Source organism: Heterocephalus glaber, unplaced genomic scaffold, assembly GCF_053883595.1.
Source record: "Heterocephalus glaber isolate CG9 unplaced genomic scaffold, H.glaber_assembly_v1.0 deba00001452, whole genome shotgun sequence".
Taxonomy (NCBI): Eukaryota; Metazoa; Chordata; class Mammalia; order Rodentia; family Bathyergidae; genus Heterocephalus; species Heterocephalus glaber.
Genome location: NW_028258302.1, coordinates 10,935,278 through 10,991,288, shown reverse-complemented (window position 1 = coordinate 10,991,288; position 56,011 = coordinate 10,935,278). Strand labels below are relative to the sequence as shown.

General features: G+C 46.9%; 2 protein-coding genes and 1 long non-coding RNA gene across 4 annotated transcripts; 1 reads left to right on the top strand and 2 right to left on the bottom strand.

Annotated features, from left to right (window-relative positions):
• Positions 1 to 4,205: 4,205 nt before the first annotated feature.
• Positions 4,206 to 40,447, top strand: Hdac1 (histone deacetylase 1). 2 transcript variants are annotated; one of them, XM_021263265.2, is made up of 14 exons: positions 4,206 to 4,347; positions 10,764 to 10,876; positions 23,617 to 23,734; positions 30,454 to 30,528; positions 33,231 to 33,369; positions 33,828 to 33,969; positions 34,957 to 35,049; positions 36,694 to 36,802; positions 36,881 to 37,021; positions 38,070 to 38,178; positions 38,272 to 38,402; positions 38,927 to 39,079; positions 39,525 to 39,573; positions 39,849 to 40,447. In XM_021263265.2, exons 2-14 carry the CDS (start codon positions 10,802 to 10,804, stop codon positions 39,874 to 39,876), a joined length of 1,362 nt encoding a protein of 453 aa, XP_021118924.2. In that variant the 5' UTR covers positions 4,206 to 4,347; positions 10,764 to 10,801; the 3' UTR covers positions 39,877 to 40,447. The 2 variants fall into 2 exon arrangements, with proteins under 2 accessions (XP_021118924.2, XP_004850908.1); XM_004850851.4 differs by having other exon boundaries at positions 4,235 to 4,516.
• Positions 40,448 to 40,630: 183 nt separating this feature from the next.
• Marcksl1 (MARCKS like 1) lies at positions 40,631 to 43,041 on the bottom strand. The gene is made up of 2 exons (XM_004850852.4): positions 42,720 to 43,041; positions 40,631 to 41,907 (listed from the first exon to the last, which is right to left on the bottom strand). The coding sequence occupies exons 1-2, from the start codon at positions 42,804 to 42,806 to the stop codon at positions 41,392 to 41,394; spliced, it is 603 nt and encodes a 200-aa protein (XP_004850909.2). The 5' UTR covers positions 42,807 to 43,041; the 3' UTR covers positions 40,631 to 41,391.
• A 7,588-nt stretch (positions 43,042 to 50,629) lies between these two features.
• Positions 50,630 to 53,345, bottom strand: LOC106009877 (uncharacterized). The gene is made up of 3 exons (XR_001183854.3): positions 53,207 to 53,345; positions 52,901 to 52,985; positions 50,630 to 50,818 (listed from the first exon to the last, which is right to left on the bottom strand). It is a non-coding gene; the product is annotated as an uncharacterized LOC106009877 (long non-coding RNA).
• Between the last annotated feature and the right edge of the window lie 2,666 nt (positions 53,346 to 56,011).

The window sequence follows — 56,011 nt, the reverse complement described above, 5'->3', positions numbered from 1 at the left end:
TACATATAAAGATTTTGCTTCTACCTTGCCAATCCTATCCTAATTGTGTCATTTTATTGCCAGACTATTTTGGTGGGGCCTAGGTTTCAAAGTTTAATGGACAGATAAAGAGTAAGCATATCTGCCCTTGTTCCTCACCTTAAGGAGAAAGCATTGTATCTTCTGCATTCATACAAGGCGTTCTCACTGGAAGTATGGAGTACATGTCTTTAATCTGTTAAGAAGTTTCTGTTCTACTTCTAGGCTCCTGATAGCTTTTACTGTGAACAACTATAGAAGTCCAGTACTTTTTCTCCAACTAGTGACAGGATCATATGGCTTTTTCCTTTCCTCTGTTAAAATGATGACTTTTGGGGTTGGATCTTCCAATGTTGAACCAACACTGCCATCCCTATAACAAAACCACTTTCTACATACTGCCAGATCTGACTTCTAAGAGTTTGTTTTGTTAAACAAATTTCTATCTATGTTCATACTTTTTTCTTCTATTACCTTTATTCAGTTTTAGGATTAGCACAATTTTGAGTTCCTAAAATGAGGGAGAAGTGTTCCTTCTTTTTTCTGCTTTAATTATTTGATATAATTTATCAGTTAAAATGTATATGAGCCTGCTATTGTCATATAGGTAGGTTTTCAAGCTAGGAATATATTTTCTTTAATAGGTGCTATTCAAATTTTATATTTCCTCCAGCGTTAGCTTCATTAATTTGTCTTCCAAGGTACTTCTTAGAAGTTGTCAAATTTATTTCAAAAAAGATTTTTGAAATATGCTTTCTATATCCTTTTAAATTCTGTAAAATCTGTGGTAATGTCTCCTAGATCTTGATATTGTAATTTTAAAAAGGTATAATTGATATTGTGTCGCAGGAAGTAAAGGTCTAAAGGAGCAGGGGAAGTGGGAGGGGTATGGGAAAAAAAAAAGGAAAAGAAAAAATATGAGAAAAGGAAAAAAATGGAAACAAAGTCTTTGCAAATAGGGAAGGGGGGCTGAAGGGAGGGCAAGGGAAGGGGAAAAAAAAAGAACCAAGATGCTCATGTAATGGTACAAGATCCCAATGATGAATGTAACTGTATTTTATACCTAAAATGTACCAATAAACTTAATGGGGAAAAAAGAAAAAAAAAGAATGTCATGTTTTGGGGAGGTTTGTAATTTTATTTTATTTTTGTTTGTTTATTTGTTTTTGGAGACAGAGTCTCACTATATAGTTCAGGCTGGCCTTGAACTCACTGTGTAGCCCAGGCTGGCCTTGAACTCATGGTGCTCCTCCTGCCTCAGCCTCTCCAGTACTGGGATTACAGGTGTGTACCATCATGCTTGGTCTGAGGTTTGCAATTTTACAGAAAGTGATTGGGGAGGCCTCATCAAGAAAGTGATTTTTTTTTGTTTTTTTTGTTTTGAATCTTTAAAAATCAAAGACTGATGAACAACCATCCATGAGTTCTGGAAGTTGAATAACAGGAAACTGTACTTGTTTTTCAAACCATTTGGCAAGTGTGTTTGTTTATTTTTTTTTGTTGTTTTGGTTGCTGGGAATCCAACCTATGGCCTTGTCCATGCTAGACAAATGCTTTATACTTAGCTATACCCCTAGCATCACAAGATATATTCCCTCTCTCAGGCTGGCATAAAACTCTAGATTTCTGCTTTCTCTTTAAAAAATGGAAGATTTGCTAAGCATGGTGGCACATGCCTGTAATCCCAGCACTCAGGAGGCTGAGGCAGGAGAATCACTATGAGTTCCATAGAGGGCTATAGAGTAAGTTCAAGACCAGCCTAAATTACGGAGTGAAACTGACTCAAAATAAAACAAAACAAAACAACAAAAAAAGCCCTCCCCCAAACCAAAACAACAAACAACAACAACAAAAAATCCAGGTGACTTGCCAAATGTGGTGGTGTATGCCTGTAATCCCAGCATTCTGAGAACCCTAGGCAGGAGGATCACTAGTTCACAAGTTTGAGCCTGGCCTAGGCAGTTTAGTTTCTTACTGTGACTCTGTCTCAAAATAAAAAAAGGATGGGAGAGGGCTGAAGATCTTCGTAGCTCAGGGAAAAGGCCCTGGGTTCAATCCCAGTACCACCAAAAACGGCATATTTGGCTACATTGGGCTGACTTGTCTTCATGGAGTGGAACAGTGACCATACTATTCAGGTGGGGTGTGAATTCTCTCTGTGCTCAGTCTCCTCCATTCCCAGACAGTGAAACACAATGTTAGTAGCTATTGTCATGTGCTGTCATGTGCTGTTAGTAGCTATTGTCTTGAGCTGTTATCCTCTTTTTTGTTTGTTTTTTGGTTTTGATACTGGAGATGAACTCAGGACCTTGGGCTGCTGTTATCTTCTTTTCTTTTTTTCTTTTTTTTTTTTTTTTGCTACCGGGTCCTTCCACTTGGAAGGCAGATGGCAGAACCAGTGAGCTAAATCCCTGGCCCCTGCTGTTATCTTCTTAATAAAGGGGAAAATAAAATGATTTTTGGCACCCACATTTCCACGAAGCAGAGAGAAAATTGAGATATCTGAAAATGGGAGTGTGCTTGATGAAAGATGCAGAAAGGCATATTTCTTTATGAAACTGAAAAATCTAATTTTTAAAATATGCTAACCAAAACATCTGAGATATAATATTTTAAACTCATTCCTTTATATTACCTGGCTGAACTTTGTAGGCATTTGAGTTTATGACACCTGTCCTGTATTTTATGTAGTTCTGTCACACCCATGATCATGGAGCCCCACCTCCTCTTTTGGTTACTATGTGCCGCCATAGAGGTCAGGAACTTTGTTTTCTCATCCTCCTTATTTTGCAAAGAGGGCAATGGATGCCTAGAAAGGTTAAGTAAACCCATCCAAGACCAGCTGGGAAGCAGTGACTTAGAACTGGGGAGAGGGTTTATTCCCTGGCCCTATGCTATTTCTATAATAGGACCGTACAGCCTTAGATCTTCTGTTACCTTTTAACTAAAGTCCCAAACGCAGTTCCCAAGTCCCTAAACCTATTTTAAAAGGGATAAAATGTATCTTATTTACTGTAGGCTACAGGTATGTAGCTAATTTAGCAGAATGTTGGTCAAGCAGTAAGGTTGTTGTCGGTTGTTTTAATAGCTCAGCATGTACTTTTTGGTCTTTCAGCTTTAGGTAATGACCAGTCCATCCTGATCCATCTAGCATCTAGTGCAGTGATTCTCAAGGGGAGGGGAAAGGACAATTTTACATTGCAACTAGACACCCTCACCCTGGGCATTTGGCAATGTCTAGAGACAACTTTTATTGTCACAGTGTGCATATGGGGTGCTTCTGGCATCTAATGGGTAGAGATCAAGCATGCTGATAAACATCTGTGACTCACAGGACAGCCCCAATAGTGAAGAATCATCCAGCCCAAAATGTCAACAAGCCAGGGCTGAGAACTCCGGTCTTTTTTTTTTTTTGTACCGGGGATCGAACTCAGGACCTTGTGCTTGGCCAGGCAGGCGCGGTGCCACTGAGCTACATCCCCAGGCACATCTGTTCTTTTAACAATGGCACAATCCCATTTCCTGCTGTCTAAAGATTTCTTAGTCATTTTGGGTCCCTGTATCATGTGGGCAGGTTTTGGGGTTAGAAAGGCTGGGTTCTGCCATTTTGTGCTTTTGGTGCACCGCAGGTATTCAAAAGATCTATACAATTGAAAAGGCTTTCAGCAGTTCAAAAACGTCTGAGGGTTTTGTGTTTTGTTTTGTTTTGTTTGGTGGCAGTACCGTTTTGCCATATTTCCCAATTGCCCAGGCTGGCCTCGAACTTGCCATCTTCCTGTGGCTTGTAGGCATGTGCCTCTGCGCAGGCAATCGTGAAGTTCTTCACCCTTATCTCCAAAATGGTGGATAAAAGCCCTCCACCGGAGCTGCTGTGAGAAATAACTACGAACCGGTAAAGGGCAAAGCACTTGGCCCCTAGTGGGCCTTTGACAAACTAGTTTTCCTTCTCTGTCTTGTTATTTTATTTTTTCCTCCTCCAAACAGTCCTTCGAATCTAGGTACAGCTTACTCGTTATGAGTGACCTTATGCAAGTCACTTTTCATTTGCAGGCCTCGATTGAGTCTCTGTAAAATTAGAAAGTTGGCCTCGGATCTCCAAGCATGCTTCCAACAACGCAATGGGACTGTGAAGTTTATCGGGCTACTTTCCTCCCCCGGGGTTGATGGTACGGTCCCCGGGCTGCTCCCCCACCCCTCTGTCGCGGACCTTGGTACAGGCCCAGGGGGCCCTCGTGGCCTCTCAGGGCTGCCCTTGCCCCCCGCCGAGTTCCGGGCCAGTCTTTGCTCAAGCTGGTTGGCTGGAGCGGTGCCCGGGCTGCGCCGCAATAGGTGAGCCTGGGAAGGGACGGGCGGGGCTGGACAACCGCCCCTCCCCCCTGGGGTCGGCAGCTGAGCGAAGCCGCGGGCGGGCGGACGGACCGACTGACGGGAGGGACAGGAGGCAGCAAGATGGCGCAGACTCAGGGCACCAGGAGGAAAGTCTGTTACTACTACGATGGTGAGCCCCGTCCTGGTGGCGGGGGCGGGGCCTGGCCGCCCCGATCGAGGAGAGCGAGGCCGAGGGGGTCGGAGAGAGGAGGCTGGGCACTGGGGAGAGGCTGAGGGAGGAGGCTGAGGCCGAGAGGGGTCGCGCGGAGGAAGCCTGAGGTGGTGTTGGTGGGGAGACTCTGACGCGAGTCTGATGGCGAGAGTTTGAGCGGGACTCCTGGAGGGGAGGCTGAGTCTGATGGAGACGATTGCAAGGATGAATTTCCCCCCTGGGAATACAAAGGTGTCTGTCTGTGTCCCATGCCATCCTGGTCGCTTTTGGAGTGAGCCCCGCAGGACTGGTCATCCGCTTCCCCTCCCCCAGGCTCTGAGCGGGGCCTGCAATTGCTGCTGGGAAATAGGGCCCCGGGCTGGAAAGAGAGGGATGCAACCTGTTCAGACAACTTTTCATGGAACAAAAGTTTATGGAGCAGTTTATTCTGTTGTAGGGGTTTAGGTGCTGGGGCCAGGGGCTCATCCAAGTCACGCTTCCTATTCAGCTCGCGGTCTGAAGGGGGAGCTAGGCAGCGTCAGAAGTACCCTGCGGTATTGAGGAATGAAGAGAGCTCCGTGTCGGGGAGCACGGAACAGAGGCACCCAACCCAGCCTAGGGTCAGGGAAGGAAGTGTCATCTCACTTAGGACCCGAAGAACAAGAATTATTAGCCGAGCAATAGAAGGGGAAGGTAACAGCAAGGTTAGAGGCGAGGGAGAGGACGGCACCTTTGAAAGACATCGGTATTTGTCCAGTGTGTATGCCTGAGGCATAGATTTGGGGGTCTGGTGTAGAAGGTGGGAGCAGGATAGAGGGAAGGGTTGTTAAGTGGTGAGACTTGAGAATTAAATAAGGACCAGATCACGAAGGGGTGGGCATGCTCTCCTGAGGAAGTTGGACTTTGTTATGAAGGCACTTGTGAATCATTGAAGTTTTATGTAGGCTTTATACTTTAGAAATATTATTCTGGGAAAGTAAATTAATGAATGTAGGGATAAGGAAGAAGACTTAAATCTAATGTTTCTGGTGTGGGTAGTTTCATAATGGGTGTTTGGAGAAAGCCATGTCAATTGATAACTTTGTGGGTTTTGTTTTTTGGTTTTGGGGGGTTTTTTGGTACCAGGGATCGAACTCAGGTCCTTGTGCTTTTGAGGCAGGCGAGGAACCACTGAGCTAAATCCCCGGCCCTTTGTTTTGTTTTTTGAGAGCAAGTTCACGTTATATGGTTCAGGCTGGCCTTGAACTCACTGTGTATTCCAGGCTGGCCTTGAGCTCATGGCGATCTTCCTGCCTCAGTCTCCCAAGTGCTAGGATCACAGGTGTGTGCCACCATGCCCAGTGATAACTTTGGATTTTACTTTTTTTTTTTTAGAAATACCTGTTGAGACGTTTATGGAAGATGTAATTAGAGGCCTCCAGTTTGCTGTCAACTGTTGAGGTCTACATTTTATTAGACAGATTTTTGGTAGTTGTCAGCATACAGGTAGAAATTTTAGTTTAGAAGAGAATGCTATCACTGAAGAAGTTGATAGGGTAGAAAGAGGATCTAAGGTAAAATTCTGGAAGTGGACTGAGGAAAAATCTAGTGGCCCCCATGGTCTGTATTTTTTGTCATAGCACTTGTCACTGGGTGTTGAAATTGTTCATTTGCTTGGTCACATTTTTTGCAGTCAGCCAGCTTCTCTTAGAGAGAGAACATGCCTTGTCTGCCTCTTTATCCCCAGTCCTAAAAATAGTGCCTAGTTCGTAGTAGGCTCTCAAATATTTAGTAATTAAATGAATAAAAGATATAGAGGAAGTGGTCCTGAGAGGTAAGTGAACCAGACAATGTCAGATTACAGAAGCCAAAGGAGGAGTGGGCAAAGTGTTGGCAAGGGTTGGGGTAGAATCTAGATTACAGTAGATTTCAGGATGAAGAGGAGAGAGCAGATTGAAATTTTTTTTTTTTGTACTGGGGATCGAACTCAGGACCTTATGCTTGTGAAGCAGGCAGCTAAATCCCCAGCCTTTGAAAATTTTTTTAGAAGAAGCTTTTATGAGGTAAGGAGAGAGAGTTGTTGATAAAGAAGAGATGTAGGGCCGGGGATTTAGCTCAGTGGTTCTGCCACCTGGCTCAAAAGCCCAAGTACCCGAGTTCCATCCCTGGTACCAAAAAGAAGAAGAGATGTAGTGGCTAAGAGTCGAGCATATTCCTTTTTTTTGAGATAGCGACCCACTACGTAGTTCAAGCTGGCCTTGAACTCACTAGGTAGGCTAGGCTGGCCTCAAACTTGTGATTCTCCTGTATCAGCCTCCTGAGTACTGAGATTATGGGCATGTGCCACCACACGGCACATGGCCAGAGTTGAGCATATTCAAATTCCTATGGAAAACAAATGAAAGAGAAATTGAAGATACAGGAAAGAGATTAGTAGTGATGGAGGCTCTGGAGGAGACCAGGTGGCATGGACACCAGAGCCCAGGTAGGAACACTAGCTTTCAAGAAGTTCCTTTGTGATGAGGAAGCAGGTGGCAAGGAAAAGTTCAAATGTAGATAAGTTGAAGGGAAGAAGGGCTGGACTAGCTCAGTAGTAGAGGCCTTGCCTAGCATGTGCAAGGCCTGGGTTCAATTCCCAGTACCTTAAAAAAAAAAAATGGAGTGGGTAAGAAGATGGGGAGAAAGTTGAAGGAGCGCTTAAAATGAAATAAGAGAATCTTCCTTTTCTTGAGAGGTGGAGGGAAGGCAGTTGCTGGAAAAGCAATCAGGAAGAGGCAATTTAATTAGCTGTTGTTAAAGAAGGAACTAGGGAAATAAGTTTAGAAAGATTGCTGGGCAGTGCAGGATCCATTTGAGGCTGAAACCTATGGGGGTTTTTTTGGTACTGAGGATTAAACTCAGGACCTCATGCTTGCCAGGCAGGTGCTATGCCGCTGAGCTAAATCTCCAGCCCATGAAACCTATGATTTTTGTACCCATGTCATTTTGGATAGTTTTATAATCTTGATGTTCCCAGTTTAAGAGAAGAAGAAGTGGATACAGGCATCATGGTGCATGCCTATAATCCCAGGCCTTGGGAGCTTGGGAAGATTGGAAGTTGAAGGCTAGCCTTGACTGTATGGTGAGTTCAAGGCCAGCTATGAACTGCATGGGAAGACCCTATTTTAAAAGAAGAAAAAGTGGAAGATCTCAGTCTTTAGAAAAGGGAATGGACTTTTTTGTTTTGTTTTGTTTTTTTGAGTCAAGGTTTCACTGTGTAGTTCAGGCTGGCCTTGAACTCATGGTGATCCTGTTGCCTCAGCCTCCCAAGTGCTGGTATCACAGGTGTGCACCACAACACCCAGCTTGGGAATAGACTTTTTTTTTTTTGGTACTGGGGATCGAACTCAGGCCCTTGAGCTTCCCCAGCAGGTGGCAAAACCACTGAGCCAAATCCCTGTCCCTCGGCAGTAGACTTCTTAAAATCTCTGAGTTTTGGGGCCAGGGATTTAGCTCAGTGGTGCCGCTGTCTACCTCACAAGCGCAAGGACCCGAGTTGGATCCATAGTACCAAGAAAAAAAAAAAACTCTGAGTCTTGCAGTTACTTGAGGTTACTTGGTACTCAGATTTGACTCTGCCACTCAAAAGTTTTGTAATATCGAGCAAGTCACTTTACCTTTCAGGTAATTTTACTATAAAACTAAAATGGTGATTTAAAAAATTAATAACAGTTTCTATAAGAACAGTGATGGGAGGAAAGTTTTTTGTTTTTCAGACAACATATCACTATGTAGTTCAGGCTGACCTTGAATTTGTGGTGATCCTCCCGCCTCAGCTTCCCAAGTGGGATTACAGATGTGTGCCACCAAGCCCAGCACTGGAAAGATCTTTAAAGTAGCAGGCTGGGGGTATAGTACAATAGTAGAGTGCTTGTCTAGCATGTGCAAAGTCCTAGGTTCAATCCTCAGCACTGAAAAAAAAAAGTTCGAAGTAGTATCTAAATGGAAGGAGGGCCAGGGATTTAGCTCAGTGACACCACACCTGCCTCACAAATGCAAGGTCCTGAGTTTGATCTGTGGTACCAGAAATAAATAGATAAATGCAAGGAATTATTCCTTTTAAAGTCTCAGGAACCCAATTAAAAACTCTTAAGAAAAGGAACCCACTTGTTAGCTTTTTAGATAAGGTATCTTAGTTCCTCAGGTCTGAGCCTTGGCTGGGTCCAGGCTTGACAGGCAAAGGAGTACTAGAGATCAAGGGCTATCCCTTTTTTCCACCAGGTGCTAAACCTCTACCTCATCTTGGAGGCCTTTTTTTTTTAAAAAAAAAAAATTATTATCTGTAGATATAACATTTATTTATTTATTTTTGGTTTTTTTGAAGCAAGGTCTCACTATGTAGCCCAGGCTGGCCTTGAACTCACTACGTAGTCCAAGCTGGCCTCGAATTTGCAGCAATCTTCCTGCCTCAGCCTTCCAAGTGCTGGGATTACAGGTGTGTGCCACCATGCTCAGCTTGAAAAGACTGAATCTTGATCAAGAAAAGGTTTTAGCTGTAATCCCACCATCCTGGGAGGCTGAGGCAGGAGGATCACAGGTTCAGGCCCAGCCTAGCCAATTTAGTAAGACCCTGTTTCAAAATAAAAAAGGCCTGGAGATGTACCTCTTTGCAATAAAAGGATGAAGACAAATCAATCCAATAATTGTTCCAAACAAAAGCCCTAGAAAAGGGCTTGTTAAGGTGGCAGAGCCCGGTAATTGCATAAAACTTAAAACTTTACCATCAGAGGTTCAACTCCTCTCCTTAACAACTAATGCACATCATCAACACACTACTACTCCTAATCCCAATTCTATTAGCAATGGCATACCTCACTAATAGAACGAAAACTCCTGGGCTATATACAATTACGAAAAGGCCCCAACATCGTTGGCCCATACGGAATCCTCCAACCAATCGCCGACGCCCTAAAACTATTTATTAAAGAACCATTAAAACCATCGGCCTCATCCATCTCACTATTTATCATCGCCCCTATGCTCGCCCTGACCCTAGCCCTATCCTCAATTCCCAGGATTGTAAAGGAGGGGAGGATATGTTGGAGAGTGAGCTGGGGATTGTAGTGTGAGGATTATCAGGGAAGAAAATATTCCAGGTCCAGGGAACATTCTGGACTAAGAATATTTTGTCATGAAGCCGAATGCCATGTTCAGGATGTTGATAGTCTGGTGTGTCTAGTCTGGTAAACATTTTCTGTGAAGGGCCAAGTAGTAAATGTTTTAGGCTTTATTTTACCATCTGGGTCTCTGTGGCAATTGCTTTATTGAGCTCTGCCATTGTGGTACGAAAACTGCCATGGGTGTGCATAGATTAAAGGGCATGGATATTTCCTATTGGCCATGCCTATTTATACAAATAGGCAGCTAGTTCTATTTGCTTTAGTCTGGGGCAAAGAGTGAGAATAAACGTGTCTGTACTGAGGGAAAGTTTAAGGGTAGTAATAGCAGGAGATAAAGCAGAAAGGTAGGTTAAACAACTCTGTGGGGCAGCCTGCTAAAGTTATTCTTCACTCCTTTTCCTGTAGGAAATATGGAGCTGTTAGGGTTTTTGAGCAGGGGAGTGATGTTATTTGAATTGTGGATTATGAAAATAACTGGCAGGGTGTGTTGGTGCTCGCCTATAATCCCGGCACTTGGGAGGCTGAGGCAGAAGGATTGCTGTGAGTTCAAGGCCAGCCTCCACTACATAGTTCAATGTCAGCCTGAACTACATAGCAAGACCCTATCTCAAAAAACACCAAAAAGGGTCAGGGATTTAGTTCAGTGGTTCCACCGCCTGCCTCGAAAGCAGAAGATCCCGAGGTGCCACCGCCTGCCTTGCAAGCACAAGGTCCCGAGTTCGATCCCCGGTACCAAAAAACAAAACAAAACTGTAGCTTATAATAATTCTGAGTAGTGATGGTTTTCTATTTTGGGAAGGAATTTCTTGGAGGAATAGTGAGGTGGCTGCTGGCTGCTATTTCCCGGTAGCTTTGGAATAAACCCCTCATCCTCTCTAGTGCCTATGACTCAACCTTAAGTGCTGACCTCACTAGGGTTCCTTGCTTTTAGTTTTGTTTCTTCTGTAATTACCATTCCTCAAAGTGGGAGAGAATCTTGGAAACTAGAAATGAGCTAGAAAGAAGTTTGCCTGGGAGTTTGCTGTAAAAATTCCTGGGCTCTCCTGGGAATGTGTGTCTCTGTTACTGAAGCTGTCACTCTTCTGCAGGGGATGTTGGAAATTACTATTATGGACAAGGCCACCCAATGAAGCCTCACCGAATCCGCATGACTCACAATTTGCTGCTGAACTATGGTCTCTACCGAAAGATGGAAATCTATGTGAGTTACTAGAGGCACTACCCCTTCCCTACCTCATCAGCTCAAGTTCCTCATGTGTTTTTCTTTTTTTGGTACTGGGGATCGAACTCGGGTCCTTGGGCTTGCGCAGCAGGCAGCGAAACCACCGAGCTAAATCCCCGGCCCCTCTCATGTGTTTTTCATTATTTCACTTTTTTAACTACTCATTCACTGAGTTGAATGTGTTGAGTGGCTCTGTAGCAAGTACAGTACATGTTTTTATGGATTTATTCTAGGCTGAGACCCACATGTAAGTAAGTAAAGTATACTACCGTGTGTACATGCAACAATTAAAGAATGTATAGATGCAGAGATAATGAGCAAAGACCAAGGGAACTGTGGACTGTTTCCTAGAGGTGATATCTAAGGAGGGTTTTAAAGATTGAATAGAATTTAGTCTGGGTTACAAGAAGGAACTAGCATTCTAGGCCAAGGGAAGAACATGGGCAAAAAGTTTGAGGTAAGAAAAATAAGGTGTTTGGGGAAAATATGAGCGTCTTGTTGAGCAGGTCCAGAGTATAAGTGCCAGGAGACAGAGGTGGAGAGGTCAGCAGGAATTGGATGTGGTGTACTAAGCAGCCCTGGTGGGCCAGAGTCAAACCCAGTGGCCCCCACAAAAAAAAACAACAAAAACAGGAATGACTGAGACTGTGTTGAACTGGATGCCAGCTAGTTACCAGGGAGCTTAGACTCTGACCAACTTCTTGACTCAGCTCCAGCTGATCCCCCCCACCTCAGTACCAGGGATTGAACTCAGGACCTTGTGCTTGCAAGGTAGGCATGGTGCCACTGAGCTAAATCCTCAGCCCTCCAGCTGATTTTTGCTTGATCTTCGGGTTGTTTTGTTTTCCCTGTAGTACTAGGGATTGAACCCCAAGCTTTCACACTGAGCTACATCCCCAGCACTTTTATTATTTTTTGAGACAGAGTCTTAAATCACTGAGTTTGAACTTGGAATCCTCCTGCCTCAGGCTCCCACAGTGCTGGGAATAAAAGGATATGCCACCACACCCAGCTCCATCTTCCAGGTTTTGTTTTGTTTTTGAGATGGGGCCTTGGATATATCCCAGAGTGGCCTTGAACTGACAATCCTCCTTCCTCAGTCTGCTGAGTGCTGGAATAAGTGTGTGCTACCACACCCAGCCCATATTCTCTTTTTTTTTTTGGCACCGGGGATTGAACTCAGGACCTTGTATTTGCCAGGCAGGCGCCAGAACCACTGAGCTAAATTCCCAGCCCCACCCCACCCCCCTTTTTTTTTTTTTTTTTTTTGGTTTTTTGAGGTAGGGACTCCCTTTGTAGTTTGGGCTGGCCCTGAACTCACTATGAGGGCCAGGCTGGTCTAGAACTCCTGGCAATCCTCCCTGGCTCAGCCTCCCCAGTGCTAGGATTACAGGTGTGGGCCACCACATCCGGCTACTATATTTTCATCTAAAACTGGAAGATCAGTCAGTGTGAGGTAGATAAGAGGATCACCATCAGTTCAAGGCCCTGTCTCAAATAAAAAAAAAAAAAAAAAAAGAGAGAGAATCTGGATATGTAGCTCAAGTCTCCCAGTGTTAATGTTGAATCAAGGTTTTAATTTTTTTTAGCTTGGGTTTAAACCAAACAAGTAAGTATCTACATGGACTAAATTTGGTCCAGTCATTCCCAGTTTAACCTCTTCTGGAGGTAGTGAGGAGCAAGTGAAAAGTTTTAAATGAAAGGAAGATAGGAACTGGCATGTATTTTAGAAGCAGAGAGGCCAGTCAGGAGGCTGTTGCAAGAGTCCAAATGAGAAAATAAAGAGGGACTTAGGGCCTGTGTTGTCTTATAGTGTAAGAGTGTGTTGTTAAAGTCTGTGGCAATAGCTTGAGTAACCTAGCAACAGCAGGATCCTTCTCACCATCCCAAGACTAAAAGGAGATGAATCTTCTGCCCCAGAAGGCCTGTCATGTCTCTGGAGCTAATGGTAGCACCTGGGGAAGCAAGGAGGAAGTAGAGGAGCAGACAGACCATTTGAATAGATAGCTTTTTTTTTTTTTGGTACCGGGGATCTAACTCTGGTCCTTGTGCTTGCCCAGCAAGTGGCAGAACCACTGAGCTAAATCCCTGGCCCTGAGCAGATAGCTTTTTAACGCTTGAAGGGCAGCTGGGAATGAAGAACATGAGGTTTTCTGGGGATCTCCTCCTTTATTAAAAAAAAACAAAAAACTTTTCCTAGAAGCTTCCCACCAGACCTTTCCTTGCATCCCTTGGGTGATTTGCTGTCCTTAGACAGACTGTCAGTGTAGGCAGATAGGATTACTAGAACTGGCTTGGACTAATTATGATTTGATCCCTGGGGATCCGTTGCCAAGAGAATGGCTCTTTGGGCAGCAACTGAGTGTGGCTGCACAGGAGAAAATACCTTTTTTTGTGGAGGGTCAGTACTGGGCATTCAACCCAGGAACCTCAAACTGGGCTACATCCAAGGCTTTTTAAGAATGTCTTTTAAGGGGTCGGGGATTTAGCTCAGTGGTTTCGCCGCCTGCTGTGCAAGCGCAAGGACCTGAGTTCAATCCCCGGCACCAAAAATAAATAAATAAATGAATGAATAAACAAATAAATAAATAAAATTTTTAAAAATGAATGTTTTTTAAAATTTTTGAGACAGAGCCATGCTAAGTTGCTCAGGCAGCCCTCCAACTCTCCTGCCTCATTCTCCTTCCGTGCTGGGATTATAGGCGTGTATGTCACTGCACTTGGCAAGAGAATATCTCATGAGAGATGGCTTCATTTTTAGGCTGTTCTTTTCTTTTGGTTTTTTGAGCAAGGTTCTTGGTGTGTAGTTCAGGCTGGTCTTGAACTCACTATACAGCCCAGGCAGGTTTTGAATTTGAATCCTGCCTCAGCCTCCAGAGTTCTGGGACTACAGGTGTGTGCCACCATGGCCAGCTTATGGTGTTCTTATTCTTTTTTTTTTTTTTTTTTTTGGTGTTCTTATTCTTACTGTAAACTCCTAAAGCAGAACCTCAGTACAATCTCTTCTCAGCTCTCTAGACCTTGTTCTTTCCTCTTCCTTCCCTCCTTCCTCCTTTTTTTGAGTCAGGCTCTTACTATGTAGTTCAGGCTGGCCTTGAACTCACTGTATAGCCCAGACTGGCCTCGGACTTGCAGCGATCCTCCTGCCTTAGCCTCATGAGTGCTGGAATTTCAGGTGTGGACTACCATGCCCAGCTGAAAAAAATTTTTGTTTTTATTCTGGGGATTGAACTCAGGACCTTCTGCTTGTGAGCCAGGTGGTGGAACCACTGAGCTACATCCCCGGCCCTTGAAAGAATTTTTTATGAGACATATAAGGTACAAAGACACAATTCAATCAATACTACCTAATTTAAGGAAAAATTTTATATTAACTGCTGAAGTCACTTTATGCCTTTTGTTGATCCTTCTCACCCAGAGTTCACTCAGCCCTGAATTTGGAATTCATCATCATCTTCCTTTTCTTTATTTCTTTTCTTTCTTTTTTTTGGAACTGGGGATTGAACTTGGGTCCTTGCGCTTGCCAGGCAAATGGCAACACCACTGCGCTAAATCCTGGCCCCTTCCTTTTCTTTATAATTTTATGTATGTGTATTCTTTAACAAATTTTTTTTTTGAGACAGCGTCTCACTATGTATTCCAGACTGGCCTTGAATTCGCAGTGATTCTCCTGTCTCAGCCTCCCTGGTGCTAGGATTACAGGCATATACCACCATGCTCAGCATGTTTTGGTTTTATATGCTGAAATGTTAAATAAATGGAGCCATAGTGTTTTTTTTCTTTTTTTTTCTTCAGTAACAGGGATTGAATCCAAGGCCTTTGCACTGAACTAAGTCTCACTAAGGCCTCACTAAGTCATTTAGTACCCCAGACTGAACTCTCATGATCCCTATGCTGCAGCATCCCAGAGTGCTTGGACTGTAAGCATACACCTTTTTTTTTTGGTACTAGGGATTGAACTCCGGACCTTGCGCTTGTGAGGCAGGCGGTGGCACCACTGAGCTATATCCCTGGCACTTGATTTTTTTTTTTTTTTTTTTTTAAGGTAACAAAGTATATTTGAAAAAGTAACAGCAAAGAGTGAGGAAGAAACTGGCTCTACAGAGTGAGGTTGGGCTCAGTAAAAGAGGTAAAAGCAAGGGCCGGGGATTTAGCTCAGTGGTTCCGCCGCTTGCCCTTCAAGTGCAAGGACCTGAGTTCAATCCCCAGTACAAAAAAAAAAAAAAGAATGTAAGGCCTCAAATCCATAAACAAAACACATCTCCACTTATTTAGACCCATTAAACTTCTTATAAAAGGCTTCCTTTTGGTTCTTTATTTTGAAAAATAAATGTTTTTAAAATTGATATAAAGTAAACATACATGTAAACACCAATGTAAGAAATAAAACATTGGGCCGGGGATTTAGCTTAGTGGTTCTGCCACCTGCCCTGCAAGTGCAAGGACCAGAGTTCGATCCCTGGTACCAAAAAAAAAAAAAAAGAAAAAAGAAAAAGAAATAAAACATTGCCAGTATCTCAGAAACCTGCATGTAACTCTTCCTGATCAGTTTCCTCCCTCCTCCAAGAAGTAACTAGACTCCTGACCTTTCTGTTAATTTTTTCTGTGTCCTTCATTATAATTTAAATACATAAATATGGCTCTTAAAATAATATAGTTTAAATTTGGCCAAATTTGATAGAAATATAAATGAATTATACAGTATGCATTATTTTTCATGTAGCTATAGTTCTTATTAATAAATCGGGTAGCATTTCATTGTAAAGTGTGCTGTAATTTATCCACTCTATTGTTCATGGGTATTTGAGTTTCTGGCCATCAATAAAGGCTGTGTGTGCGTGCGTGCACGCGCGCGTGTGCTGGGATTGAATCCAGGGCTTTGCAAACTGCTAACCAAGCACATGCTGTATCATTGAACTGTACCTCCAGCCCCAATAAGGTTTTTCTTTTATTGCAGTATTGATGATGGTACATGCAGCCTTGTATATGTGAAGCAAGTGCTCTAGTGCTGAGCTCCATCTGCAGCCTCTTTTACTTCATTTTGAAACAGGGTCTCACTAAGATGCCCAGGCTGGCTTTAAACTTGTAATACCCCTGCCTCAGCCTGGTGAGTAGATGGCCTTACAGGTGTGTGCCACTGTGTCTGGCCTCCATAAGGTCTTATAATTTCCTTCATGAAGGCCATGCACGTCTTTCATTAGATATTTTTCCCAAGTACTTCATTTTTTAAAAATTGTTATTATAAATCATTTTTTGCACATTCTAATTTACTCATATATAAACATGAAATGTAGTTCATTTTTTTGCTTTGTTTTGTTTTTTTGATATGGGGATCGAACTTGGGACCTTGGTACTTTCAAGGCAGAACCACTGAGCTAAATCCCCAGCCCTGTAGTTCTTTTTTTATTTAAATGTTTCCATGGTTCTGCTATTTTGTTTTTGTTTGTTTGGGTTTTTTTTGGTACCGGGGATCGAACTCGGGTCCTTGTGCTTGCAAGGCAGGCGACGGAACCACTGGGCTAAATCCTCAGCCCTGGTATTTTTTTTTTTTTTTGTACCAGGGATCGAACTCAGGGCCATGAAGTTGTGAGGCAGGCACCGTGACACTGAGCTAAATCCCTGGTCCTTTTTTCTTTCTTTCTTTTTTTCTTTTTTCTTTTGTTCTGTACTGGGGCTCAAAATCAGGACCTTGTGCTTGCCAGGCAGGCACGGCATCTCCTTTTTTTGTGTGTTTGTTTCTGTGGGCTACCATTCTTGATGCTTTATTAATTGTGTATTTTGTGATTTTTGTCTGTGAATGAGGTTATCTTTGGAACTTTGAGGCCTGGGATGAAGATGGGTTCTAGAAGATTTGCTTGCTTGGTTGATTGATTGACTGATTTGAGACAGGGTCTTGCGCTGTAGTTCAGGCTATCCTTGAGGTCACTACGTAGCCTAGGCTGGCCTTGAACTTGTGACAGTCCTCCTGCCTCAGCCTCCTGCGTGCTGGAATCACAGACAGGAGATTTGCTTTAACTTTGTAAAAATTTGAAATGGGCTATGTCCTTCAGAGATTTGGAATAAAGAATGAATTTTGGAAGAACATAAACATAATGGCAGGAAGCGGCACAGGAGTTGTTGAAGAGTTGTTTGTCTGTAGTATAATATTTATGAAGAAGGCATGGGGAATTAGATTGAGAGAGGAATCTTGTGAAGTTCCTTGATTGCCATGTCAAAGAGTTTATAATCTCTGTAAATAGTCATTGAATATTTTTTTTCTGCTACATAGTTTTATTTATTATTTCAACATCCTGTGAGAATGGGAGTAGGTTAAAAAAAAAAATGGCTCTGAGGGATTAAATTAACTTCTCCAAGTTTGTTTACATTATATACTATTACAGGTACTTATAAAACTGTCTTCTCCGAAAAATAACTGTTAACCATAGGTTATTAAAAGAAAATGTATTAGCTTTCTAGGGATGCTACAGCAAATTATCCCCAACTTGGTGGTTTAAAACAATAGATATCTATTCTGTCACTATTTTGGAGGCTGGAAGTCTGAAATCAAGGTGTCCAAAGGCCACACTTCTTCTGAAGCCTCTAACAGGGAATACTTTGCTTTGTCCAGTTTCTGGTGACTCCAGATATTCTTTAGCTTGTGGTTATGTAACTCCAGTTGGTATCTCCATCTTCACATAGCTTCTCCTCTTTGTCTTTGTCTTCTTCTTTCTCTGTCTTACAAGGATACTTGTCATTGGATTTAAGGCCCACTTGGATGATCTCATCTCAAGATTCTTAACTTAATTGCAGCAGCAAAGACCTCGGCTCTGTGATCCCATGGTGGACTTTAGTGCTGTGGTTCTCAACCTTTCTTTTCCTGCATCCTGTGGAGTCTGGCAGTCTCCCACTGGAGAGACCCTCCCTTCCTGGTCCCAATTCCACTTGGGCAGTTCCCCCAGAGGTTTTCACTCCCTCTCCCAACAGTCCAGGCTTCTGGACTCTGGTAACACCCTTTTCTCCCAGTGTCACCCATGCAACAATGGGGAATGACTTCCTGATTCTGCTCATCTTTGAACTGCTTCACCATTTGTTCTTTGGCTTCTTCACTCTTCCATTCATAGTTTGTATAAGTTTCAGTCCAATAGTCAGCTGACTTCAAGGCAGGGATGGCAAACAGGCACTGCAGAGGAGAAACAACATGGTGTGCACAAGGTAGCAAAGGCAATGAGGGTCATTGAATATATGTATTTTTTTGTACTGGGGATCAAACTCGGGTCCTTGCACTTGTGCTGCAGGCAGCGAAACCACTGTGCTAAATCCCCGGCCCTCATTGAATATTTTTGAGCAGGAGATTGACGATTTTTGTGATTCTCATATACAAGGTAAAGGAGGATACAGCTCAGTATAAATGGGACCGTTTAAGGGCCAAAAATAATCCAAGTGAAAGTTAATTTATTGAGTCAACAGGTAACTACTGAGCAGCTGTTATATTCCAGGCACCATGGTTGTTACTTAATATAAAGTTTGACCTGCTTCTGGCCTCCCAGAATAGATCAAGTATACATGTAGTTCCTTGTTTTTTTTCTTTTCTTTTTTTGTGGTCCTGGGGATTGAACCGAGGTCTTCACCTATGCTAAGCAAACACTCTACCACTGAGCTATGCTGCATCCCCAGCCACACAAATGCAATTTCTTTGCGTTTTGATGATTGTGATAGGGAAGTACAGGATTCTCAGGGGAGCATTTTAGAGAGTTACTTAACTGAGACTGGGGGCTAAGGACGGCTCTCTGGGGGAGTTGACTTCAGTTGCAACCTAAAGGTTGAGTAGAGGCTATGAGAACAGTGTGCTGCCGGGGATTTACCTTAGTGATTTCTCCACCTGCTGCGCAAGCACAAGGACCTGAGTTCAATCCCTGGTACCAAAAGAAAAAAAAAAAAAAAAAGAACTGGTGAGAACAGTGTTCTATTCTAGTTCAGGTATGTGCAAAGGCCTTAAGGGGAGAAATCTTCCCCTTGGGGAATTGCAAATGAAACCACGCTTGGCACTTTGGTACAGTACAGGAGATAAATTCAGCCCCTTGAACTTGTTTTGTTTAACCCACAAAGTATTTTTAAGAACTTTATTGTGATGGTCAACCTTTGAAAAAATGAAATTTGGCCCAAAAGAATTTTGTAGTTGAGTCCAAACTCCTTCATGGTACTAATCAGCTAGAGCTGTGTAAAGCCTGTCATCTGCTTACCAGTTTATTTTGTTTGGTTATTTGTTTTTGTTTTGTTTTGTTTTGTTTTTTGGTATGGGGATCAAACCTGGGACCTTGCGGGACCTTGCACTTGCCCTTGCACTTGCGAGGCAGACAGGCGGGGAACCACTGAGCTAAGTCCCCGGCCCCGTGGTTTATTTGTTTTGACACCAAATTAGCTAAACTGCCCAGCCCTTAGAACTGCTTTGAATTTGGTGTTTCCTCTGCTAGAGCATAAAATTTTTTTTTTTTTTTTTTTGGTACCGGGGATTGAACTCTGGACCTTGTGCTTGCGAGGTAGGCGGCAGAACCACTGAGCTAAATCCCCGGCCCCATAGAGCATAAAATATTTAGGGGGATTCTTGAGAGGTGAGCAGAGAACAGATTATTCTAATTTTCTGAGCCAGGTTAAAAAGTTCCATCCTGATAGGAGGAGTGAAGCCTTTGGTTTTAGAGGAGAGTGATGTGATTCAACTTGCATTTTAGACCAATCACTCTGCCTGAGAATATATTCCCACTGGTTAAATGAGGGCTGGAGATTGCTGCTATAATCCAGGCCAAAAAGGTGGTAAGTGGGGCTTGGTTGCACATGCATGCAAACCCAGCTTTCTGGGAGGCTGAGGCGGGAGTATTGCTATGAGTTCAAAGCGAACCTGGCCTATGTGGTAAGTTTAAGAACAGCACATAATGAGACCCTGTCTCAAAAAACAAAAGAAAACGGTGGTGGTCTGGGCATAGAGGTGGATAGAGTTGGCAGATTGGCAGTTTCAAGAGAAGTCTAATGCAGTGGATGAGGGGAGAGAGAAATCAAAGACGATATTCTGGCTTGTCTTGAGCAGCTAGGTGGAAGGCAGTGAGAATAGGAAACTGAGAAAGGAGCACAGAAGAAATAGTATAGAGCATGCAGGCAAGGTTATGAAGGTTTTGGGGTGGGGTGTAGCTCAGTGGTAGAGCACATGCTTAGCATGTACAAGGCCTTGGGTTCAATCCTTGCACACTCTTCCCCAAAGAAATGAATAAAAGACCTGGGCATGGCTGTACACACCTGTCTATAATCCTAGCACTTGAGGGGCTGAGGCAGGAGAAATGTTGTGAGTTCAAGGTCAGCCTGAACTATATTGTGGGACCTTGTCTCCAAAAATAATTTTCTAACTAAAAATCTATTAACTGGAGGTAGTGGGGGACACTTGTAATCCCAGCACTTGGGCAGCTGAGACAGGATTATGGTGAGTTTGAGGCCAGCCTGGGCTCCATGGTGAGTTCAAAGCCAGCCTGAACTGCATGGTGAGATTCTGTCTCCAACACAATAAAATAACTTTTTTTTTTTTTGTACTGGGGATCAAACTCGGGACCTTGTGCTTGCGAGGCAGGTGGCGGAACCACTGAGCTAAATCCCCAGCCCTAACAACAAACTAACTATTAAGATTATGGTGGTAGGGCCGGGGATTTAGCTCAGTGGTTTCGCTGCCTGCTGCGCAAGAGCAAGGACCCAAGTTCAAGCCCCGGTACCAAAAAAAAAAAAGATTATGGAGGTATAATGAGAAGGGCTAGCAATGGTTTGAAATGAGAAAGCAAAAAAGACAGAATTTAAAATGACATTTAGGTTTCATTAATAGAAATAGCAAAAGAAAAGTTCTCTGTTAAGTTAAATTTGAGGGCTTCTAGCCTCTCTACAAATTGTTGTGTCCAGTTGAATTTAAAGCCTCTAAGAGCACAGTTTGGTGACATATGGCTATAATCCCAGCACTCCAGAGGCTGAAGGAGTAGGATCACTTGTAAGTTCAAGGCTGGCCTGATCTACTTGGCAAGACCCAGTCTCAAAAAACAACAAGCAAGGGCTGGGGATTTAGTTCAGTGGTTCTGCTGCCTGCCTTGAAAGCACAAGGACCCAAGTTGGATCCCCGATACCAAAAACAAGCAAGAAAAAAACAGTGGCCTCTAGTATTCCTGAGGAGTTGATGGGTAGAACAGAGACTAAGATTCTCTTCTATCTAGAAGCAAGAAGTAAATCATGGCATGGATAATAGTGCTAAGATGGTAAAGAATAACTCACTCAGTATGGTGGAAACAACTTGGTATTTAAGGGCAAGCATTGCTTCTTTCACTGTGGTTATTTTTAATAAGATAGTATCTGTTTTTCAGTCCCCCCCCCCCCTTGGTGGTACTAAGAATTGAACCCAGGGAATACTGGGCTACATCTCTGGCCCTTTTTATTTTTTCATTTTGAGATAAGGCCTCACTAAATTTCCCAGGCTACTTAACCATGCAACTTTATGTATTATGTGCATGTGTCAGTACTGTAGTTGCCTAGACCACCACTCATATTGAAATACTCACTGCAAGGGTGCAGGGGACTTGGCATATGGTTATATTCACAGCTAATGTAGTAAAGATACACAGCTATGTTATGTAGTAGTTGTACTGATGGCTAACTTAATAAGGATACATAGGCAGATCATGAGGGGCAAAGATACAGACTGGAATGGGAGGAATCCATGTGTAGACTTCTTAAGCTCTGTCCCTCCCACAAAAGGTACACAAAACAACAAAAATGACACAACATATGCATGGTGTTTCTGCCCAGGGAAGCCCAATACAGACTTCGTGCCTAAGGTTTTTATTAGGAGCTAGTCATAGGGGCAACTTCTGCCTAGCACATACCAAAATCCAGACCCCCCCCAAAGGAAAGTAAGTGTTGGACATAAAGCACATTATGTATACATTTTGGCAGAGTAACAATGAGAAACACCTGAAGCACAGGTTTCTGAATCCCAGCCAAAGCCCAACCTTACAAGCAGGCCTAAGGATAGTGGTCTTCAGTCTGTATGTTAATACTTTTCTGTACTGCAGATGTATGTGGAGGAGTGAAGTAAAAGGCTAAAGAGAGAAAGAAGATGAACAGTAAATCCTTTATATAATATAATATAATATATATATATGGTAATATGTAGAAAATGAAAGATTACTGGAAAAAAAAGATTATTGGAAATACTGAAAAAAAAATTTCCCAGGCTATTTTCAAATTTGTGATCTTTCTGTCTCAGTCTCTTAAGTAGCTGGGAATACAGGCATGTGCCACTGTGGCTGGCTGTCTTTTAGTGTTATATTCTTCATTAAATTAGCTGAGAACTTAAATGAGAGTCAGTTAGTAGCTGGAGCCATACATCTGTTTTCCTTTTCCAGTTTACCATCTGTGGAACCCTATGTAAGTTACTTACCCTCTCTGTGCTGTAGTTTCTTCCTTATAAAATTCAGACAATAACAGTATGACCTTTCACAGGCTGTGTGAGGATACTGTGAGAGAGCATAGATGTGCCTAAAATAGTGACTAGCTCAGTGTAAACAATAAATGTTAGCTAAGTGTAGAAAATGCTTTGTAAACTATAAAAGTATTGGTAATTAATTAGAGAAGAAGAGATTCATCTATGAAGACCTGCATTTAAGGGATGGGAGGAAGAGAAGTGATTTTTTTGTTACTGTTTTGTTTTTTTGTTACTGTTGTTTTTGAGGGAGGGCCTCAATAAGTAGTTCAGGCTAACCTCAAACTCCCAGTGATCCTTCTGCCTCAGCCTCCCTGGTGCTGGGATTACAGGTGTGTACCTCCATGCCCAGCTAAGAGAAGAGAATTTTTTTTTTTGGTACCGGGGATCAAACTCGGTACCTTTCGCTTGCAAGGCAGGCGGTGGAACCACTGAGCTAAATCCCCGGCCCGAGAAGAGAATTTTTTAACAAGAGGAAAGGTGGAATCAGAATGTTGGGGTGACCAGGAAATTATCATGTCAAGGAAGTTTTAGTGGAAAGGATGTGATCATTGTTGATGCGATGATTTATAAAGGATTTCTCATCTATTTTAATTGTCATTAGTCACCCCTTTTTCTTTTTTTTAAATTAAATTCATTGGTACATTTGGGTATCCAATATCATGATATTCATCATTGGAAATTTGTGCCTTTACATAATCTATCTTGGTAATCACCCCTTTTTCTTGAACTCTTGGAGTCATTTGGCCCATAATTATATATTATACCTAAGAAGTAATAATTTTTAAAATACTTTATAGTTTATAAAGAGATTTAACAATTTTTTTTTTTTGAGATAGGGCCTCACTAGTCAGGCTGGCCTCAAACTCGGGGCGATGCTCCTTCCTCAGCCTCTCTAGTGGTGGGATTCTGGGCATGTGCCATCATACCTGGCAATCTTACCCAATTTTTACAACCTCCCTGTGAGATAGTTGTTGTCCCTGTTCAGTAAATGAAGAAATTGTGGCTCTAGATATAACTTGTTTAAGCAACAGAGTTTGAGGTGCAGTCTGTTTTCTAATACCCAATCTCCTTTGCTAGTCTTATCTGCCTAATTAGATCGTAAATTTCTTGAGGCCTAAATCTATCCAGTTACTTCTTTTTGTCCATCACCTGGACAGAAAATACAAATATTCCAACCAGACTGAGTGAAGACTGACAGCAGTCAAAGCTAACTTGCTTTCTCCCTTCTCCCCTCTAGCGCCCTCACAAAGCCAATGCTGAGGAGATGACCAAGTACCACAGTGATGACTACATTAAATTCTTGCGCTCCATCCGTCCAGATAACATGTCTGAGTACAGCAAGCAGATGCAGAGATGTAAGTCTGTTCTGTTTCCTGCCTACTTCCAATCCCCCTGCTGGATCTCCCTGTCCATCGGAGAGGCCCATGCTGCCTTCCTTGTTCTTATTCAGCTGACATCTGATTTCCTTTTCCTCCTAAGGGTGCCAAAATGCTTCTGTTTCTCACATCTGATTTTCCTTGTTTCCTGATTGTAAATAATAACCGTTGGGCTTTTTCCAGTTAGGTTTACAGCACTGTCCAGAGAATACTGTCATTGTAATGGGAAAAGCACTGACCTTAGAAATGGACAATAGATACAGGACCCAGTTCTAAATCTTAAGTGACTAGGCAAGTCACTTTCCTCAATTTTTGTTTTGTAACATGGGCCAGGTGTGATCTCTTTCTCTCTCTTTTTTTTTTGGTACTGGGGATGGAATTCGGATCTTTGCGCTTACAAGGCAGGTGGCAGAACCACTGAACTAAATCTCTGGCCCCCTTTTTTTTTGTATTGGAGATCAAACTGAGGACCTTGTGCTTGCCAGGCAGGCGCAGTACCACTGAGCTGCATCCCGGCCCTGTGATCTCTTATTTCCATCCAAACTGTAACTGCTTTGACTGTGTATTAATTCAGGATTTAAAGGTCACTCGTGATTGACTCCTTATGATAAAATCTTGAAGATGAGGTGATTCTACCCCTGTTCCTGGGGCCTGAAACTCTAGAACGGGTCACAGCTCACAAACCACACCTAGTTTATAGGAACTGGGATTACTCTTAGCTATGCCCCCCTCAAAAAAAATTGTTCAAATTTGGGACTAAACTATCACACCTAGCTTTTCCCTTGTGTTGTTTTGGAAATTATCTCTTAGCACCTAAAGCCTCATACAATAAAACAATGTAATAATATTGTCCAGAAGCAGCCTTGGTTGGTTTATGACAGTTTACATTGTAGTATTAGGAAATCTGTGGCACTTGTTTATTGCTACTAATGACGATATAGTCTTAGTCCCATGAAAGTTATGTATTATTACCGTAAGTAAACAGTGGTAGTGATGACAGCGCTATGGAGATCTTCCTTCCTTCTACTGCCCCCTCTGGGTAAGGTGTATTTGGTCTGAATTCTTAGGGTCTCACTGTCTTCCAAGAGAAGTGAAACAAATTCATTCCTTTGCTGCAGATGACTTTCAGGGTTTCCATAACTCATTTAGGCCAAGGGTTAGGCCAGTGATGGTGAACCTTTTTTTTTTTTGGTGCCGGGGATCGAACTTGGGTCCTTGCGCTTGCGCAGCAGGCGGTGAAACCACTGAGCTAAATCCCAGGCCCAATGGTGAACCTTTCAAAGCTTTCAATGATAATAAACAGCCTACTGCAGCACACCCTCAGTTGTCACCACTGGTTTGGGCTCAATTCTCAGAAGAACAGGCTGTTGTTAAAGAAGCACTTTGTATTGAAGCAAGAAAGCTTGGTTTTCTTAGCTTGAATGCTCAGTTCTGTACTTAGCTATGTGTTCTTGAGTAAGTCTCCTAGTCTTTCTGAGTGTTCTTTTTTCTCTTTAGAAGGAAGATAGTAGCTGGGCATGGTGGTGCATGCCTGTAATCCCAGCACTCAGGAGGCTGAGGCAGGAGAATTGCCAGGAGTTAGAGGCCATTTTGGGCTACATAGTGAGTTCAAGGCCAGGCTGAATTACAGAGCAAAAAACAAAACAGGGCCAGGGATTTAGCTCAATGGCAGCACACCTCCCTTGAAAGCACAAGATCCTGAGTTCGATCTCCGGTACTAATAAAACAAACAAAACAAAAAAGGAAGATAATAAGTGCCTATTTCATAGTTGAGAATGAGGGAAAAGTGATCTAATGTATCCAGGGTGCCTAGTCTCAATAAATAGCCTTTGCTACTATGGCTTATTATTTTTGTTATTTGTAAATCTGTCAAGGCAAACAAAATACTAGACCCTCAGGAATTTCCAGTTTCTACTCTAGAGCTCGGATTTTTCTGAAACCAGCATTTTAAAGTGGTATGTGAAAAAATAAGGTCTGAGATTTTTCTCATTGGAAGTAGTGGTAGGAAGGATGAGGCTGTCTGAGAACTCAAGGTCCCTTTACTGACTTGATTCATAGTAGATGGCACTTGGTGCAGTGCTTTATAACTTGGGGTGTTTACTGAGACAGGAACAGAAATATAAGAGCTCTTTTGTGATCTCGTATTTAATATTTACTAACTCCTAATCTAAGAGGTTATACCTTGGAAAAGACCAAATAAGTCAGGTTTCTTTGCTTTTGGCTGGAACATAAACTCTTTGTAGTCACTTTGAGACTTTGAAAGCCCTGATCAGAAGTTCTGATCTAATATTTAATTCATGAAAATGGGGACCTTAGTGAATGTGATTTGGGGAGCAGATCATCTGTCAGAACATGGGGCTCATGGGGAAAACATGATAGAAGGGATTTAAGGTATTAAGGTAATAAACAACTGAATGGCATTCTTATCCATGCTGTAGCCATAAACCGAGACACAGGGAAGTGAAATGATAACAAGGAGGTAGTGGAATGGAGAATGGAACACTACTCCTAATTCTGGAGCACAGCCAGCCTTCTCTATCTCTGGGTTCCACATCTGCGGATTTATAGTCGACCATTGATTTTTTTTTTAAAAAAAAAAGCATCTGTACTGATCACATACAAATTTCTTATAATTTCCTAAAGAGTAATCAAAGTGAATAGGAGCCAGGCTCTGTGAAGCACGCCTGTAATCCAAGCTTGTCAGACAGCTGAGGTAGAAGGATTGCTTGAGCCCTGGAGATCAAGGACATCTTTGGCAACATAGTAAGACTCTCATCACACACACAAAAAGATAGATATTTTAAAAATATATATTGGTCCTGGAACCAATCCCCCATGGATACTGAAGCCTAACTTACAGTACTTTTATTTATTTTTTAAAAATTTTTGAAACAGGGTCTTACTTTGTGTGTGGCTTTTTTTTTTTTTTTTTTTTTTTTTTTTCTTTTGGTACGGGGGATAGAACTGGGACCTTGCGCTTGCGAGGCAGGCGCCGGAACCACTGAGCTAAATCCCTGGCCCCAGGGTCTTACTTTGTAGTCCAAGCTGGCCTTGAACTCACATCGATCCTCCTGCCTCAGCCTCCCAAATTGTTGGAATTACAGGTGTTTGCCATCATGCCTGGCATGGATGTCTGTGCTTTTTTTTTTTGGTACCAGGAATCAAACTCAGGATCTCGTGCTTGCCAGGCAGGTGCTGTGCCGCTGAGCTACATCCTTGGCCTGATGTCTGTATTTTTTTTTTGGTACCGGGGATTGAACTCGGGCCCTTGTGCTTCCGCAGAAGGTGGCAAAACCACTGAGCTAAATCCCTGGCCCTGATGTCTGTACTTTTATTTTTTATTTTTTTTATTTTTGGGGGGGTTACCGGGGATCGAACTCAGGGCCTTGCACTTGCGCAGCAGGCGGCAAAACCACTGAGCTAAATCCCCAGCCCTATAAGCCCCATCATTTGTTTTGTTTTGTTTTTTGGTACCGGGGATCAAACTCGGGACCTTGTGTTTTCAAGGCAGGCACCAGAACCACTGAGCTAAATTCCCGGCCCCTGATGTCTGTACTTTTAAATAAGGCATGAAATGCACTGCCATTATGCTACAAAGTCCTAAGTACTTTTAAATGTGGTACATATAAAATATTTCAGACACACTCAAAAACTTTAAAAAATAATGAACATCCTCGTACCCACTACTCAACCTAAGAAAGGAAACATAATATAAGGGCTCAGGATTTAGCTCAGGAGCACCGTGCCTGCCTTATAAGCACAAGGTCCTGAGTTCAATCCCCAGTACCAAAAAAACCCCAAAAACATAATACAGTTGAAGTTCCTGGGTACCATTCCTTGATCACATACCCTTTTTCTTTTCCTTTTTTTTCTTTTCTTTTCTTCTGGCACCGGGAATTGAACTGAGGACCTTGAGCTTGAAAGGTAGGCGCAGTGCCACTGAGCTAAATCCCCAGCCCCCTTTTTCTTCCTCTTCCAGTGCCCCCAGCTCCATGACCACCACTGCCATGAACAGACTCTGTCCTGAAGTCAGTGTTTAATACTATGCTTCTCTTTCTACAATATGCTTATTCTGCATCCTCTACCTACTTCTACTCCCCCCATCTCACCCAGTGTTGTTCCCCTTAAGTGTCAAGACAGGCTGAGAATGAGAAAAGTATAGTGGGGAGAGGGGAAAACCACAGCAAAGTCCTCCTGGCCTCAGATTAGCTCAAGTGAGTGTCTGCCCTCCCGTTTCCCTGCTTTTCTGTCTAGTGCCACAGTTCCTTGAGCTGGGAGTAGGTGGCCTGGCTGTTGAGCCACACGTTGGCCTGGTACCTGAAGAGAAATATTTTTCATGTCTAAAACACCAGTCCTTCCCATGGGTCCTTCCCATCCCAAATGGGAATACAAACAAATTTTGGAAACCCAGGGAAGTGGAACCCACTGCAGGAGGAAACAGCCCCGAAGGAGGATCAAATACCAGTGGATAAATAGCTTGGCCCCAGGGTCCAAAGTTCTTACTGACACAGCCTCTCAGTATTTGCCTAGGAAGTGAGGAAGAGCCACCCATGGCTGCTCCCTTATGCAGCCACTCTCCCTCAGAGTAACATTCAAGTTAGGGCAGTGCCAGTGTTGGTAACACGTTTATTGCAAATCTGAAGCTTCATCTGTGTCTTGAGATGTTGGCTCTTTCCACCCTCCCCGTTCCAGGGCTCTTCTTCCTTGCTCTACTATGGGATCCCTTAGTGATAAGAGCAGGTGCAATAAAAAGGCCGAAGCATCCAGGCATAGTGGTGCACATCTTTAATCCCAGCATGAAGGAGGCTGAGGCTGTAAATTTGAGTCCAATCTGGGCTCCATAGTGAGTTCAAGGCCAGCCTGGACTACATAGCAAGAGCCTGTCTCAAACAAACAAACAAAAAACAACCAAGGGCTGAGGCAAGAGAATAAACATCTAACCCCACTCCTGCCTCTGACTTCCTGTGTATCATTGATGTCTCAGCAGTTTCCTTTTCTGTGAGAGGAGGCTTGGAGCTGTAGGGTTGCTTCTTTCTCTGTGACACCCTCCAGGTGTGCTTTCCTTCCTGTCTTTTTCATTTCATTTGCATTGGTGTTTGCATGTGTTTCTACATTATGTACTGAATTGTACTTTTACCCTATAGGCCTGACATAATTTTACTCCAGTTGTCACTTGTGAGTGTAGTAAAAAGCACACTGGACTGTGGGAGTCCAGACACCTGGACTCTCAAGTCCGCCACTGCCTGATTATGTAGCCTGGGCAAGTAACCCAACTTCTCTGGATCTGTTCGTTCCTCTGTACAGTGGGGTTGACACCTGTCTTACCTCGCTCATAGGGTTGTGAGGCTCAGATGAGAGTGTGTGTGTACATCATAGTACTTGCAGGAAGACCAGGGTATATTCCCACAGGTGTCTAGGACGGATAGACCAAGGCTTGTGGCTTGAATACTGCCTCTGCCACTTACTAGCAATTCACCTCCCTGTCCTATTTCTCCATTTGTAAGACGGGACCAAATCCTACCTTAGATTGTGTGACAGGATGGGGAGGAAAGGGGAGGGGAAAGGGATGTAAAAAGAATTAAGATATATTATATACACATACCAACTCCCCATGGTAAATGTAATCATTATGTTCTGCAAACATATACTGATAAAAATAAAAATTCAAAAAAGAATATTGTGTGGAGAGAAATGCATCTGATATTTAAAGCATTTGGCAGTGTCTGGCATGTTATAGGCACTCGGTGAATGATAGTTGTATAAATCTGTTCTCTTCCTTGTGGGTCAGCTGGAATGAGGTTCAAGAACACAATCAGGGGCCAGGGACATAGCTCAGTGGTCCTGCCGCCTGCCTCGCAAGTGCAAGGACCTGAGTTCGATCCCTGGTACCAAAAAAAAAAAAAAAAGAACACACTCAGGGTGGAAGAAGATAAATTCTTCTCCCTCAAGAAACAAACCAGCATTTTCCAAGTTGTTAAATGCTTCCTCATGTAAGATTTCTGATGTCTGGTGCATTGTTACATACCTGTAATCCCAGTTATTTGAGAGGTAAGGCAGGAGGATTACCTGAGCCCAGGAGTTCAAGGCTAGACTGTGCAACACAGCATAGATTGACCCCATCTCACAAAAAGGAAAAAAAATCTGGGGATGCTGGCACATGCCTGTAGTCCCAGCACTCGGGAGCCTGAGGCAGGGGGATTGCCGCGAGTTTGAGGCCAGCCTGGGCTCTATAATGAGTTCAAGGCCAGCCTGGACTGCATAACGAGACCCTGTTTCAACCTCCCCCTCCAAAAAAAGCCAGCATGATGACACATACCAGTAATCCCAACACTTTGGGAAGCTGAGACAGGAGGATCACAAGTTAATTCCCAGCCTAGGCAACTTAGCTACTTAGCAAGGCCCTGTCTCAAACTAAAAAATATTAAAAAATTAAAAAGGCTGAACATGTAGCTCAGTGTGAGAGTCCTGGGTTCAATCCCCAGTACTGCAAAAACAAAAAAACCCAAAGCTTTCTGTTAATTTTCTCAATAATTGAGTGAGACACAAACCACTAGATAATGGGCTAAACCTCAAGAAGTTAAACAGCCTGACCAAGTCACACAGCCAGTAAATTCCGTGTTTTCCCCATCACCCCATAAATATTTAAACAAAGCCTGAAAGAAGTTGTGGAAACTAACCTTTTGCTTGTTTCTTTCAAGTCAACGTTGGTGAGGACTGTCCAGTATTTGATGGCCTGTTTGAGTTCTGTCAGTTGTCTGCTGGTGGCTCTGTGGGTAAGGAATATACATCCCTCCCCAGGGGCTCTGCTGGGCTCTTGTGATGCAGTCTGCCTTTTAGAACACAGACCTTACAGTGCTGAGCTGGGACCATGGAGAATGATCCTGTGGGCTTTTACTTTAAATCTCTACAGTGCCCTTAGTTCAGTCCCAACCCATGTTTGGTCTGCAACGTGGTACTGACAGGTATTCTTGACTGACCTTTCCTACCAAGAGGTCTCATATATAGGAATTCTCTGTAGGCCTCACAGGATTGTTGAGACACTGTATGTGAAAGCTGTCTATAAACTGCAATGAGCTATAAAAACTGGAAGTGTCATCTGTATCTTCTGAAAGAGTATGGTAATTACCTTTAGCAGTCATAAATATTTCCCGTGTGCCTCCCACTTCCCACTGTAACTTCTGGGTTACCTTTAGGGTTATTCTACCCTGTCTGAAATACAGTCCTGCATTGCTCAACAGTAGGGAACATCTGGAGAAATTTGTCCTTAGGTTATTTCATTGTATAAAATCAGAGCGTACATAGACAAACCTAGGTGGTACTACATACATAGGCCATATGGTGTATACATATGGCATAGCCTATTGCTCCTAGAGCCATGATGAACAAAGCAATATGTGGATAAATCAAGCAGTGGAACTGACCATGGTGGCACCTGCTGTGATACCTACCAGCATACTGGGAGGCTGAGGCAGGAGAATCACAAGTTTGATCCCAGCCTGGGCAATTTAGCAACTTAGTGAGGCCCTGTCTCAAAGTGGAAAATTAAAAAAGAGTGCCACCGCCTGCCTAACAAGCGCAAGGTCCTGAGTTCGATCCCTAGCATCAGAAAAAAAAAAAAAGAGCTAGGGATATAGCTCAGTGCGAAGAGACAGGCAAGGTTCAATCTCCAGTGCTGGGGCGGGGGGGGAACACCAGAGAAGCAGTGAAATCAAGAGATGCAATAAACATTGGATGTATGAAGCTGCTGCTAGTATGCCACAGTACACTGTTTTACAGTGAACTTTTCTATTATAAGTAGGAGTATTCTCTAAGATAGCAATAATAAGTACAGTACAGTTAATAATCAACTAGTAACATAGCCATTTATTATGTCTGTATGTAATTGTGTTATACTTTCATAGTGGGTGTGTTTACACCAGCATTACCACAGACATGTGAGTAATGATTTGTACCACATTAGGATACCTACAACTAAAAGAAGTAAGATGCTGCGTGTATGTACCAACTCCCCACAATGAATATATTCATTATATATCACAAACATGTACTAGTAAAGAAAAGGAAAAAATATCTATAGCTCCATTAGGTAATAGGAATTCTTTAGCTCCATTATAGTCCTATGTGAGCACTGTTCTATATTCAGTCTGTCATTGACCGAAATGTTCTGTGGTGCATGTGGTGCATGACTGTATTTTCTCATGATCATTGTATCTAACCTTCTCTCTCCCAGTATAACCTCAGAAAACAAAAACTTGCACAGAAATAAAGCAACATCACCTACATTCACACCATCTGCTTCCATTTTGGAGTTTGTATGTCCATCCTTTTATATTTATATGTCTGAATGTATACAACATCTGTATTTTATAAAATGTATTACATTATATTACATACAGTTTTGTATCTGCTTTTTTTTTTTTTTTTTTTTTTTTTTTTTGAGTCAGTCTCACTATGTAGTTCTGGCTGCCCTGAACTCACTATGTAACTCAGGCTGGCCTCGAACTCACAGCAGTCCTCCTGCCTCAGCCTCCCAAGTGCTGGGATTACAGGTATACACCACCATGCCCAGTGTGACTGCATTTTTTACTTAGTAAATTTTTAAAGATTTCTTTGTAGTATTGTACAGGATAGTTTTTACTGGGTGCACAATTATTTTGTTACTTTAGTTGATACAATCTTTCCCTTGTTTCTGGATCATTTGGGTTGATCTATGCTTATAATGCTGTTAAAGTTAACACTATCACAAATACACATTAATGTATATTTTTCTCTTACTTCTTGGACCAATTTGTTCTCTGAGCCAGCACTATCTTTGATCGTTTCCAAATTTTTTTTTTAAGAAATAATAATATTTATTTGCAATATAAACAAAGTCCTGTTGCTGGTTCAGTGTGTGTGTGTGTGTGTGTGTGTGTGTGGTGTGTGTGTGTGTGTTTTCCAAAATTTTTGACAGGGAATCATAGTAAGAAATATTTTGGGGCCAGGGATTTAGCTCAGTGGCGATGTGCCTGCCTTGCAAGGACAAAGTCCTGAGTTCACTCCCTGGTACTGAAAAAAAGAAAGAAAGAAAAATATTTTTATATGTCCAATCCAAGACACACATGTGAGTGTGTATTTTACAAACACACACTCATTTTTTTAAGTTAGTGTCTTCACAAAAGGACATTTACCCTTACTGTTACTCATATTTTTATTCTACTTATTTCACTTTACACACACAATCATGACCCACTAAATCAATTTTAAGACCTTATAATGGGTTATCATCCTTGGTTTGGAAAATAATTTTTCAAGGGTAGCCAGTATCATGTTTATTCCCTGTTGGGACAGGGTGGGAGGGAGGCAGCTTTCTTATAAGTCATACAATACAGCTGTTGAATAGGCAAGTCTTACCTCTCATTGGGTTCTTTGGGCTTCTTGGGGGAAGGGGAGAGTGGCTTAGTAACAGGCTTATGTTCTCTCTTCCCACACCCAGCAAGTGCTGTGAAACTTAATAAGCAGCAGACGGACATCGCTGTGAATTGGGCCGGGGGCCTGCACCATGCAAAGAAGTCCGAGGCATCCGGCTTCTGTTACGTCAATGATATCGTCTTGGCCATCCTGGAACTGCTAAAGTATGCCTGCCTGGCCTTGTCCTTTGGAGGAGCAATTTAGGCCAGGTTCCCACTTTCCTCTCCCCATGGGCTTGCCTCCCTAGTTTGCTTTTCCTACGATGTGCTGGCTAGGATGTGTTCAGTGAGTGTCTCTGGCCATCCTCTCCTTGCTGGGGTCTTGGTTTGATCTGAGCCCACGGAAAGATCAGGGGCAGGCGCTGCTCAGATCCTACCTCCAGAGTGTCCCTGTGTGGCCGGAATTGACCCTGGCTGTAGAGTAGGAAGATCGGACTTGGTCGGCTTGGTCAGGCCTCTGGAGACACCCTGCCGCTCTTCCACCTTCCTTCAGCCAGTTTCCACGTCTCTGGTGCTTAGAGATACCTGAGGGAGGCAGCCAGCCCGGTAAGCTGGGACCTGGCGCCCTTGGCGCGTCCCATCCCCAAAGAGCCCCCAGACCCCTGACACCCTTCTGATCCTAGGTATCACCAGAGAGTGCTGTATATTGACATTGATATTCACCATGGCGATGGCGTGGAAGAGGCCTTCTATACCACAGACCGGGTCATGACTGTGTCCTTTCATAAGTATGGAGAGTACTTCCCAGGAACTGGGGACCTACGGGTGAGAACTCCCTTTAGGGGCCAACCACCTCAGCCTCACCTGCCAGCTCTAACTCTCCTATCCTATGCCACTAAAAACCACTTCCTGCCTCTTCTGCCATTTAGAACACCACACTCCAGTCTGGGGCACCTGGCACAGTTTCCTTCCTTCTGGAGGAAGGGAATGATGGTACCCACGGGGTCAAGAGAAGGGTGGAAGTCACCTGACACATACTTTCCTTCTGGCCACAGCTGGGTTGCATCGCACTATTCTTATATTCCGTAAAGCTTGTGTGGGGCTAGGGATTAGGGCTCCTGGATCATCTCAAGGGTTCTTAACATTTTTAGGTCACCTTCCCCTTTGGCCATATGACTCAAAGTGATGGACTCTCCCCAGAAAAGCATATAAAATAATAGTAAACAGACATCTTCCCTTGCTGAAATTACTCAATTGAACTGTTTCATCTGCTCTCTTAGAATGAATACAGTGAAGTCGGATATTTGCCATGCTGGTAGCCCTTTGGTGAAAAAGTGGCACTAATTCAGTTGTTTGCTAGAGCAAGCATTAGAATAAGTGAGCATTTACTATTTTGAAGTTGGTCAGAAGAAATTCCCCTCTTGCTTCCCTCCATCCCTCCCTAGAAAGGAGCGAATCAGGGTAGAGAAAAGGGTTGTTAGAGGTGGGTGTTATTTCTGTGACCCAGCTGTTGGCCAGCTCTAAACCAGTCCAGAGGCAGAGATCTTGTGCTCTGGGATAAAATATTCAATCTCTGGCCCAATAAACAGCTTGCAGTCTCGGTGCAGGCTCAGTGATTCGTGCAGAAATGTGAACTAAGCTTGTCATGAAGGGAAAAACTAACTGAAGTCCCCTGCTCTGTCCTGGCCCACCTCATGGGCTCAGCTTGTATCTCTGAGAACTACCACTTCTTTCCTTAGCCTTGCACCCCCTATCTTTGAACTCCCTCCTAGTTTCATCTTTCAGTTTTACTTTAATGTCCCTCTTGATTAGGATATTGGGGCTGGCAAAGGCAAGTATTATGCTGTTAACTACCCACTCCGAGATGGAATTGATGACGAGTCCTATGAGGCCATTTTCAAGCCGGTAAGTGACTTTATCCACCCCTTGGGCTACAAGTGGGATTGATCTAGGGGAAGGGTAGCCAAGTACCTCACCATACCTCAGGAGTCTCACCTCGCTATGGCTAACTGGGAAATGAGGTATTTCAACCCAGGATCATAGGGTGGTCAGTTAGGGGAACCAAAATCGTTCAGTATTTGTTGATGTCTTCTGTTGATTGGGCCCTCTACTGGATACAAGAATATCTAAAGTATAATCTTTGTCTTTACAGTCTGTGATAGAGGGCATACCCAACAGCATGTGACCAATATTGTTTTATATCCATTTCTTTGGGGTCAGTGCCTAGGACAGTGGTGGAGAACCTACGGCGTGCATACCACACCCAGCTGTTTATTATTATTGAAAACTCTTAAAGATTTGCCAACACTGGTCTGGGAGATTGTTGTGTTCTTTTGGTGGTGTTGCGTTTCTTGGGTTCAACTCGGATCAGACTCGGGACCTTGAGCTTTCGAGGCAGGCACCGGAACCACTGAGCTAAATTCCCAGCCCCGCTAGGTTTTTCATACTCCTTTTGCCTTATTTGATATCTGTACATTTGAAGAATAGGGACTTATTCCAGACTTTGCAGACTGGCTTTGTCTGGGAAAGCCCTTCTAGATATTTGAGGAAGGCTGTCTGGCACGCTCTGCAAGCACGCTTGCTGCTGGAGTCCTCAGGCAGGCTGGCCTGGTGCCTGTGTTTTTGAAGGATGAGCAGGAGTGATGAACTGCTGCTTGGGTTGGGGAGAGGGTTGTCAGGGGTGAGTTCACAGAGGTGGTGACATTTGAGCTGGACTTTGAAAAATGAGGTACCCATGTGAAGAAGGAGGTGGGGACTGAAGGGATGGGATTTGGCAGAGGGGACAGCACCAGCAGAAGTAGAGATGTAAATATGGAGTGACTTGTGGGCCAGTATGATGTGGGAGAAGGTAAAAGGAGGTAATAGAAAATGGATTTGGGGGTCCATATTTCAAAGGAAGGCTTCAACACCATGCTTAGGAGTTAAATCTTTAGGGCTGGCGATTTAGCTCAGTGGTTCCGCTGTCTGCCTTGCAAGCACAAGGACCCAAGTTCAATCCCCGGTACCAAAAAACCAAAACAAAACAGGAGTTAAATCTTTATAAGCATTGCGAAACTATAATAGAGTACTAGTCTAATAGGGTCAAGTAGTTACTCAGCAACAGGTACCTACTATATGCCTAGTAGTAACTGTGACAGAAAAGTCTGAGACCATTCTCTGTCCTCAGTAAACTAGACTGTAGTTATAATACTACTGTATACAAAAGTAAAGTGCTTCCTCTCGAAGGCCTAAAACCTATAAGGCAAATGAGTAGGCCAGATGGAGCCAAGGATTGAAAAACTTCCTAAAGGAAGTGGCACTGGAGCTTGGGCAGTGAAAGAAAGGAAAGATTAGGGAGTTGACAGGAAGGCCATTCTACGTGCAGGGTTATTGGAGCTAAAAGTGTCTTAGTCTTTCAAATTGGAAAACTCCCTTCTCTATACCACACAGCATGAAGGCGAGTGGGAAGGTAGGAGTGGATGATAAGGAATAGAAGAAAGTGCTGTGCCCACCCCTGAACCTCACTTAGCTTTTCTTGAGGTTGATGGTGACCAAGATGTGTCTTTTTAGGTCATGTCCAAAGTAATGGAGATGTTCCAGCCTAGTGCAGTGGTCTTACAGTGTGGTTCAGACTCCCTCTCTGGAGATCGCCTGGGTTGCTTCAATCTGACCATCAAAGGTGAGGTGTAGTACAAGTGTGGGTGGGCAGGGTTTGGCTAAGTGTTCCTCTAACTCAGCAACCTCCTTTCCTCCAAAGGGCATGCCAAGTGTGTGGAATTTGTCAAAAGCTTCAACCTACCTATGCTGATGCTGGGAGGAGGTGGTTATACCATTCGTAATGTTGCTCGGTGCTGGACATACGAAACAGCTGTGGCTCTAGACACAGAGATCCCTAATGGTAATAGCTCCAGGGCCAGGTTGGGCTGGGTGGGCACTGCAATATGTCCTTACGATTTGAGGCCATAGCTATCAGTTTTTCTCTATCCATTTGGGGGCAGGGAGGTGCAGGGTCTCCCTTAGTAGTTCAGGCTGGCCCTGAACTCACTATGTAGTCCAGGCTAGCCTTGAATTCAGAGCAACCCTCCTGCCTCAGCCTCCCGAGTGCTGGGATTAAAAGCTTGCAAGCGTGTGCCACCACGCCCAGCTCCCCCTATCCTTTTTTGAGTCTGTCTCCTCTCCCTCTTGATTTTGTAGACCTTTTTTTTTTTTTGGTACCAGGGATCGAACTCGGGTTCTTGCACTTGCGCAGCAGGCGGCGCAACCACTGAGCTAAATCCCCGGCCCTTCCCTCCTGATTTTGGTTTGGACAAGATTATCAGTGCTTATTTACAGCTTTGGAATTTCTACTCTATAGGGTAACTGAGAAGTGAAGGGAGTACTCATGAAGAACATTACTTAAAAGTGTCCTTGGGTCTTCCCCTTCTAGTGACACATAACCACTAGTGTGGACACTGGAGAATGGAGTTAAAAATACTAAAATTCAGGCCGGGGATTTAGCTCAGTGGTTCCGCCGCCTGCCTCGAAAGTGCAAGGACCCAAGTTCGATCCCCGGTACCAAAAAAAATACTAAAATTCAGGCCGGGGATTTGGCTCAGTGGTTTCACCGCCTGCTGCGCAAGCACAAGGACCCAAGTTCGATCCCCAGTACCAAAAAAAAAAACAAAACTAAAATTCTGTAGGTGCCCAAGACTCCTACTATCAAAGGCTTTCTTTTATTTTTTGAGTCAGGTCTCACTATGTTGCCCAAGTTGGTCTTGGGATCCTATGAGCTCACTGATCCTCCTGCCTCAGGAAGATCCAAGTAGCTGGGACTATAAGCATATGCCACCATGTCTGCCATTCTTCTCTTTCACAGATAGGTGAACAGACCTAGAGAAACCTACAAATGGTTTTCTTTGGGTCCTGTGGTAGCCAGGTCTCTGACTCTTCTCTCCTGCCCCAATCAGAACTTCCATACAATGACTACTTTGAATACTTTGGACCAGATTTCAAGCTTCACATCAGTCCTTCCAATATGACTAACCAGAACACTAATGAATACCTGGAGAAGATCAAGTAAGTATACCACTGGCTGCCCCTCGATTGAAGGTTTTAGGCTCTGGTTTGTCCTGATTGGAGCCTAGCCATCCTCTCTCCTATTGGCCATAGACAGCGGCTCTTTGAGAATCTGAGAATGCTGCCCCACGCACCTGGGGTCCAAATGCAGGCAATTCCTGAGGATGCCATCCCCGAGGAGAGTGGCGATGAGGACGAAGAAGATCCTGACAAGCGCATCTCAAGTAAGACCCAGACGCTTGTACCTTCTCACTCAATAGACAGCTCTGACTTGCCTCCACTGTCTGGCTCACCATTTCCTCCAAGGTGCCTCTAGGTATTAAACCCAGGGCCTTCACACTGAGCTATGTCCCTAGCCCTTTATTTATTATTTTATTTATTTTTATTTTTTGGTACTGGGGATTGAACTCAGGATCTTATGCTTGCAGGGCAGGCGGTGGTACCACTGAGCTAAATCCCCGGCCCTATTTTTATTTTGAGTCAGGGTCTCAGTAAATTGTCCAGGCTAAGCTGGAATTTCCAGTCCTCCTGCCTTAGCCTCCCAGAGTGCTGAGATTAGACATGTGCCACCATGTCCCACTGAGAAATTTAAGTATTGAGTGGGAACAAGTTAGGGAATCTGAGTCCTCCCCCTTCTCTGTCCCTTAACCTGGTGTCTTAGAGGAGGCAGAGGGAAGCACTGGGCATAGATCCTGAGATAAACAGCCCCCTGCTGTCTCACCTATACTTTCCATTCATTGCCTTCCAGTCTGTTCCTCTGACAAACGAATTGCCTGTGAGGAAGAGTTCTCTGACTCAGATGAGGAGGGAGAAGGGGGCCGCAAGAACTCTTCCAACTTCAAGAAAGCCAAGAGAGTCAAAACAGAAGATGAGAAAGAAAAAGACCCAGAAGAGAAAAAAGGTGGGTTTGGGTTGGGCCAGGATTTGGCCCTGGAGGGTGAGGAATCTATGTGGGGCACCAGGAGGAGGGAGCTCCTGTGGGGCTCTTAACTCAGCTCCTTGCGCGTTTTTGTGGTTCCCAGAAGTGGCCAGGCCCACAAAACAATGAAAGTCATTTCTACTGGCTGATTGAGCCTGCCTCTCACATACCACCCGAGCCTTTTTCCCAGCACATCACCCGTTTCCCAGGGGGTTGCCTCCTCCCACTGGGTTCTGGCTCTTACAGGCTGGGAAACCGGTCCAACCTGTTTGTTGCAACAGGGCTCACTGGGAGGACATGGGATGGGTTTTTCTCTTTTCTGTGTCCACTTTGCTGTAGTTTTGGGGAAGGAATTTTAGGGTAAGTGAAGACCTAAACTCTTTCCAGAGGGGCTGCCTTTGGTGATCCCTGCATTTTTCTGTTCTAGAGGTCACAGAAGAGGAGAAAACCAAGGAGGAGAAGCCAGAAGCCAAAGGGTGAGGAAGGAGCTCTCTACCATCTCCCTGGCACTGGAGCATCAGCCCCTTTGTCCCACCACTCTGAGAGGGAAGGCACAGGGACAGCTGGTCCAGCTTACAAAGGCTTCTTTCAGGGGCCAGTCATTCTCTGCAGTTCTAGGCAGAGCTAGGAAGTCCCAGCCCCCAGCAGTCACCTGGACACGCAGGGTGCTGTGGAAGTCATTGTGTCCCACAGTTTTGCCTCAAGGCCTCTGAGATGGGTTATCTTACGCTAGTTTCTGCTCTCTCCACAGGGTCAAAGAGGAGGTCAAGATGGCCTAAGCAGACCTCTCCAGCTCGGGCTTCTTGCCAAGTTCCCTACCTTTCTCCAACCCCTCAGATTTTATATTTTCTATTTCTCTGTATATTTATATAAAGTATATTAAATATAAATGTCCTTAGGGACTAGATAGGAGCCAGGGCCCTTGAGTGCAGGGCAGCTATGCTGAGGGAACTCTTCTAGTAGCTGTCTTGCTCCCCATCCTTCCCCAAGTTTTAGTTTTAAACCATAAAGGGTACAGATTTGGATGGAAGCAATGCAGCCATAAGACAAAATCCTGGCATGCTGAGGGCCTCCTTTGTAGCTTTGGAAAAGGAACCCTGTTAAGTGTTCTAGAAGGGATGGATGCGTCTTCAGGGGCCCCCTGTTCTTTGGGCTCCTAAGGTAACATCAGCCATTTTTAGATTGGTTCTGTTCTCATAACTTCACACTGGCCCCAAGTGAGCTAAGAAACTCACACTGCCCTCTTGTCTTCCCCCAGTTCTGCAGGTGGAGGTTGGTAGCCTAGCTTCATTTTTTTGAGACATTTTCATTTTTGTGAGACTCTTTGTAATAAAATGGTACATTTCTATATTCTCCTGAGCTTGTTTCCTAGCAGTGTCCCTGGGTTGTTCTCAACACTGCACCTCATATCTTTTTTGGGTAACCCACACACACACAAGTACATGAACTTACCTGCCTTCTTAGTCCCGCCCCTGAGGTTTCCACCAGTTTCCTCATCTTACCCCCAGAAGACCACACTCATTAAAGCACCACTAAAGGGACAACATTTATTCCTTTTCCAAATGTTACAGTAAAACCAGGTGGAAGAGAATGGTTTTAGCAATTAGAAAAAAAAAAAGTACAAATCTGGGGTTTGGCCATTAAAAGTTATTTACAACAATGGGGGAGGAAAAAAAAAAAGACAACAAGAAGTTGTTTCACATTACAGACCTCCCTCCCACCCAAAGCCTAATACTTGCTTACCAAGTCAGAAAAGAGACAGTTGATTCACAAGCTGGAGGTTTGAACTTGAGTAAGACATTTATAAAAACCTAGACGGGGTAGTGTCCTCCCCAGCCCAGGTGCCACTAGGCACAGCACAAGAGACTAAAAAAACTCAACATGGCTGGACACTCAGGGTTTGGGAGTGTAAGCACCCCACTTCTGGCTCAGGGATCTGGGGAGCAGGATAAACAAAATCTACTTGGAAAAGAACCGGGAAAAAACCAGCAATTGCCTTCTGTAGGGGAAGGGACAGGGAAGGAGGTAGGGCCAAGGACAGGAGCATTTCACATCACTAACCTAACTTGGGAAACTGTAAGGGACCATCTTTAACTGGCCCTAAGAGGAAGACCAGATGGCTGATGGGAGAATCCACAGGAGGGAGAGGAGAAGAGGGATGTGGCTGGGAGGGGGCAACAAGCCCCTTCCTTTCTGGGCACAGGAAGGCAGCCAGGGCACCAGGTCCAGGCAGTGACCTCACAAGGACAGCACAGTTTTTGCAGCTTAGAGATCACCCACCTGCCCCCACCCAGCTACTCATTCTGCTCAGTGCTGGCCGGCGCAGGGTCACTCTCAGGCCCCGAGGGAGTAGACGGCTCTGCGGCCTGGGGCCCCGCCTCCTCTTCAGCATCTCCTCCCTTGGCGGCAGCACTAGCCTCTGCCCCCTTGGCCTGGGGCTCCTGACTCTCAGGGGTGGCAGCAGCCTTCCCTTCCTGGGCAGTGCCCTCCTCACTGCAGGCACCGATCTCCCCCTGCTCCTGCTCTTCCTCTGTGGGTGAGGAGGCAGAAGAATCCCCCCCACCCTCCTTCCGATTTCTCTTGAAGGACAGGCCGCTCAATTTGAAAGGCTTCTTGAAAGAGAATTTCTTCTTCTTCTTGGGGGTCTCCTTGGGGGGGGCCTCCCCCTTGGCCTCAGCGCCCTGGCTAGGGGGTGCTGGCTCGATGGCATCGCCAGTGGCCCCATCTGCCTCATCTGTTCCGTTCACCGGGGGCGACTCCCCTTCACCCTTGGGGGACAAGTCTCCATTGCTTTTCACGTGGCCATTCTCCTGCAGGGCAGAGGAGACAGTGAGGGCTGGGGCTCATCTCCCCCTCCCCCAGTGCACTTCTGGCCCCTTGCGAGCAACGGGGTCCACCACTCGGGCCTACCGCTTTAGCCTCGCCCAACACTCGGGATCCCTTCAAACATCGTCCTTGCGCCTCACGGCGCGCTGGGACATCGCGGCCGGCAGGAGGCGCTGGGGTCCCGGGGTCCCCACCCCTCCTCCCCCGGGGTGCGCTCTGTATTCCGCGCAGAACCGCTCCGGGCCGCGGATCCCGGGGAGGCGGGCGGGCCGTGCTAGACGACATTGGGCGGGAAGCCGCCCCGGGGCGCTGCCTCTCTGCACCTGGACGGCCTATTTTCTCAGCCTCTGGCTTTGTGTAAACGGCCCCCACCCACCACAGGCCCTCCTCACATCTCGGGCTCCCCTCTTCAAAAAAGACCGCGGGCCACCGAGGTTGGGTCTTCGGGTGGAGTGCTCTCCCTCCCGGGCAACCGCCTCGAGGGCCCTGGGCGCCCCCTTGGCGAGGCCCAGCAGCGCCTTTGTTCCCCGCGCCGCACTCGGGGCGGCCGAGGGGCAGCGCCGGGGGCCGGGGCCGCTAACAAAGAAGGCGGCGGGGCCCGGCCAGCCAGCCCCCCCCCCGCCCCTCCCCTCGCTTCACCCGCGGGGGCTGCGGCGCCGAGAACAAAGGGACCGGGCGGGGGAGGGGGCGCCGCATGTCCCGGGCCGGACAAAGCGCAAGGCCCCGGCCCAGGGCCCCAGAGGGGGCGAGGCGCGAGAGGAGGGGGGACGGGGCCGGCCGTGGCAAGCGCACCCACCTGTCCGTTGGCCTTCGCGGGGGAAGCGCCTGCTGCCTCCTCGGCCGTCACGTCGCCCCGGGGAGCCTTAGAGCTCTGGCTGCCCATGATGGGGGTCTGCTGAGGGGCGCGCGGAGCCGCCCCGGGCTCTCGCCGCAGGGGATAGTTCGGCGGGGTGGGCCCGGCGGGCGGAGGGGTGGGGCTGGCGCCTGAGGGGGAGGGGTGTGTGGGGGGAAACTGAGCTGCACCCTCGCTCCGCGGCGGACCCGCTAGCTGCGCCCGCCACCGCCGCACTCCGCGCCAGAATGCCGCCCGCCGCCCGCCGAGCCGCCTATATATATGCGCCCAGCGCTCGGGGCGGGGCCGGACATTTAAATGAGCGCCCAATCGAGGGGCAGAGGCGGAGTTGGGTCCTGGGCCCCACTTGCGTAGTGGGCGACGCTGGCGGTCTGGTCCCCCCATCCCACCCGACCACAGGGTCAGGTAGGACTCGGGGTGGGAAGGAGTGGCGCGGGTGCCCAGCTAGCTGGACGGGGAGGGCCACTGGCAGTCATTCCCTACCCTCACCACCTCCCTCCCAGGGTGGGCACCCCGCATCGCCAAGGAGCCCCACATCCTGGGTACTACGCTGGCTGCCCCCTCTCTGTGCCCCTTTGAACTCTTCTCAGGGTTCATATGCTAGACTTGTCAGATGGCTGGTCCTGCATTACTCTCCAGAAAATGTGGTTCATAACAGCCTCAGGGGCAACACTGGGTTCAGTGCCCCCTCAGGCCTGGAGCCAGGTCAGAGGTTCCAGTCACTTCCCTGTAGGTCTTCCACGGCCGCAGGGGAGGGGAGCTAACTCGGGGTCACTCAGGTCAGACTAGTGAGGCCCCCGTTCATCATCCCTCCTCTCCTCAGTCCCTTGATGCCTAGTCATCCTGAGCCGGGACAGAGACATTCACCTGCCCCATAATCTACCTGACTTGAGTTTGGTGTCCCCACTCCCAGATCCCCCTGAACAGGCAACAGCTCCAGTGAGGAACTCAACAAACCTCCAACACTCCAGCTCCTGAAGGGGAGGGATGGGGTGCCGCCCAGGCTCCTCCTACATCTGTGACAGCCCTGGGGCACAGTCCTCAAGGCTGCTCAACCCACCTGAGAGCCTGGGGGCAGTGGCAGAGTGAGGATGGCTGGAGATGACCTCTGACCTCTTCCTTTCTCCTTCCTTGGCTGGCCCTGCATGTAGGTGCTCTTGAGTCTTGCTGCCTTCCTTCAGCCCCAAGAGGAAAGGGATGGGGCCTGGAGGAAGCAGTGTTGCAGATCAAGCCAGTGTCCAAGAACAGCTCAGCATGTCCCTCTGTCCCTCCCACGTGTGAGGCCTCCTGGGAGTCCTGAGGCTGTGAGGTGTAGAAACACCCTAGGGCCTGAGAAATCAGGAACTCCTGGTAGATCTGACCCCAGAGGGCCCAGAGGGCTGATAGGGCTTCTGCTCCTGTAAGCCTTCCTTCCAGCCCCCATACTGAGGCTACAGAATACTCTCACCTTCCTTAACAGTGTCCCCCCCCTTCATCTTACAGACTGGTGCAGAATGGGAAGGTGACATGCCCAAGGGCACACAGCAGCCAGTAGCTAAGCATGAGAAAGGCTTTGGAGAGATCTGGGCTGCAGGCTATGAGAAAACCCCTGGGAAGAATTTCCTACTGAAAAAAAAAAATTTCCTACTGAGATCTAGGGCCGCCCAGGGAGAGTAGGAGGCTAGAAGAGCTAGTTTGGGGACATGGATGGGCACCATATTCCCCCCTGCAGCTGACAGTACAGTGACTCCTCCACCCACTACCACTAAGTGATGGGCATCGTGACCCGCTGTCTGTCTTGGGCACAATAGGGAACCCACAATGCTGCCAGGTGGTGCCTGCACTGGCTGGCAGGGCTCAGATGGAGGATGTGTGACTTGTGGAGGGATTGTGGTTAGAGGTTAGGCTTCTGATCACACACTGCCTGGCAAGGATAAGAGGCAGATCTCCCAGAGAATTCCAGAGGAAGGAGGAACTTCAAGACTAAAAATGTCTGAGTGTCCGAGACCCTGTGGGAGCCTGGTCCACAAGGGAGATTCTGGATCCCCACCAGACATCTCAGGAGGCTGGGTAGGGGGCATCTGGGATCCAATCCCTTTGCAAATCCAGGTCCCAGAAGAATCTGACTTCTGAAAAAAGGAAGAGACTTGGGATGCTGGGGGCGCGGGGCAGTGTGCAGCAGCCCCCACGGCCTCCTCTGTCCACACTGTGGCTCCTTCCCAGCTGCTGCCAACCCAGACAATGCACCCATTGTTCTGTGTCTCCGGGAGCCTGTGTGCAACTGTATGTGTCTGTTTCTTTCTGTATGTGACTGTGTGTGTCTATCGCTCTGTGTCTGTCTGTGAGACTTTGTGACTGTGTGTATATGTCTGTGTGACCAGGTGTGTGTGTTTGTGGTTGTACAAATCTGCATTTCTGTGTATTCAAGGGCAGGAGATAACCTTGGTGACATCGGGTGACTGAGAATTTCTGGGTGTGTTGGTGACTGTGTCTGACTGACTGGGTGTGACTGTGAGTGCGCAGCTGGGTGAGAGGACACCTCAGTGTGGGGATGGAAGAGTACCTACATTGTGTGTTCCCACTGGGCAGCTGTGTGTACCTCAGGGGTCACTGAGGCTGTGGTGGTCAGAACCTTGGACATGTTAGCTTTTGCCAAGATGCAGTGACAGAAAAAGGAGGGAGGGAAAAGGACAGATGACTGGGATGGATGGGGGAAGGGAAGCCTCAAGGACCAGAGAATCCATGCTCACACCACATACTCACCTGTTCTGGTTCTGGTGAGACCTCAGATCCTGGCCCTGGGGAATGAATTTCCTGGTGGAATCCTGGGGCTCTAGAGAGATGGGCAGGGCTGAAGGTGGAAGAAGGACAGAAAATAATGCTGCCCCATAGAGGAGGGGGACATTTGGAACCTCTGAGACCCCAGGGATCAGGTTAGATGCCAGGTGAGGTGTGGTAGGCAATACCTAGTCAAATGGAGGGATCTGCCTGTGTGGAGGCTTCACCAGGGGAAGAGACCTGAAAGCAAGGCTGGAGCCTGCTGCAGGTCCTGGGGAATACAACTTGGCCAAGCCCCGTTCCCCATGCCAGGCTTCTCATGTCTTCCTGAGGGCATCAGCTCAAATTGGAGACCTCAGTTCTGACCCAGGTCTGTCTTTTGCTCTGGCTCTGAAAGCTGGTCCTCTCTTCTTTGGCCTCAGTTTACTCATCTGTACAGTGAGAGGGTGGGCCCCTGATTCATGCTCACTCACGAAGACTTTCTGGAGTCCCTCTTTCAGCTCACACATAGGGACCAGTAAGTGGTGACTCAGGCAGGGTTCCTTCCCTAAGGAGTTTCACATCTAGCAGTAGAAAACAACCAATGCCAGGGGGGAAGATAGAGCCGGAAGCAGGGCTCTATGAAGAGCCTGTGGGTACATGAAGAGGGGCCCATGGAGGAAGAGTTAGGAGAGGATAGAGTGGGAGCAGTGAAGGTTTGGGAGATGAGATCCTAGGATTCAGGGACTGGCTGGGTGCAAAGACAGTGGGGACAGGAGGTGATGTTACTACTGCCTGTGTTTCTGTCTTGAGTGACAGCTGGTGGAGGGGACTTATTGCCTGGGGTAGGGCATCAGAGGGGAAAGAGCTTGGGGGAATTGCTGAATTTTACTTGAGTTTGCTGGGCGCGGGGGACATTCAGGGAGAATCAGGAGGTAGCCTGTAGTCTGTATGCTTCAGCACACACACACACCGGATCACATTTCCTGAGCCAAAGGCCAGTGCCCAAAGTCTGACTAGTGACCTTCCAGAGACAACAGACAGAGGTTTTAAATCAGGACTGACCCCAGGAAGTCTGGGCCTCTTGTCAGTGCCGAGAAGCTAGTAACTGCAGCCACGCAGTGCATGAGGTCACCCAGGAAGTACCTGGGCAACAGGAGCACCGAATGGGTGGGGCAGGCAGCTGCAGAGAGGCAGGAAGGACCCAGCAGCCTGGGAACAGTAAGAACCCCAGTGTAGAAGCATGGAGATCCCTGAGCTCTGGTGAGGCTTGTAGAAAAGCAGGAAGGACCAGCAGCCAGCATAGATTGTGTGCTTGCTGTATGCCAATGCCCTGTGCCCAGGGCTCTCCATATATCACCTCAGTGCCTGGTGAGGTGTGCACCATCTTTGTTTCCATTCACAGAGGAGGAATCATACGCAGGGAGGGGAGTGTTGATAGGAGCGGAACAGCAGGTCAGGACTAGTGGAAAGTAGTCTTCAGGAGCTCTGAGAGCACCTTGGCGCTTGCCTAGGCTGGAGGCATCCAGAAGGGTGCTTCAGCTGACAGGAGCAGTCAGGGGAGTCAAAAAGTGGTGGCAGGGCCAGGACCACCACAGCCTGACTCCCAGAAACAAAGCTGCTTCTCATGGGCCTGGGCTTCTTACCAGCCTGCTGGGTTCTGGCTTGGTTGTCAACAGGACCCAGGTCTGCAGACTGCCCACCAATTACAGGCCTTGAATCCTGGTCCAGACCCTGGGTCCCCTCAGGGGCCTTTTACTGGAACCCACCATCCAGTCACCAAATTACAAGGACAGGAATTCTGAAAATTCCCTTTCAGAATTTTAGACCAGCCAGAGCTTCCCCTTCCTGTCCCCTTCCCTTTCCCTGGAGTGTGTGTGGCGGTAGAGAGGGAGTGGCTGGGATGGCTGAGTAAACTGGGTGGAGCCCAGACACAGCCCAATGGCGATGTCTCTCTCAGCTCAGTCCCAAAAGCGCAGAGGCCGGGCTCCCAGCTCACCTCTTCACCTCCCCCAGGCTTGATGAGGTCACCAGAAATTCAACCTATTCAACCCCATTTATCTAGGCTGCTCTGAGCCTCTCTCCCCTTCCCCCCAACTTTCAGTTTCTTTTCAGATCCTGGGTGCCTTTGAGAAAGGAATGGCCAAACCTAGAGAATGTGGATTGTTTATAACTTTCCATTTGAAATCCCCCACTAAGGGGAAGTCCCTTCGAAAGGGAAACTGAATCTCCCTCTCTGTCCAGTCCCTAGCCCCACCCCTTCCTCTCTACCTGCTTGACCTTGGCCTCTTGCCTATCCCATCCCTCTGAGTGATTTGGGCCACACTTCTGCTACCTTTTGGCTTTTAAATTCTTGCCCCAGTGAGCCTCACTCTGGCCGCTCTGCAAAACAGGCTGGGAGCCACTGTGTTGAGACGCTTGCAGCATCGAAGAGCGGGTTCCACACCATGAGGCTCTCTGAGCCTCAGCATCCTCAACCATAAAATGGGAATGGCAAGAGTACCCATTCTGTGCCAGCCATTGGGAGATAAACTGGTTAATATTCCCAAAGAAAGCCCTGAAAACTGAGCCTGGGGTGCAGAGCACCCCAGAGACATTTGATAATGTTCTTGGGGGCCATTATGTGAAATTGTGAGGTCAGGGTCTGTCCCAAACAGTGCAAAACAGTGCGTCCATTCCCTTTCCTTTCCTGTCTGACCGCTTGCGGGGAGAGGGTGGACGGTCCTGAGACAACTTGCGGCCCATCCATCACCTTTCTTTCCAGGCCAAGTGGCAGAGGGACTGATCAGCTGTTCTAAGTATGTTCAGTTGTCCAGGGGAGATTTATTTGGTTTCAATCAGTTCATTAAATGCTAAAGGAATATAATATGCCTTTCCCCAGAACGCGGAGGATTCAACACCTCTGCTCTCTCTTTTTGAACTTACTATGTTGCCCAAGGCAATCCTCCTGCCTCAGCCTCCCAAATGGTGAGATTACAGGCATGAGCTGCTACACCCGACAACCCCTCTGCTCTTAAACCCCTGAAGGACTCTCGAAGTGAGGTGGCCCAGAGAAAATGCTTTAAGAGCCACCTAACACACCTTTCATTTGTGCCCTTTCAGTTACCCCTTTCCTTTTTTGTACTGGGGATGGAAACCCAGGCCTTTACATTAATCTACCTCCCCAGCCCTTTTTTATATTTTACTTTGAGACAGCATCTTGCAAAGTATCACAAGCTACTGCAATCCTCCTGCCTCAGCCTCCCAGTGTGTTGGGATTATGAGTGTACCACCACCTCCAGCTCCTCCTTATATTTGCTTTTCTTTTTTTTTTTTGGAACGAACTCGGGTCCTTGCGCTTGCGAGGTAGCCGCTGAAACCACTGAGCTAAATCCCCAGCCCTATATTCGCCTTTCTATCTGCTTGTACAGGGGGACCTCACATCCCCAGTGACCCTTCCTCAGTGCCCACATTTGTAGGGTGTACCCCAGAGAAAAGATAAAACCCTCAGCCCTATTTCCCTCTTCTCTCCTCAACCCACAGAGCGTCAACTCTATTGGCTTCTAAACTCCTCAGGCTACTTGTCTCCCTCTGCCTTTGGGTCTTTTTTTGTTCTGAGAGAAGGTCCCAATATAGCAGGCTGGGCTTGAACTCATTGATCCTCCTGCCTCAGCCTCCCAAGTGCTGGGATTACGGCAGGCTCCACCACACCTGGCTTACCTCAGGGTCTTTGAACACCATTCCTCTGCCTGGAATGCCTGCATCGTTGCTGAATTTCAACTCTTATCTTAATAACCAGATCAAACCAGGAGCTTTCTAGATTCCCCAGGAGAAAGGAAAGACTCTTCCCCCAGGTACACAGCGTGCCTAGGGGTCCCGCTCAGCACTTCTCACTCTGTATCTATTCAGGTGCTCCAGCCAGGGTCTGGGTGCCTGATGCACCACACTGCCATCTGGGCTCATTGCTCTCCGTGTCTCCACCTCCACAACCCTCTCCCTGAGGAAGACCCTTCCATGCCTTGAGCTGGGCCACACCATCTTCTCTTCAGGTCTCTGCCACCACTCATGCCTCTCCAGCTCTTCTCTATTCTCTCGGCTTCACTTCCCAATAGAAGGTGCTAATTTCTTTCTTTTTTCTTTTGGTGCTAGGGATCAAACCCAGGACCTCATGAATACTAAGTAAGTGCTGTTCTACTTGATCTGTGCCCCCAGCCATTATTTATTGACAAGTGGGGTGAATGGTGAAGGAATGAATGAAGGAATAAAAGAAATGTAGGGCTGGGTGGGGGATTTAGCTCAGTGGCACTGTGCCTGCCTAAAGTGCAAGGTCCTGCCCGGGATTTAGCTCAGTGGTTTTGCCGCCTGCTGCGCAAGTGCAAGGATCCGAGTTCGATCCCCAGTACCAAAAAAAAAAAAAAAAAAAAAAGAAAGTGCAAGGTCCTGAGTTTGATCCCCAGTACAGGGGAAAAAAAAAAAAAGAAATGTAAAATCAAACATGTTTCCCTTGGCTTTAGCCCTTCTAGTGGCTCCCTACTACTCTCTGGAGAGTCTGTACCTTGCATTTAAGGTATTTACTATCAGATCCCCATTACTCGATCCAGCTCCAGGCTTCCAGCCATACTTTGCTGTCCCTCTTGCGTCCCCTCTGCCTGATTGTCCACCCAGGAAAAAGCGAAGCTTGCTGTAGTAATCCAGGCTGGAAAGGATGGGCCTTATTTCGGGCAGCTCTGTCTCATGGTTCCCTCAGTAGGATGGAACATTTTAGTCTGGGAATCCCCGAACTTTTCTCTACACTGCCCCCTCCGCCCGGAACACTGAAATTTGGCTGCTCCGCAAGCCACCTACCCAGTGCTGGTCAGGATACAACTCAAGGGACCTCCCCCACTCCAAGTGTCCCAACCCACCAGAGCACCTGCTGGCCCCCAAGCAGACTAGGTCACTACCTGAGCCCCTTTACTTTGCCTCTGCATGTCTCTGCCTTTCTTTCTATGGCACAGCAGTGGGGATTCATGGGTCGATGGGTGTGGGGGCAGCATCAAGGCATGATGGTGGACACTCCCCAGCCCATGGGTTCAGTCAACTCAGTGTGTCCCTCGGTACACAGAATATCCCCTCAATAAAGCAGAGAGAGGCCCAGAGAGGCAGAAGCTCATTTATTTGGAGTGTGAAGGGCAGGATCTCAGAGACCCCAAGAGGGAGATAAGGCAGATAATCTGAAGACAGGGGGCACTGAATTGTTCAGCACTCCTTCCAGCTCATCCTTGGCATGGTGCAAGTCTGCTTCGGGATCATCATGCAAAAAGCCTGAAGCCTGTGTCCCCAAATCCCTGAAAAACAGACATCTGTGACACTTCTCCTGAACCCCAGGGCACAGGGAGGATCGCTGAGCATGCCAGACAGCCTTAGCTCAAATCTGGCCCTGCCATGAACTAGCTGGTATCTTCCAGCAAGTCGTTGAATGGCTGTGAGCCTCAGTCTCCTCACCTGGGTACAACGGGGATACTGATGGCACAACCCACACAGATGAGGCTGAAAGAAGAAATATAAGCCAGGTGTGGAGGCACACACCTATTATCCCAGCACTTGGGAGGTTAAGGCAGGAGGACTGCCACAGTTCAGAACCAGCCTGGGCTACATAGTGAGTTCAAGGTCATCTGCACTGCAAACGAAGACCCTGTCTGAAAACAAATAAACAACAAAAACAAAAACCAGAAGAAGAAAGAGGAGAAAGAGATGAGGAAGAAGAAGGACAAAATGTACACGAAGTTCTAGCACAGTACCTGAAGAGAGTAAGGATAACATAAATGTTAGTTATATCATTACTGTTTTACCAAGACAACTGGGTTCTGGTTCCAGTTCTGCCACTGTTTTCATCTCTGCACCTGCCTGAGTTTCTGTCCATAAAGTGGGGTGTTGATGGATTAGATGAGATAACGGATATGACAGAGGCTCCTAAAATGAGCAATTGTCTCTGTCCTTTGAGGTTCGCCTCCCTAGGGTTGCCAGGGGTTGTCACCCTCCTGGTGTTGGGTCTACCAGACTCTGTCAGGCAGAGCTAGCTCCCACAGTCAGCACATTTCCTCCCCACTTCCCACATGGCAGAATGAGAGGAAAGGTCTGGGGTTGCCTCAGTGGGGACTGTGGTTAGACAGGAGGAAGGACTTCCTTCCTAACAGCAGGGTGCTGCCCTGGGAAGGAGCCAGAGGTCATGGGACTGATGCTGTCGGGGGAGGGGCTGCATCCAGGGAAATGGTGGGGCCCAGCTCGTAAGGCCAGATTTGGTCATGCAGTGAATGAACGGAGCTCAGCAATGACTTCACTTCCAGGGACTCTGGAACTTAATTAGACTTGCCCCAGGGCTCCCTAGACCACAGAGACAACAGGCAGACAGAGACATGGCAACACGGATTCCACAGGGCAGCAAAACTAGCCAGATGTATACTGTTCCCTCCACCCAGAGGCTGGAAATGGCTGGCCTTGCATCCTCCAAGCCTGGTTTAAGTTGCACCTCTAAGAAAGGACCTCCTGACCAACCTGTGCTCTCGGTCCGCAGTACTGACCCACTACATGTCAGGCACTGTTGTAGACTGTGACCAGAGACAGTCGCTGCTCATCCCATGTGCAGTAGCACCTGACCCAGTCCTGTTCTCCAACACAACAGGCCATTCATCTTTGACCCCTTTTTGGTACCGGGGATCAAACTTGCTTTTGAGGCAAGAGGCGGAACCACTGAGCTAAATCCCCGGCCCTTTTGACCCCTTTTTATGGCCTGTCTCCCCACCAGAGGTGCAAGGACCTCAATGGTTTGTTTCACTGATGTGAACCTAGCTGTTAACTCAGTGTATAAACCTGGCATAAGCCACTAAAACAGGACCTTGATAACTATTTGTTGAACAACACAGATCAGAGGACACACAGAGAGTGCTTCAAAGGGTGTTTCTGACCAGAAATGCACAGAGGCCAGGCATGGTGGTGCATGCCTGTAATCCCAGGACTCGGGAGGCTGAGGCAGGAGGATTGCTGCGAGTTCGAGGCCAGCCTGAGTCACATAGTGAGTTCAAGGCCAGCTTGCACTACATGGCGAAACTCTGTCTCAAAAAACCAAAAAAAAACAAACACAAAAGAAAAAGAAACGCACAGAGATGTGACGAACACAGGAACACACAGGATGATGCCAGGGCAGCTTTCCTTCCCTTCTGTCATTCATCTTGACCACTATGTCTTGGGCTGGAATCACTCCTGCTCTGGGGCTGCAAGCTGTTCCTTGATGCGATCTATCCTGGTTCCCAAACGCGGGCAATGGGCTCAAAACCGCAAAGGTGCAATCTCCGGCTCTGTTTTGCCCTCCCCGACAGCAGCTAGGCCGCGCCCCAGAATCCCCGCCCACCACAACTTGGCCGGCCCCCTACCGGCTCTCACGGGCGCAGGAAAACCAGGTGTCTCTTCCTCTTGCTCTGGAACTGGTAGTTAATATTCTGCCATCGGTGCTTCCAACTGGAAGGTGGGAGCTTTGAGCATACAGGATAGGGGCAAGGTTCCCCTACCTGCAGGTCTTCCCCCATTCCGCTTAGCCCCTTCCTTTCTCCTTTGCCCCAGGCCCGCCCCCTCCTGCGCCGGAGACTGCAATTCGAGGCTCTTGGGCTCTGCCCCTCTCTGGGACTCCTACACCCCGCTCAGCACACCCCCCGCCTTTCCCGGGGACTCCGCACGCTCACGTGAGGTGCGGGCGCGCGCCGTGGCCAGCGGGCCAGCTCGGCGACTGCACATCGGCCGGGCCGGTGGCCCCAGGCAGCAGCTCAATCCTGCGCGCCGACGGCCAGCCCTAGGCGGCGCTGGGTGGGCCGTGGCGCTGCGGACTCAGCCAGTAGTCACCCAGGATGCGGCGGGCGGCGGGCTCCGGCAAGGCAGGGCCCCGGCAGCCGCAGAAACACAGTTCCTGGTCCCAGCTCTGCAGGGGCGTGGCCCGAGGCCTCCTGAGGAGGGAGCCGGGCCGAGATCTCTCGGGGAGGGTGTGACGGGCGGAAGGAGGTGCCGCCTCGAATCGACCATGGTCGAGGTTACTCTTGGTCCATTCAGAGGGGTAGAGGGGGATATTGGAGCGGCCCCCCCATCCCTGCCTTCCAAATTCCCAAGTGCTGCTAGGGCCGTACGCTTTATCCCGTCGGCACCCTCCCTCAGACCCCCTCGCCAGGACAGAAGAAAATTCACCACAAATTGGACAGTCTTGGTGAAGAGCATGGTGTCCAGCCTGCTTGCCCCGGTTTCCCTCTCTTTAATACCTACCTGGGCGTGGAGGGGAGGCCTGAAATCCCATAGGCCTGCTGTTTTTGGTAGGAGGCATCAGTTGGCAGAGGGGGTTGGGGGCAGAGCTGGTCTCTCCTGAGGGGGCCTAGTCCTAGTCTGTCCTGTGCCCGCCCCCCCCCGCGCCCCCCCCCCCAGCTACTTCATTGGGAGAGTAGTCACCCACCGGAGCTTCAGATTCTCCGGCCCAAGGACAGACCTGTAAGGACAGCCAAGGGAGCAAAAGGGCGCCAAGGGCAGAAAGGTCAGCTGCTGGTTGGAGATCCTGGTCCCCAGCCTCCAGCTGGTGGTTATGTTCACTTGGAACCCACACCTCGGAGAGCCTCCTCCCTGACTGCAAAGTTTCAAACACACCTATGTCTAGAAAGAATAGAAAGAATCCCTGTCGTCCTGACCCCAAAGTTTAAAAGCCTTGCTCTAGGGGCTGGGGATTTAGCTCAGTGGTTTTGGCGCCTGCTGCGCAAGTGCCAAGGACCTGAGTTCAATCCCCGGTACCAAAAAAAAGCCTTGCTCTGGTACTCTTTTGGCTAAGGAGAAACAGGTTCAGAGAGGGACAGAGAAAACCAAACTTCCTACAAAGCATGAGACAACCTGTCTATGCCCTTGTCCTGCCTAGAGCATGGGGTTCAGGGCTCAGGGATCAAAGCCCAGGCTGGGCCCTGCTCCCCGACCCGTGGGGATCCTGAAGAACTCACTGGCCCAGCTCCCTTTCCTACAATGCCAGTTTGGGCTATTTTCCCCCAGTGACTCACACTGATTGCTGGAAAGTGGGCAGCTGCTATGAGCCCCCAGAGCCCAGCTCAGGCCCTGGCTTGCCTCCCCGCTGCATTGTGCAGCCATATTTGGGGATCTACTTTTCTTCCTTGGAGAATCTCCTTCCTCCAATCCCTTCAGCTTTCCCTATCTTCAACCTCTCCCTCTTTGATGGCTCCTTCTCATCAGCAAATAGCTTTGCTGTTTTTGAAAAACAGAAAGCCCCCCTTTAGCCCCAAATCCCTCTCCAGCTTCCCCTTCTCAGCCAACATTTTTGAAAAAATTGTGTACACACAGTTCCACTTCCTCACCAGGCCCCTGCAGTCTGGCTTCCTCCCCCATGATTCCACAGAAACAGCTCCTCAAGGTCACCGCTGACCTTCTTGTTGCTAAATTCAAGGGATGCTTGGGAGTCTTTATCTGATGTGACCCCTTAGCAGTGACTGACTTGGACACAGTCAAAAATACTCCTTCCTAGGGCCAGGGATTTAGCTCAGTGGTTTCGCAGCCTGCTGTGCAAGCGCAAGGACCTGAGTTCGATCCCCAGTACCAAAAAAAAGAAAAAAAAAATACTCCCTCCTGTTTGAGATACTTTTGGGCTCTTGTTTTGGGACACTGTGCACTCTGGATTCTCTTGCTATCTTACCAGCTGCTGCATGGCAAGTTTCTCATCCTCTGCTCACTGGCCAATTTGTGGCTTTTCCTGGGCCCTCTACAGTTTGTGCCTGGGAGTCTCATGGCATCCAGTTTGTGTAGAGACGCTTCTGTCTTTCAGCACAGCCCCACCTTATACCTGCCTCTCAAGCCCTCCACAGGACATCCCACCTCACAGCAAACGACCACATTTGCCCTCCCTTCCATGTTCCCTAGCCTGGCCATTTTCCAGTTGCCTGAACTCAGCAGGCTTGGTTTTAGACTCTGGACAACCCCCACTTTTTTTCCCCCCAGTACCTGCAATCAAACTCAGGATCTTGTGCTTGCCAGGCAGACAAGGCACCACTGAGCTAACTCCCTGGCCCTTTCCCCCTTTTTTTAGATAGGGTCTTGCTATGTAGTTCAGGGTGGCCTTGAATTCTCTATGGAGCCCAGGCTGGCCTCGAACTTGTAGTGATCCTTCTTCCTCAGCCTCCCAGCCTCCCTGGGATTACAGGCCTGTGCCACCATGCCTGGTTGTCTCTCCCTTTTGATATTCAAGCAGTTACAAAATCCTGTTCTCTCCAGGATTTATCTAGAATCCTATTGGTTAGCTCCATTTTCACTACCCACACCAGGGCTGGGGATGTAACTTAGTGGTGCTGTGCCTGCCTGGCAAGCAGAAGATCCTGAGTTCAATTCCCGGTACCAAAAAAAAAAAATCATTACCCACACCTGGTCAAAGGCCCCATCACCTTGCACCTGGGGGGCTGCACCGGCATCCTGCATCTCCCTACAGCCACCCTAGATCCCATATGTGACCTTTCCCTACA

What these genes read in the sequence shown, in the direction of transcription:
- Hdac1 (XM_004850851.4), top strand. Translation starts at nt 4,468, where the DNA reads ATGGCGCAGACTCAGGGCACCAGGAGGAAAGTCTGTTACTACTACGAT. An exon ending in ATGAGGCCATTTTCAAGCCG is followed by an intron (nt 35,050 to 36,693) that starts GTAAGTGACTTT and finishes GTGTCTTTTTAG; the next exon opens with GTCATGTCCAAAGTAATGGA. An exon ending in GAGAAGCCAGAAGCCAAAGG is followed by an intron (nt 39,574 to 39,848) that starts GTGAGGAAGGAG and finishes CTCTCTCCACAG; the next exon opens with GGTCAAAGAGGAGGTCAAGA.
- Marcksl1 (XM_004850852.4), bottom strand. Translation starts at nt 42,806, where the DNA reads ATGGGCAGCCAGAGCTCTAAGGCTCCCCGGGGCGACGTGACGGCCGAG. An exon ending in CCGCGAAGGCCAACGGACAG is followed by an intron (nt 41,908 to 42,719) that starts GTGGGTGCGCTT and finishes TCTGCCCTGCAG; the next exon opens with GAGAATGGCCACGTGAAAAG.